The sequence below is a fragment of the Nannobrachium achirus genome (genome assembly GCF_963921795.1).
Source record: "Nannobrachium achirus genome assembly, chromosome: 11".
Lineage (NCBI taxonomy): Eukaryota > Metazoa > Chordata > Actinopteri > Myctophiformes > Myctophidae > Nannobrachium > Nannobrachium achirus.
This window is the reverse complement of record NC_137820.1, coordinates 14,412,919-14,485,007: the sequence shown is the minus strand read 5'-3', so window position 1 is coordinate 14,485,007 and position 72,089 is coordinate 14,412,919. Positions and strand designations below refer to the sequence as shown.

The following is a 72,089-nucleotide window of genomic DNA, read 5'->3' as shown; positions in this document are numbered from 1 at the left end:
GTTGAGTGAGAAAACAGTGTTGCACATTAAATTAATCATCTGGGGACCCCCCAAAATAATTTGGCGACCCCCCTAGGGGTCCCGAACCACAGGTTGAGAACCAGTGACCCACTGTCCTACAGAGTCACGCTGAACGTTGGTCTTCGTGTTACCGGTCACTTCCAAATTTTCCGCCCATTCCAACCTGAGATTAACGTTATAAAAAGTAAATATATATTGTCAAAATATGTGATATATCCAGGGATTTACTTTACTTTTTACTGCAGCGTGCACACGAAATGGACTTACATTGCATGTTGGGGCCTCTACTACAGAGAACCTCCAAAAGCGCTTTTCACTGCTGACCATATATGTCATACATGGGCAACTGGCGGCCCGGCCCGCCGGGGGCCACATGCGGCCCCCACCTTCACTTAATGCGGCCCGCAGGTTAATACCAGAATACTGATATATTATTGATGTCAGCTGTTACAATTCCAAACATGACCTGCTTTTATTCCGTCAGTCTATATCAGTAGCTTAATTACTAGTATAGTAGTATTTAAATTTATTTTTGTCCAATGTCCAATGTATTTGTATTTTAGGTTCATAAAGTTAACATGAGTCTATAACTAAATGCGTTTGAAATTAAATCAAAAGGTTACATTTTAGGATTCCAATTAAAAAAGAACAAAAAATAATTCAGGATTCCAATTTTGCGTTTTGAGCTTGTAGATCTGCTATTTTTGCTTCTTTTGTATGAGATACTAAAATTACAAAGTAGGTCATAGCAATATGCAATGTGGCCCTCTGGAGTGAAGGTGGAAATATAGTGGCCCTCGCCATCATCAAAGTTGCCCACCCCTGATATATGTGATCCAAATGTGAAACATTGAACTACATGTAATTCACAGACACACATTTTTCCCCCTTGGATCCCTATAGACATTTTTATGTTAATTTGGACAGGCATGGGAGACATGCAGTGTCATTCACATCCCCGACCTGATTTGTGGCTTTGTGATCATTTGTGGCCTGGTCTTTTTTTTCTTTTCTTTTTTTTTCTTTTTTGCTGCATTCCTAATCCCTAATTAGATGACCGGGTGGCTGCTCAGAAGGAGATTCTTTGAGTCTCCTACCAGATAGACTCTGCCAGTCATCACCAAACCAGTCATGAAATGATTGAATTAGGAATGAAAACAAAAGAATCTCAGTGAATACAAGGCTTCATGGAGTGTGTATTGATAGAAAACAAGTATTTTCTTTAGGGTGAATTACTCCTTTAACGATCAGAATGCTTTATCATATTCTCTCCCCTCATTGCCCTGTGACTTTTCACACACACACACACACACACACACACACACACACACACACACACACACACACACACACACACACACACACACACACACACACACACACACACACACACACACACACACACACACCAATGGATGCATGGAGCTAGGGATGGAGGGATTGAGATTGCACTCCACTGAGCACCCCTTTCTAGTGCTTATGTAGTTCAGCTTTTAATTGTTTGCAGAAATACTCATTAAGACTTTGTGACATCAATATCAACAGCCACGCTATACAGCGGATTAAAGAGTTCTTCACGGATCGACCACAGAGAGAGTGACTTGGTGCATTGGTATTACCACAACTGAAAATGTTTCTATGACCAAGACCTAATCTGGGTTTTATGAAACAGTGGGAAAAGCCGGGCGACTGATGGAGGGGAAAGGAACTGGTTGGAATAACGTGTTCCTTCCACGCGCTATACGTCCAGCCAGGGAAACTCCCCCCTGTCAGGTGAAAAGAGGCAGCTTGGACTCCTCATGCATAGAAGGAAGCATGAGGTCAGTCCATTGCTCTCCCCAGGTTGGTATAGAGGGAGTGCAGCGCCCAGGATTACATTAGACCAGGGGTTTTCAAAGTGCGTGGCGGCCGCGACGGCAGTCCAGGGGCGCCGCGAGATAATTTGATAATATTTGAAATTTATTTGGACATTTAAAAATATATTTAATATCATTTAAAACTTGAAGTACAAAGTTATTTTCAGTCAGTTCTAACCAAAATGGCTATTATCTCGCTTTCCTCTCAACATAATCACTAAAATATGCTATAAATATAAGGTGCTGGGAGTGAAAATTAGGAATATAAATGTAGGGATGCCCCGGATGAAAAAAATATTTATAATTGGCACTGGGTGAAAAAATTGTGGGATAAAAAAAACGTGAAAAAGGAAAGGAAAGGAGCCCCCAACTAGCGCTTATTCCTAAACAAACACATATGTAATGTAAAATGATCCTGTTCTACATAATACCAAATAGGTGAATACATTACAGATTGAGGCTTTAACCTTTGCTTTTATTGGAAATAACCGAGACTATTAAGATATGCTTCTGAACATACAGGCTATATTGCTAGCGTCACCACTTTAAAGCTATACTGTGTAAGTTGCTCAACTGGTGGTCTGTAGCAGTATAGCAAACCGCGGTATCGTTTGCTTTTTTCGTCCGTTTTTCGCTCGCGGACCGGGCCGTCAGACCACCGCGTCCGCCTCGCCGAGCCGAGACGCTTTCAATGAGGTCTCCCGTGTCCTTCTACGAGCAGCGGTTGGGAAGTTACATGCTAGACTCCTCCAGTGTAAACACTGCAGTGTACTTCCTGAAGGCGTGTTTCCTAAACCCACCAGAGAGCCCGGCAGTGTATGTTCTGCGCTGTGATTGGCCGGCAGTGTATAACCCTCGCTGTGATTGGCCGGTAGTGTGATGACGCAATTTTTCCACGAAAACCGGTCCCGGGCAGGGATCATAGAAAACATATAAAGAGAAGGCTTTAGAAGCTGAAAATAACGGAGTGGGGGTTCTAAAACTTTAGCGATTTAACAGCTAGGACCATTTTAAGATTTGTTTTATAAAAAAAGTTACATGGTATAACTTTAAATTCTCTAATCTTAAAATAATAACCGAAAATAGTCTATAAAAGCACTCAATTCCTCGCAGACATACCGAGAGCTTGTAGATTTCCGGTGTGCAACACGCTTCCATAGAACAGTGGTTCTCAACCTTTTCAGGCCGTGACCCCCAAAATAATCCTATTTGAACTGGGGACCAGTTAATAATCTGGGGACCTCCTACAATAATTTGGGGACCCCCCCGACCCACAAGTTGAGAACCAGTGCCATAGAAGACATGCTGGCTTCTACAGAATCCAAATGACTGTAATCAGTCTCGGTCTGGACTCGTGGCGACTGAGGACTTTAATCCATGAGTTGTGCTGAAGAACCACAAGACTGTGCGATTGTCTCAGCTCTTTTGTTCAGCCTCATGGACAGAATGTAAGCAATTAAAGTTTTACTAATTATTCATGAAATATTTTTAAATGTGTTCAGGGTGATTCAAGATTCAATAATGACTGTCTCGCAAGCCCTGCAGCCAAATGGTGCAAGGTTTGGTAATAATAGCTGCTTTACATAAGTACAGTAGAGAATCAGGCACAAAAAAAACACACCCTCGTTTCTGGATATGGCGACTGTGAGTTTGACCTTTTCAAGGTCACCCACAACAAAAGGTGACTAAATAAATCCATGACCCATAATTTGGACTTCCTATTTGTTGACTACAGTAAACAAAAAATGTCTTGACGATTTTTGTGTAGGAAAATAATTATAATTATGACCAATGACCTTGACCCCCAAAACGTTAAAGCCTATACCAATGTTCATATGAGGATATTATTATACTTCATAAATAGAATGAAGATCATTTTGTTCTGTCATGTCAAAGACAGACAGTAGTGGCTAAGGAGGTAGATAGAGCAACTACTTGAGAACCCCCTAAAACTTGGTAATGAGCTGGAGTAAAAATACAATAATTAGAATCCTATTTGACTAAATGGCTCTGTGCCAAGAGAGTTTCCCCCGCACACTCCTATGCAGCCTTGGAAAACATTACATCTTGTTCATTTAAATTTGTCTGATCTTTTCAGGAACATTATTCCTTTCTTTATTAGCTTTTAATTGTTCAAAATATGGCTGTTTTCAGCAGAATAATTATTCGTATTGTTCTTTTATCATCATCATGATGAATGCACTAGTAACAGTATAGGTTGGGTTGTAACAAGGATGGACCAATAGCTTTGGGTCATTGCTGACGTGTGTGATCTATTATATATATATGTTTTGGTCCTTGGCTCGCAGACATGTCCAGTATCTGGTTTTAGGAATGTAACACCTTCTTTTTAACCCAGTTCTTCAGTTTTGGATAACCAGACCTACAGCCTCCTCTGGTGGTAGACTAGGGTCATTACATTGAAAACAGCCAAAATGCCATTTTGAATCAAATGTATCTGATCCTGCCCTGCCAGTCATAATTTGTGTTCCTGCAACACAAGGAAATCTATTCAAAGGTATATTTTTATGCCAGCATAATTGACATAAGGTGACAGAGAGAGAGAGAGAGAGAGAGAGAGAGAGAGAGAGAGAGAGAGAGAGAGAGAGAGAGAGGGGGAGATATGCAAAGTCCGTAGGGGGTGAGTATGGGGCTTGGGCTTCAACTCAACCGGCTCATTTTGGGTTGGGATGCAATTTTCAGACCTGTTGAAAACTAGTCAGTAAACCAGTGGTTCTAAACATTTTCATGTCAAGGACCTCCAAAATTAACATGCATTCTGCAGACCCCCACCTGAAAATATTTTCTGCCTGGGAAGATTTTTCAAGATTTATCAAAGTGTTTAAAAAATATCCGATCTACAAGCTCAAAATGGGCTGTAATGGTAATGCGTTTGGTTGTGAGCTTGTAGATCGGATATTTTCAAACACATTTTAAAACTGGGTTAAAATGGTAAAACTCTTCCTTGTTTTACAGTGGAGTGAGTGGACCCCCTGGAACTTCCTAAAGAACCCCTGGGGGTCCCCAAACCACACTTTGAGAACCACTGCTCTAAGATATGATACAAATATTTTGATGATTTAAATCATATTATTATACAACTGTAGAATTGATGAAACTAAAGAATACATTATTTTAGCACAGCATGTCACAGTTAAGAACTAATCGCTGGGAGGGAATTCGTAAATATTGGGCACTTGGTGACAAGTTTTAGATTTTTGGTATGGTGTTAGGTATGGGTATAAGATTTTCAAAAACCATCGCAAACAAATTGGGCTCGCCCCCTAGTGGTCTGTTTGCAATGAATCAAATATCCGATACATCAGTATATGGTTCAAACCCCAAATAATTGATGAAAGAGATTTTTCAATGGATTCTGTTACTATTGGGTATGATAAACAACATACAAAAGATTCAGGAAAAAATATCTACCGGAAAGGCACCATTTTCAAGATGGCGTCCACGATGGCTGCCGGGAGCTGAAAATGCCTATAAACTGGGTGTAAAAATTCATAATAAATCTGCACTTGGTGAAGAGTTTTAGATTTTTGGTATGGTGTTAGGTATGGGTATAAGGTTTTCAAAAACCATCGCAAACAAGTTGTGCTCGCCCCCTAGTGGTCTGTTTGCAATGAATACAATAGTAGATCTGTCAGTATATGGTTGAAACCCCAAATAATTGATAAAAGAGATTTTTTCAATGGATTCTGTTACTATTGGGTATGATAAACAACATACTAAAAGTTTAGGAAAAAATAACTACCGGAAAGCCATCATTTTCAAGATGGCGTCCACGATGGCTGCCGGGAGCTAAAAATGCCTATTTAACGTGTAAACATTCATATAAAATATGCACTTGGTGAAGAGTTTTTGAATTTTGGAATGGTGTTAGGTATGGGTATAAGGTTTTCAAAAACCATCGCAAACAAGTTGGGCTAGCCCCCTAGTGGTCTGTTTGCAATGAATCAAATATTATATAGGTCAGTATATTGTAGACCACTAGGGGGCGAGCCCAACTTGTTTGCGATAGTTTTTGAAAACCTTATACCCATACCTAACACCATACCAAAAATCAAAAACTTGTCACCAAGTGCCCAAAGTTTATGTTTTTTGACGGATTAAAACCCAGTTTATAGGCATTTTCAGCTCCCGGCAGCCATCGTGGACGCCATCTTGAAAATGGTGCCTTTCCGGTAGATATTTTTTCCTGAATTTTAGTATGTTGTTTATCATACCCAATAGTAACAGAATCCATTGAAAAATCTCTTTTATCAATTATTAGGGGTTTCAACCATATACTGATGTATCGAATATTTGATTCATCGCAAACAGACCACTAGGGGGCGAGCCCAACTTGTTTGCGATGGTTTTTGTAAACCTTATAACCATACCTAACACCATACCAAAAATCAAAAACTTGTCACCAAGTGCCCAAAGTTTATGTTTTTTGACGGATTCCCTCCCAGCTATAAAAGGCCACCCTAAGAGTGCTCTACAGTGTGCGTAGATTTTTTTCTTAACATAAGAACAAATCACAGCTAAGAAAACATTGGTGTAGGCTATGCCAAATCTTCTTAAAAAACTTCTTAAAAGGGTCTAAGAACAAATTTCTTCGTAAGAACGTTCGTAAGTAGGTTGGTGAATCGGGCCCATTGTCCCAGTGCAATGCACAAATTCAGTTTATTCATTTAGCAGGCACTTAACCAGATTGGTTTACAATTTGTAAGGTCAGATCATAGACTGTGAAAAAAATATGGACGGTGCGAAGCCATTGGCTACACCATCAACATGTGGAACGCCCTTCCACAAGCCCTAAAGGAGAGCAAATCCCTAGCCTCCTTCAAAATTGGTATGAAAAGTCACCTTCAGACAGCTGCTACCCGTGACTTGTAAATAGACTAAGCCCCCATGCCCCCCCCCCCCCTTTTCTTTTTTTTCTGCCTTTGTATTTGATGTTATGCTTTTGAAACTGATATTATCCTAGATAAAGTACTATGTTCTATCCGTCTGTCTTTCAATGTTATATGAGATACTTAAAGTGTGGTTCCTGTGGAAATAAGCCTCGGCTTTCTAGGATCTCCTTTTAGTTGACCTTGTACCAGTGATTTGTATATACTGTCATGAAACTGTACTTTTTTCTATTGCAAACTTCTAATAAATTCTTCAATCAATCAATCAATGGTTTCTATGCGGCGAAAATGACGCTTTTTTTGTCACTTGTATGGGTGTCGCCATCATTGTTTGAATGGTACCCCAGGAATCATAAGGAATGCTATTGGCTGCCAACGGTCACGTGCAACCACAGGGATACATGGGAGAATGTGGTCGGAGCCAGAGCAGTGTAAGCAAGCCCCCGGGGCCGAGGGGGACCTCTGAAGCACCATGGACATGGTGGCTGTTTGAGGTACTGCAGTTGGGGCTTCTAACACAAACGCGCATTCTAGGCTTCTTTGTATTAGCGGCGCGTTCAGCGGAAGTGCTCGTTCATGAATTGGAGCCCCAGCGCGTCCATGAACACAAACTATGGCGCAAAACGCGTCTTAGAAGCCCCACTACGTCACGTTTCTGAGGCGTTTCCAAACGCAGAAGTAAGCTTCATGCGCTGGGTGAGCAACTCAATGCAAGTGGACGGGCGGGGATATCTGGTGTCCTCTCTATACTTATTATAACTCTATGAGTGTAAGCAGAGTGGCGACACGCTTTGATCTCGCCGCAGACCGGAAGTGGTGTCACATGGAGCCTGTTCTCATTCTTAGCAGCCTCTGCTGCTCTTCAGCCCTGTCCGCCCCCATTATAACCGAGGCATTTTCACTTGCTGGTAAGTAGACTAAATCACATCTTTTCCCCCGTTTTAACGCATTCACAGGCTTCTCCAAGGTAGACAACATTATTAAAAGGGGGAAAAAGACGTGATATAGTCTACTTACCAGCGAGTGAAAATGCCTCGGTTATAATGGGGGCGGACGGGGCTGAAGAGCAGAGGCTCGCTAAGAATGAGAACAGGCTCCAGTAAGCTACGCTAAGCTAGCTTTCCAAAATAAATAGGCTTTCCACGCTTACAATGGGAGTCGACGTAAGTGTCATAACTCTCTCTCTAGGGGTCTGGTCGGAGCCTCCCGAAATACAGCACACGAAGAAGAACACAGCCGGCTGGTATCAGCTTAGTTGGCCTCGCCCCCCGCAACTTTATCATCAATTTTAACATAAATGGGACCATATTTGAACAAAACGCATCATGGTAATTGAAAGGCAGTTTTTCACTAGCGACAGGAACCATAAAGTATTTATGATGATGTTTATTAAGGTTAGAAAATCAAAGGGGAAAATGAATGGAGTCCAGGGGAGAAAAAATATTTTTGGTACCTCACGGGGGAAAACAGCGCAACTAGCGGCCAATCATGGGATCTTTCTCTTCCGGGAAAGCTTCATGAATAATCCAGCCAACAACACCCCTGGAGATCCCTATGGGACTCGTTCACAACGACACGAAAACATTTACACACGAAAGAACACATCTTTTCAAGAGAAAACTTTGTAATTTGCACTGAATACATTTTTTGTACCGTATCAAGCTATTGAAGCGGCGTCAGAAACTTGAGCATCAATGGCGCCAGCTGCAGCTGCTCTGTATCATGTGTCAACGTATCATCAACATTGAGCATTTTCTTTTTTATGCAAGCCATTTTAACCATTATTTACAGCATCAATTATTTCAATGATAGTTCTATCCTTTTCCCATATGCCTTAAAACGTACTAATTGAAAATCCACATCTATGAGGTCTCTTAACTCTAAGGCATCTTATCAAGGCTATTGAGTTGTGTTCTAATAGATTCAATTCATTCATTATTTCACACAATCACATTCAAGTTGAAGTACCCTTAAATGACCTAAGGCTATTAGGTCATCTACTTATGTGGACGTAGACAAATATAGGGACAAATTAGTCATAGTGCAAGCATAGCCTACTACAGGAGTTTGACTATGTAGGCCTATATTTAATCAGTGATAGTCAACTAGTATGCGTGATCAGCCCTGTGATTTGGGTAGCAATGTGAATGTGTGCACACTGACTGCAGTGCACACGGTCCACAACACTATACGCTCTATTGTCATTCTTCCAGGGGCGCACCCCTCCCTCTCTGGTTGTGCACTCGGCCGGTCCGCTGCTACACGAGCGGCGTGAGCAGAGATAAACAAACACAAGGATTATATGATGTTAACACAGTGGTGACTTTGCCCGGAGCACCGCGCCCCCGTTGACTTGGCGTGAATAAGCAGACATGAAGTAATGTTCTAGAAAGAAACTCACGTGCGCGACCATATTGGAATATTATGCTTGGTCATTGTGTACACAATTATATTTTGGGATGCGAATTGGAGACATAATATATAGGCTACATATAAAATAAACCATTGCAGCCTGAGCCTCTGTATCAAAGAAAACTGCCTATACTCACTCGTTTAATTCTCCCCTTATAGTATTTGAATTTGATTTATGGGAATTTAAAGCATATTGATTGATTGATTGATTTTTTGTAGAATTTATTCGAAGTTTGCAATAGGAACAAGTACAATTTCATTACAGCACAATTAAATCACTGGTAAAAGGTGAACTAAAACTAAGGAGATCCTTGTAAGCTTTACGGTTATTTACACAGGAACCACTTTATGTATCTCATTATATTGAAAGACAGACGGATAGAACAGAGTATTGCATAGCATAGGTTACATCAAAATGTATGTTTTTAAATGTATAGATTTAGAAGGCCATTAATCACATAATCACCTAATCCGATGTGATTAAAAACATTTCAGATGCAGGATGAAGGCGGGGGGGGAAAAGTAGGCTATAGGCCTATCCACGAGTTTCCAACGCAACCTAGTGCATTGTAGCCTGACACTTCAGTGCGCACATCACCACCCCCTGCTGGTGGGTGGTTTGTAGTGTGGTGTGAGTCGGACGCTAGCAGTCAGGCAAAGTGCATTGCGCAGACGTCTGCACCGAGCTTCCGCCGCCGATTTACAAGCTCACAACGGGTTGCATCTGCGACGCGACGTGAGCTTGTATATCTGCTGTTAAACCTGGAAGTTTGGTCCTGATAGTCTCCAGTAAACTCCCGGGGAAACTTGTGGATAGGCTATAGTTTGGAATCTCTTGTAGGAAGAAATGTGATGATAGTTCTCTTGTAAACATATGCATGTGGGCCTAGTTATACCAGGGGCGTACCCAGGAATGAGAGTCAGGGTAGGCGAGATGCCAGCCGAAATGCCAGCGAAGTGCCACCCGAAATGCAACCCTAACCCCCCCATAAAATTATTATTATTATTTAAAAATAAAAATGTTATACAATGGTGTTTTCGTTTTCCATAGCCTCCATGTGTTAATTAGAAATCCATGGACCCCTATCGCAAAATATTTTGTTCCAGGGACCACCAGAAGCAAAGATTAGTTTTCGGTCTATTCTGCATCTAGCTTAAGGCCACAGACCCGTTGGGAAACGAGTTTGGGTCGACTTTGTTTTAGGTCGACCTTTCATGTATTAGTCAATAACCCCCCCCCCCTACGTAATTAAAATGCCAAGATTGCATTTTCGTTACAACACTGTTTACACAGTTTAATTCCGTGTGCACAACTCTTTCAATCATTCATATGGGAATCATTGGGGAGGCGCGAGACTTTTGCACCCGGTTCAGTTGGTTCAGTTCCGCCCTGGACGCTATAAAAGCTGCATCGTGACCAAACCATCATCACAACAAACAACTCATCCTCAACCGAGAGAGAGAACACCAGTTACTGAAGACCAAGGAACTTTGAAAGAACACTGCTGAAAATGGACAAGTGCGACTGCAACAAATGTGAGTTTTTTTTAAAAAGAAGTCATTACTGCTCTAGAATTGTCCTTAATTTTTTACACTTGAAAATAACCTGTGGTTCTCTTCTGTGACTGCAGCTGGAACCTGCACCTGCGGTGGATCCTGCTCCTGCACCAACTGCTGCTGCACCTCATGCCAGAAAAGTAAGGCTTTACCATTTTACCTCACAAGTTTAGTTTAAACTTTACCATTTCTACACTGGTTTGAATTCATAACAATTTTAGGATGAGATTTTAACATCCAACTAGTGTATCCTAGTAAGCTATCATTGTATAATCTGTACCACTGTACTTTTACAAATTGTTACAAGTAGGCATATTCAGTATTTTTGCATCAAAATTGCAGTTTGAAACTGTATTTGATAAATTTAAAGGTAGTAGTTGACTTTTTTCCCCCTTCTATTGATTACTCATGCCATGGAGACTTGAGTTGAATAATAATGTTTGGCTTTTGTCACATTCCTAAGACAATAATTTGATTTGCACTAAATTTGCCCCCATTATTCCGGATGGGGACCCAAATGCATTTGGGTCTCCATCCAGAAACAATTGGCGTACATTTACTATCAATTTTCTGTCTTAGGAATGTGACAAACACAAAAATATTGAACTCAAGTGGTGTGCGTAATCATTAGAAAAGTAATTTTTGGGGTGAACTACCAACTACCCCTTTAAAGCTTGCAGCTTGCTGTAGGCTACTTGTCAATGACACACAGGTGTCACACTGCCAAATCCAATCCTCTAACTAGCTTACTCTTGATTCCCTCCCCCCACTCTGCAGGCTGCTGTCCGTGCTGTCCCCCTGGATGTGCTAAGTGTGCGTCTGGGTGCGTGTGTGAGGGTGGCAAGAACTGTAACACTGGCTGTTGCCCCAAGTGAGCATGACATGACCCGGCCTGGTGTGTGAAGATGAGGGATGGATGTGCATCATCTACTGTCACTGAGAATGCCTCCTATTGCAGTTACTGAGAATGCCTCCTATTGCAGTTACGATTGTGTTTTTTTTACTTCATGTGTAAATGTGATTTAATAAATGCATTATTCAAAAGCAAATGGTTATACATCCTTTTGCCTTTTATGGGGGGGTAATGCATGTAACATCATACCCGGCAAGTTATGCAGGCAAAAACTACTGGCCTTGGCAACCCATCCATGGGGATGACATGCTCATGTTAAGGGGATTTGTGGTATTGTACTATACATAGCACCAGGTGAGGTCAAGATGCCTAGAAGTAGCCTAATGTTTGCCAACTACCCTGAAAATGGCAACACGTGTGTTAAATCCTTTGGAGAAACCTATTTCTTTTTACGACAATGGATTCATATGAACAGAAACAACTAACGTCAATGGGACCAGTGAAAATGGTACAGAAGGATGTATTTGGAGGAGGGCAGTAAAGTAAAGCTTGTTGAAAACGATTTCCACAGAGTGTTTCAAAGTGTCCAAATAAAACTATAATAACATTCCACAATCATAATCAGTGGAAACCTTTGATCCACTGCCTAGGGTCCACAATCACCATTAGACCTCTAGCTTTACATTTGCTTACCTCGGATTCAAGTTAGGAGCCCTTGCATTAAAGTAGTTGTGACACTGCATTCCTTTAAATACTATCACTCGCCAGTCGCCATGTATCACGTACATGACCTTTTCTATTTCCATTGTTCCGCATATCTAAGACTTTCTCAGATTTCCCTTCAAGATATCAATGGAAAGAAACCACAACTATTGAAGCTACCATACCAAAAATGTTTTGGATTGGTAAGGTAGAACTGGTAGGCCTATAACTTGATCTCCTCCTGAGTCCTGACCTCACGTGAGGTCCCGAAATAAAGCACACGAAGAAGAACACAGCCAGCTGGTATCAGTTTAGTTGTCCACGCCCCCCGCAACTTTATCATCAATTTTAACATACCTGTAAATGGAACCATATTGCTTAAAACGCATATCATGGTGATTGAAAGACAGTTTTTTACTAGCGACAGGAACCATAAAGTAATTATGACGATGTTTATTAAGGTTAGAAAATCAAAGGGGGAAATGACTGGGGTCCAATGGAGAAATATTTTTGGTACCTCGCAGGGGGAAAACACGCAACTAGCAGCCAATCATGGGATCTTTCTGTTCCGGTAAGGCTTCATGAATAATCCAGGCAACAACACGCCTGGGACAGATGAACTTTTGTCAACCAACAGGGCAAGCAGTCAAGGAACTGGAGTGTTAAGAAAACGTGCTACATGTGCTACATTAACTAGGATAAATAAGATGAGTATATCTAAATTACAATACTTAGCATCTGCCAATGACAAAATAATTAAAATATAACAATATATAGAATCTAATGGTCAATAAGTGCAGACAAGATCATTTTTAAAGCATCTTGGGGTGTAAACACTGCCTGCATCAGCATCTTTTTCCACATCTGTCTGTGTTCCTACATTGCACTTGATTGTGACTTTGACCTTTGAGACCCAAAAGTTAATCATGTCTTCAGGCAGCATACTTCAGACAGATCACTGATCATCATTCATACCCAGTTTCATGAATATTCATCCCTCCATTCAGGATTCTGATCTTGACTTTCGTTGTGAACTTGACCTCAGACTATTGAAACCCAAAAGACTAATCTCTTCAGAATATTGAAACCCAAAAGACTAATCTCTTCAGAATATTGAAACCCAAAAGACTAATCTTTTCAGAATACTAGGCTCAACTTTCATGAACATCTGTGCTATTCTCAAATGATTTTGTTCAGAGAGACACACTTCCAGTGGCGTCAGTTCAGAAAAAGCTAAGGTATGGCAACATGACTGGTGTCTTGCACGCGCGCGAAGACACCAGTCATGTTGCCATACCTTAAGAAGTACATATCCCCCCCCCCCCCCCCGTTTCTACGGTTTCTTGGGCTGGATATGGCAGCCTGGAATGGTTGTTTAAGTGCAGCTAAACTTGGCATGTTAGTAAACGTGCCACAATACCTTGTTAAAGTGAACATTTTGTAAAACGTTGTAGTTATTTTACCGTAATTTAACAACATAATACAGATAGACAAAGAGACATTCATGGATTTATATTTAAAGGTAACTTTTATTTTCCCCCCTGGACCCAGGGTATGGCAGCTGCATACCCCTGCCATACCCAATTGACGCCCCTGCACACTTCAGACAGGGCCCATTAAAATACCCTGCAATGAACTGCTGCCGAGGGTAATAAGAAAGTGCTGGAAGATGAGATAGAATCTTAGGAGCGTAGAGTGTTGACTGCTGCCAAATATGGGAGTCCTCCTGACTGATGGAGGTGGGTCATGTCATGTGAGGAGTGGTGAGCACGTAGATCGTCTATTTTCACAATTTCTGCCTCTAATATTTAACAATTTGTCCAATGTTTTCATTTGTCATTTTATAGAGGTATTCAAAAAACCATAAAGTGTCACTTTAGAAATGTGCATATACCCTCTATACACTTAAACTTGATGGTTTGTTTACTGTCGAGTGAGAAAACAACGTTGCACATTAAAGGAGTAGTTCACCCCCAAAATGACTTTTTTTCTATTGATTACTCATGCCATGGAGAGTAGAGTTCAATAATATTTTTAGTTTTTTGTCACATTCCTAAGACAAAAATGTGATAACAATAAATTTACCCCCATTCGTTCCAGACCCATCTGGAATCAATGGGGGTAAATTTACTCGAATCAATTTTTTGTCTTAGGAATGTGACAAAAATATTATTGAACTCTACTCTCCATGGCATGAGTAATCAATAGGAAAAAAGTCATTTTGGGGGTGAACTACTCCTTTAAGTTAATCATCTGGGGACCCCCCAAAATAAACAGGTTGAGAACTACTGGACTAGACGACCGCAGAGGTGGTGTGTCACCTGGTACTATGGCCAGCTGTTCCCACGCCGGAACAACTCTTTAGGCATTCATTGTCTAATGGGTTGATTAAGGACACCTTAATACATCTGCTTCCAAAATTCTGTATTTTCCCTCCCTCCTCCTGCAGTGAACATCACACAGCCCATCTCTGAGGGAAATGTAGGTTGTAAATACAATTACACATTTCTGCCAGCCAGGGGGTATAACCCCCATATAAATTGTCCTCTTCCTTTAGTCCATTATCAGTTCCCATGCTTTATTTTCACGTTTATAATAATGCTCTTTGACTTTTGCACTTTTATGACTTTGTTTCTGCTGATATAAAAGCAGGATTTTAACTTGTAATTGGATGACAAACTTTAGCTGTGTGTGTCAGACAGCAGGTAGAGATATAGCATGAGAGTGAGAGAAAGGAAGAAATAAACAGAACAGAATTGATGATGAAAGTGATTGCTTGCGCATTTGAACTCCAATGAATACACTGTGTCTGCATGTACATCTAACACAAGGAAGACACAAAGAAAGTGTGACACAAACTTAAGATCAGTTAAAAGAGGAAGAAAAGATCCCCACAAAATGAGTCAATAAGACAAATACAATTTATTCATCCGTTGTTCATGGATAAGACAATCAGCATAGTGACATTTTCATTCACTCCTGTCACGTGACTGCCAGACAGTACCAGACAGTATCGACACCAGTAAATGAAGAAGTGAAGATAAGACTGGCTGTCATCATGACCGGCTGATGTTTGCGTATCTGTTTTCATCTAGGAAGGAACATTAGAGCAGTGCTTCTCAACCTTTTCAGGCCGCGACCCCCAAAATAATCATATTTTAACTGGAGACCCCCCACCCTGACGAGCACTAAGAGTTGAGGCATTACATTTTGTATAACACGGAGGCATTGTGAGCATGTAGATCGTCTATTTTCTCAAATTCTGTCTCTAATATTTGACAATTTGGCCAATGTGATAACAATAAATTTATCCCCATTCATTCCGGATGGTGACCCGTTTCGAAACGGGTCACCATCCAGAATCAATGGGGGTAAATTTACTCGAATCAAATTTTTGTCTTAGGAATGTGACAAAAACCAAAAAATATTATTGAACTCAAGTCTCCATGGCGTGACTAATCAATAGAAAAAAAGTCATTTTGGGGGTGAACTACTCCTTTAATTTGTCATTTTAGAGGTATTAAAAAGTCCTTAAATTGTCACTTTAGAAATGTGCATAAACCCTCTATATAGCCTACACTTAAACTTTATGTTGGTTTGTTTACTGTTGAGTGAGAAAACAGTGTTGCACATTAAGTTAATCATCTGGGGACCCCCCCCCAAAATAATTTGGGGACCCCTCTGGGGGTCCCGACCCACAGGTTGAGAACCACTACATTAGAGATACTACAGATGGCCAAATTATTTCAACATCGAATTTTTGACAATGGCTACATGGCAAAATGCAACGGTTATCCATCTGGGAATATTATCGGACATTACAGTGACTGAAATAAATTAAAAAATAAAAGCGACAGACAAATGAACAAACGAAACACATGAAATTGGTTCTCTTCTTTTCCTGAGCATTTCCAAAGCACTGTCTGACATCAGTTCAAAGTGAGCATGTCACACCGTCCACCCACATGGTACACATTAAACAGCTTCACACCAGCAACACTTTGAGATGGACTGCTCTCTTGTACCAAGCTTTTAAGGCCACCAGGTTGGCGCAACTTCTCTGAACCCGGTCACAGGTGCATGGTGTCCGAATTGTGTGTTTCTAAACCAAACACACACGCATATTATGCACACACACATACACACACACACGTGTGTATTACAGGTTCCAAAGCTCATAAAGGAGGCATTTTATTGGGGGGGGCTTTTTACAGTGACAAGTGTCTTTAGGGCTCCGTCTTTAGCAGCCCTCTGACTCACTTCCTGTTCACGTTCTTAACTCCACACCAATGCTTTTGGATGAGAGGAGTTCAGCTGCACGTGTTCGTAATTCTGCCCGTTTCCCTAGGAAAGAAAAACGACAATTATTACATTGTAGCCATTTCGATGAGGCGCTCCCCCAGAGCAATTCACCCTTTGTTAGCCTTCTGGTTGGTCCCTGACTGACCAACCAGGAGGCTCTATCTGCCTTGTCCTGCCCTGGTTCCACCTTTTTTATGTTGAATTTGCTAAAACATAATGTTTGTAGAAATAGAAACATTTAAAAACATGCTGAGTCATTATACTGCCACTGAGCAGCTCCATTTTACTGTAACCAAGTTTGAAATTAGAATTGAACACAGAATAACAATACGAAGCAACTGAATTAAAATGGTAGTGGATGGAGTGTCCCACCGAATGTCCCACCAAGACACAGCAACCAATGGGTGTGAAGAGGAGCAGGAAAACGGGCGGGACTTGACAAAGGGTGAATTTACAAGTACAACCACGGAATAAGCTCAAGAACTAAACACTGGTTCACCAACAGAGTACAGGCCTGTCCATACTTTGACCGAATGTTCGGTGAGTTGGACTTTCCGACGTGCACACATTCCTGAAACTCTCTTTTTTGTCTAATGCTTTTCAGTAGTCGCGAGTGACGTCATTTTGTAGTCAAACCCGACTTTTTGACCGAAAAAGGGCGGTTTCTGTCACAGGCATTAAGTCATAACATCGAAGCCACAAACCCCGGGTCATAAACAGATTATTCCCGTCAGAAATACCATTGACTTTTCCTGTCACTTAATAGAAGAACATTTTCTCTGGAACACAATTCTTATATGAAGTGATTTAGAAAAAAAGCTGATTAAATAGTGGTAGTTTGAATGAACTCAAGGGCAGACATTTTTCCTGTGTGATCCTCGAACATCAGATTAGAGAGGAGAAGTGCCACGTAGGCCAAAACAAGAAGAGCTTAGAAAAGAGATAGAGAGGTTTTATCATTTAATTTCTCATTCAACCTGGGGGTGGATTAGAGGGTGTGGAAAATATGGAAGGAGAGAATCTGATTTCAGGAGGTCAGAGAGGATTTAGACCAAAAAGAAAAGCATTTTCAACTGTACTTGCAGATGACCGAAATCTACTGATTCTACTGCTAAACAAGGACGCCATGACGACTCTCACCTTGGACGCAATGGCTCTGAGTTTTCCCAGCAGCGAAGGCTTGTTGTAAACCACCTCATCCTCCATGTCTCCCTCGTTCTCCTCCCCCTCCATCACGGCGCAGCTGTCGGCTCCTGGCATCTCACACTCCTTGTTGGCGGTCATCACCAGCCTTGAGTACTTATACTGCAACCTGGAGGAACAATAAACCCAAAGAATCAATACAACGGGGTAAACAAACACGGCCAAGTGCTTAAGCATCGAGATGACTTCCATGAAGGGGAATTGGAAAGCAAGCAGAAGGGAGAAAGGAGGGAGTGGCAGTAAGTGTGTTACAAATGTATTATTATTATTATTAGACCTCTTGTTCTTCTTCCAGAAGTAGCAGGTGAGGGAGACGAGCAGTACTGCTGTGAAGGCCGCTATCCCTGCCCCCAGTCGTACCCAGAATTCCATGCTCTCGCACGGCAACACCTTCTTCTCGGGCAGGGGCACCCCTCCCATGCAGCGCTTTGGTTCATTCCACAAATACAGCATTTCCTACAGACGAACACACACATAATAAACACGTCAGTTGAGTTCTCATTATATTCCTATCAAGACACAGACACAGAAACAAGCATACAATGGCAAACACACATGCGCGCATGCACACACCTGGAGTCTTCCGTTGCAGGCTCCCTCTATCTTGTGATAGTCCATCTCGGTGCAAGTAGGACACGCCCCTGAGCTCTCCCACAGGAAATGAAAGGTGCAGCCGTCGCATGTTCCCGCAGGGCACTGACTACAATGGCCAAACACAGATTGACACAACACAACGGCAGGAGAAATAGAGGTTTAACGTTGTGAAGTCAGTCCAGAGACAACTCAATTATATTCCCATGTAACTGTCAACTATAAGTTTTAAGCTTACCTTTCAAATTCAAAAGAAATTACCAGGCGAATTGCATACATCAACACATCAACACCAACTAGGCTAATTCAAATAAGACTGTCTGAACATTAGCGTCACCTACATGGCAGCGAATGAGTGTTACTATCAGGTGATATGGCAGTTGAGGAATTCGCTATCTCAGTGTGAAAACACAGAAGCCTTTGAGAGAATATTGAAGAAATCTTCTAAAAAAAATGATAGGTGCAAACCTAGCTATTAATATGTATAAAGATAGCACACAAACAGTCATATAAAATTAAATACCTAGGCACTGTGATCTCTCCTTTCATGCTCTTCTCTGGATTGCAACGAAGTGTTACCACTGTGCTTCGGCCAGACTCGCACGACGAAGTCGGCTCCAAGGAACTTAAGAGCACATATACAGCAAATGTGAGGTAGTGAGCTAAAATCATGTCAACATACAGTATAACGTTATTAAAGGTGAACATGCAAGATGCCAGCGGTACCGGTAGTAGAAGTTGATATCAGGGACTTTCTTGATGGCTTCTGGGAACAATTCTGGTCTCGCCCTGATTGCATCCAGTGTACTCTCAACTGTTGCTCCTGTTAAAGACATGTATTATAGCAACTCAAAATCAATGTTTACAACTTGTTTTCTTTCTTCTATGTGTCTGGGAGAAAAGTAGCAAATCAAATCCCTTGCATGCGGACATACTTGGCGAGTAAACAGATTCTAATTCTGAAACTTGAAAAGAGGTTACGCGCCTGACATCATCATCATATCCGGAAGTTATGCGGGAACGCCTACTGCGTGGCAACAAACTACTTTCTGGCCTTGACAGCCCATACATCCAAACAGAAAAGTCATATCTGATTGCATTAAACTATGTTAAACAACATTAAACTAACTTTGCCACTCGATTTGCCATTCACTTTATGCATGCATATAGATCGCTTTTGACTAGAAAAAAAAGCTAAAAAAGATTTTATTTCTCTCACAACAGAGAGGAAATTGCAACGGTGTCTGAACTCCAATAAAGTTGAAGGCGTATCTAGTGTCCAATCTGGTGCGCTGTCTATTTCAAATAACTATAGACATGGTCAAGCAGTAGGTGTGCTAACCGACATTAGAATGTCCATTTAGAATAGTAGGGAGACCACATCCAACTATCTATATTATGTATATTAGCAATACCATACAGCAGGGGTCTTAAACAGGGGGTCCGGGACCCCTAGGTGGTCCTCAGAGTTACTACAGGGGTCCTCCAAATCTTTGTGTGATAGAAATCTTTTTCTCCTTTTTTATATTAACCACTTGAACCCTAGTGTCCATATTGGGAGAACTTTACCAAAAATAGCAGATCTACAAGCTCACAATTATAGATCTGCTATTTTTGATCTGCTTCTAGATTTGATCTGCTTGTAGATTGGCTATTTTCAGCAAAGAGCTTTGGTGTAGAGAGGAAAAAGAGCAGACTAAGTACAGAGTGAAAGGTCAAGTTTTATAAGTGGTTAAATATCTGAAAACACAAATTGACATGAATCCAAAAGAATGTGCTGTCACACGATGACACTATATGGAATCTATGAAAAGGTTGTGTGGGGGGTCCCTGCTTCATCTCTCACTCTGAATTAAGGGGTCCTTGGCCTGAAAACGTTGGAAGACCCCTGCCATACAGATTGGTTAAAATACAGTCCCGAATTGTAGCTTAAAACCATTTGTAAAAGAAAGACACTTAAAGGACAACTTTGTTTTTTTACAAGGGTTCATATTTTAGATTGTAATTTATAGAAAATAAAAAGTGAGTGTTAAAATGTTTTTATTTGCTTCGTTCTATTGTTTTATCACATTTACCGTGCTAAAATATGGGGCATGCGTAGTTGCGTACGCATGGGGGCATGCGTACAAGTGGCTAAATATGTCTTTTTAGACACAATAAGCCAGCAGTTTCTTTATTGCTATTTACAGTAACACTTCTAGCTCCCACAAGTCACATCCAACCATGAAAGGTTGCGTTGTATCTTGGGAATGGGCTTATTCTGTGTAAAATGACATATTTAGCCACTTGTACGCATGCCCCCAACCACTGAAATAAGAATCTCTAAAACAATAGAAAATAATTTTAACACTCATCTTTTATATTCTTTAATTACAATCTAAAATATGAACCCTTGTTGTAAAAAACTAAAGTTGTCCTTTAAAAAGATCAGCTCGAGCTGTCGAGCCCAACGTTCACCCTACGTTGTTGTGTTCACACGTATACTAACCAAGAAATCTGTCCGCTAGGCTGATGGACTGTGAGGCGAGTGCCGTGTGGAAGCCCCTCCCGTTAGCTGGGATTATCGTTGATTGACAGACAAATGTCTTCACCGTGTTGGCTCCTTCTCCTTTCTCCCGCTGTCCGTCAGAGACGGACAGGTCCGTAACGTTGTCTGTACACACCGCCATGCGGCCCTGACACACAAACACAGCAAGGTGAAGTTATTGAATGCTTTAACCAGTGAAAAATAGCAGATATACAAGCTCACAGCGCGGCACCGAGTGCCGCGCTGTGAGCTTGTAGATCTGCTATTTTGGGAAAAAGTCGTGAAAATGTGTGCAAATCTTTGAATATATGTATTTTCAAAGCGAACGTTTGTAACTCAAATTTTGCTTCTGGGGGGTCCCTGGAACTAAATATTTTGAGATGGGGGTCCGTGGCCAAATAAAAATCTTTTTGGGGGTCCTTCACATGAAAAGGTTTGAGAACCACTGACATAGTAGTCTCTCAAGAACAGACTAACTGAGCTTAAGTGAAAAGGACCTTTTCTTTGATGATGGCTGGCCAGATTGCTGACGTTTTTCAAAAAACCTTAGAAGGATTCAAAAGACAATTATAGAATCGTGTCAAAATTCTAATTTTCACGATTTTTCAAAAATAGCAGATCTACAAGCTCGCAGTGAGCTTGTATATCTGCTATTTTTCAAAAGTTAAAGCATAAAATAATGATACATAATAATGTGTACCCGTTCTGAATGGGTTAATAGAAAATAATTTGCCTTAACCACTTTAAACCAGCTGTCCCTATTTTGGGCATATCATTATAGGTGAAAGTTCTCGGACTACAACATAAATTTCACATTTTTAAATTAGTTCTTGTTTTTTGGTTTTCCCAGTATCTCTTCCAGCCCCCAAAAAACCCAATTCATTAACTCTAAGCCTTGCCTTTCATTTCAGTGAGAGGCGGTACTTTTTGGGAGGGGAAGGTGGTTCTAAAATTGGAACAACACAGAGAAGATTAGCATGGTGCCAGGTGGTACCATGCTAATCTTCTCTGTATCGTGTCCAATTTTAGCCCCAAGGCAGCTCCCCTTTGCCAACAAAGGGCATTTTGGTATTGCAGCTGAAATTGCTTGGAATTAGAGACAGACAGAACATGAAATTTCAATATCCGAGTGGTTGTTTAGGCTGAAACCTGTATAAAACCGTATTATGGGCCAATATTGATATAAAATATATATTTTTTGGTGAGGCCCCTTAAAGAGAGTGTGTGTGTGTGTGTGTGTGTGTGCGTGCTTGCGTGCGTGCGTGCGTGCGTGCGTGTGTGCGCGCGCGTGCGTGTGCGTCTGTCTGTGTCTCTACCTCTCCTCCACACAGGCTGATGTTAAAGTGGTGGAAGTATTTGGTGCCCTTGGAGGTGAAGCTGGGGCCGTTCATCAGTGACCCAACAGAACCCAGGGAGCTCAGGTCAAAGTTCAGGGTCACGTTGGCCTCTGTGTGGCTGAAGTGACAGTCACTGTAGCATAAACTGTGCTCCTAAAGAAACACACACACACAAAACACACAGGCTGCAGATTATATCAAATATATAAGATAGTAGGGCATTCACCAAATATTCGAATATCAAAGTCACTATTCAACGTTGTTCACCGAAGTCGAATATTCGCTTATTTATTTATTTTTATTTCTCTTTAAAAAATATATAGTTTATAAAGCTTGGCAGTCATAAGAATGAGTTGTCAATACCCCTGGTGGATGAATTTGTAAATGCTCTATACCAGGGGTTCTCAAACCTTTTTAGGCTGTGACCCCCAAAATAAACATATTTGAACTGGGGACCCCCACCCTGACAAGCACTTGGAATTGTAGGTATTACATTTAATGTGACTCGGTTCCGCAGATAAATATTGTGAAAATATTTTCACAATGTTTGCCTCTTGCTTACTTAATATTTGACAGTTTGGCCAATCCTATTGAATATTCGACTAACTTTGAGGTAGAATAATTTGAATACTAAAAATCACTATTCGTGAATGCCCTGTAAGATAGCAGTTACACATTTGAATGTTACAAGTTGATATGGCATTACAGTGTAGGATTAATACACATGTAATGACATTATTACAAGTAGTATCTTATTGAATCTCCTGTCTTAACTTTGTATGGATTGTTGCTACTGTCTGACCATGTCTCTCTTGAGAATGAGACTGTCTCAGTTACATTACCTGTTAAATAAAAGGTAATAAAAAAATGATAATTACATAAAAGTAGGATTAGGGGCCGTGTCCACAGAAAGTGTTTTATGAGCAGAGAAGCTTTGGACATCATGTCCAGACTCCAGGGAGATTCTTACTAACTGCCCACCCAGGGGGTCCCCAGATGACAGTGAAGTGACAATGTAAAGGACTTTTAAGAACATTTAATACCTCAAAATAATAAAAGGAAGAAAGAAAAAGACCATTACTGCATTAGAGGTAATACATAAACTATTCTATAAAAAATGTTAAAAACATTAACCAAATTGACAAATAATATAAGAAAGAGGCAAAATCTTTGAAAGTAGAAACTTAAGTGCTACATACATAAATCAAAAGTCCAAAAATTTAAATAACTTAAGGGGCACAATGCAACATTCAGCCACTAGATGTCGCACTTTTATAACAGCTCTGTTATATAAGGTTTGTTATTAAATCACCTGTACAAGACAGAAAAATGTATCTGCAATCATCTAGTCTGAAACATTGTAACATGATGGCTGCCTGGATAATGGCTGCCAACAGCTTACGACTTACATATTTTTACATACCAACAAAATTCAAATTATTATTTAATTGCAAGGTGTTGTGAAAATTGTGAAAATAGCCGATCTACATGATCGGCTATTTTCACAATTTCTGCCTCTAATATTTGACGATTTGGCCAATATTTAATTTGTTAAATTACCCTCTGTAATCTGTACACTTAAACTTTATGTTGGTTTGTTTACCGTTGAGTGAGAAAACAATGTTGCACATTAATTTAATCATCTGGGGACCCCCCAAAATAATGTATGGACCCCCCTGGGAGTCCCGACCCACAGGTTGAGAACCACTTTGTTAAGACACCCTGAGCACTGTAATAATAATAATAACGCTCGCTCACTGCTCCTAGTACTTGTAGGATGGGTAAATGCTAGGGGTGTAACGATATAGTAACTGCATCGAAATATCGTTTTTAACTTAAAAAATCGAAGTATATCGAAATGAAAACAGCTAAAATCGAATCGTATCGTTTGGATTTGTATTGTAACGAATCGGCAGTGCAAAGAATCGATTGTATCGATACTACCTACTTGTGCATTGTATTTAACATTTTTAAGAAGAAACAATTTAAAGGAGGGGTTTAATTACTTTTCATTTCCATATAGCTACAGTGCTCTATTGATAAATGTGTGTAATCTCTGTGTTCGTGTCAAGGTGCAGGTTTGGCAATATACAATGTCCATATACAGTATTTGCCAGATAATCACTGTGTTTACTTATTTATATTGCTAAATAGTTACTATATCGATTTTAAATCATTGAATCGAATCGTATCGTATCTTCATGAATGAACCAATATCGTCCATGTATCGTATCGTCAAACATGTATCGTGATATGTATCGAATCGCTATTAAAATGTATCGTTACACCCCTAGTAAATGCAATAGACCAATTTCACGTATGTGCAAATATACAGTGACAAAAGTACGCCAAAGGAGTGTGGACCAAATAATACGAAAAAAAAATGTCATCAATAGGAATGCAAAAGGCACCTTGTTGCTTTTGCTGGCGGGTCCGCACGGCCGGCAGGCCTCCGAGCCCGGGGTGCTTTGAGAGACGAGGTAGGTGTTGGGCGGGCACTCCGTGCACCGGCTGCTGTGCGTGTCTATGTAGTACCCGGGAGGGCAGGGCACACACAGCGAGCCGGAGGGCTGGGTGCTGAGGGCACAGGCCCTGCACTCTGAGGACACGCCGTCCACCGCGTTGCTCACAGAGATGGAGTAGATGCGCACCACGTCGTTCACATAGCGACGTGTCTGTGTGACGAAGACAGAAACCGCTACAAATAAGGACTCAGAAATAAGTGTGTGTGTGTGTGGGGGGGGGGGGGGGGGGGGGGGGGGGCATACAGCAATGTTGGACAAGGATCGGCTGATGCTGAGAAAACTGTTAATTGTGGGCCCGCTGAAAGTGAGAACACTGTGTTATCTTTTTTTATCTATCAAGTTCTACTCAAAGATTACGTAATGTATCAGTCAAGTTCTCCTTAAAAAGTGACGTAATCTATCAGTGAAGTTCTCCTCAAAAAGGACGTAACCTATTACGTCAATTTAGTCAAGTTCTCCTCGACAGTACAAAGGCAATCTTTGTGCCCATACATGGTGTTACATGCGAGCCCACACTGTTTCGTAGGAACAGTATTTCTAATTAATTGTATTATTTTATTAATTATCTGGAAAATGTAGTAAGCTACGTTACTAGTTATAAATGAGATTAAGCTGGAACTTGCTTTGCAGTAGCCCCAAGCAATATGGAAATTACATAATAGGTGTGTGTCATAGGTTTTCCTAAGTGTGTGTGTGTGTGTGTGCGTGTGTGTGTGCGTGTGTGTGTGTGTGTGTGTGTGTGTGTGTGTGTGTGTGTGTGTGTGTGTGTGTGTGTGTGTGTGTGTGTGTGTGTGTGCTCACATCAGAGGGCTGGTTGGTCCTCTGGAAGGCCCATGTGTATGACACGGAGGCGTTCTTATTCATGACGTGTGTGTAGAACTGCCTGGTCTTCATCCCCTCCCACGACTCCACCACTGTTGTGCTCTTCCGATTCACATCCTAAAAACAGGATGATGAACTGTCCTTTAGGCAGGCTTTGACAATAGACCATCTGACTCCTAGCTGTGGTTCTCAACCTGGGCCCACGGGTTGATTATCAAATAATTGATAAAACACTAATATTTGAATGATAACATAACATTAATTTATAAATAATAAGTAAAAGATTAGTCCCAATGATCCAAGCCGGAACACAATCGATTGATTGATTGATCATTAACACAATGACCTACTGTACTACACCATGTCAAACCCAAGCTTCACCACAATTGACCAGGTCGGTCAATTTGGTGTTTATAGTGATTACGCTAGGGGGAGCTCTTCGCCAACGTATGAATGGTGCTACAACCGGAAATGCCTTGCGTTTTGCTGTCAAAACAAGCTTTTTTCTATGGACCCCAACTAATAGTCGGAGGCTTAGGGATTTTTCATGCTAATCAGTCTAAAAGCGCCAAACTTTGCACAGATGTAGCCCAGGGCATGCTCTAATAATTTAGCTAGGGCACCCGAGTCGGCGACCTTCGGGGTCGCCACAGCGGCCAAATCAAGTTGGGCTTGAGAAGCTACAGTATGAGGCCGTATTGACAGGAGATTTCCCGGCTAGCTCTTCCTCACCATCATGAAGTAGAGTTCGCAGTCAGCCGCGCACGTCGTCTCAAATTCAAAGGTGATGCGACCGAACTCCATCCCCGTACTGCCGGACATCGATGTCGGGACCCTGGACGTGAGAAACGCAGGCAGTCAGAAGAAAAAGAAAAGAACACAAAGAGCAACAGATAGTTCCCCATTTTGGGCTTTTCAAAATGACAAAGATAACACATTTACAATGTGTCACATTGCAATGCGTTGAGGTTGTAGATTGGCTATTTTCGCAAAAGCCAGTATTGAATAGGGTTCAAGAGTTTACAAGTGAATATTAGAGGGAGGAGTTCAGAGTGAATATTAGAGGAAGATTTCAGACATGAATATTAGAGGAAGTTTAGAGATTAATATTAGAGAAAGACGTTATTTATGCCAGATGCCATCTTATTTTGTTCTAACAGCAATTATTTTTCTCCACACTGTCAACTGCAACATGCAACCTTAAGTTCTTCTTTGTTTGAGTGATTAATTCTGCCAAAGATATATATTGTTTTGGGTATTGTTTGTGCCATGAGTACATTCACACAGAACGTGAATATTTAATGCCAATAAATCAATGCAATTCTTTTTTGGTTTTGTTTTACGAGGTCAATCTTTCACTGCAAATACAAGTTGTATGAATGGAGCATCAACTATATGAATATTTTGATGTAAAATATTCAATGACACATTTTCACATCATTTATTCATCACGCTCCCTGAACCATGTCAATAACTAGATGGAGGAGGATGGTGCTCACTTGAAGCCAGGGATATGGATGTTGAGGATGAGGTAGTCGTTATCTGAGCCTCCCGCTCCACTCTGAATATGATCTCCAGCCACCTCCCAACCTGAGGGAGCCAACAAAACACACTTTGCAATACTTATTTTATAATACTCTTGTCCTACACCAGTGTCAGTCTGTGTCATGTCTGGATAGACATTAGGGCTACATGGGCGATATGGACAAAATCCAATATCACAAAATGATTTACCAAATATCTCTATATAAATATTGTGACAATAATAGGTTGTGACGATTGTATACATTTGTTTTTGATTGATCAAAACAATTCAAAGGTAGCAGATTTTCAAGCTCACAAAGCATTGCAATGTGATGCTAGTCGAGACTTTCACAATTTAAAAAAAGTATAAAATAGGGCTCAAGTTATTACACTTATGATATGCCTTTACTACCAAACGTTGAAGACCCCTGTCAAGACAGAGCTACACTAACAGTTCACCGAGAGCGTGACAGTACCTACCATTCATGTTGTCACATTTGGAGTTGCCCACGTTGAAACAGGACGTCTTCATGTTGGCAGGCAGGACGTTCCACCATTTATATTCATAACCCAGACTGGGCTCTGTGCCGGCCGGACACCTCTGACACGCTGAAGGATAAACAGAGTTTAAAATGTCTTTAACCAATCTATTCTTCGTCAAACGGACCAGGTTTACAACTGTACATGGACCAATTTTTTTAACCTCTCCACTAACTTTCTTCACAAACAATTGCTGATCTACTGTACAAGCGCAAATGCGACATGTTTTGAGCTTGTACTGTACATCTGCTATTTTTGGTTAATGTTCCACCCGGATGATGGGATTCGAGAGGTTCATCACATTTTTACATTGGTGCTTGAATCTACAACGTTACTGAAACAACCAAAAGGTGTAAAGTGCAAATGTTATTTGCTCATGCCATTTATGAGTCATTACAGATGAAACAGAAAGAGAAACAAGATTAGATGAGAATAGGGGTAAGTGTTAGGAAAACAATTGTAGGGAAACCCTATTTGGAATCTAGCTTTCAACTAGCCCAGTGGTTCTCAACCTTTTCAGGACGCGACCCCCAAAATAATCATATTTGAACTGGGGACCCCCCACCGAACTGGGGACCTTCCACCCTACGAGCACTAAGAGTTGAGGCATTACATTTTGTATAACACGGTTCTATTGTGAAAATAGCAGATCTACATGCTACATGCTCGCAACGCGAGGCGTTGTGAGCATGTAGATTGTCTATTTTCACAATTTCTGCCTCTAATATTTGACAATTTACCATTTTGAAAGTATTAAAAAGTCCTAAAATGGTCACTTTAGAAATGTGCAGAAACCCTAGCCTAGTAAACTGACTCCTCCAATCTTCAGTTCGATTCGAATGAAGGCAGGAAGAGACTGGTTTACGAGGCTACAGAAACCCTCTATACACTTAAACTTTATGTTGGTTTGTTTACTGTTGAGAGAGAAAACAATGTTTCACATTAAGTTAATCATCTGGGGACCCCCCCAAAATAATTTGGGGACAACCCTGGGGGTCCCGACCCACAGGTTGAGAACCACTGAACTAGCCCACTATAAAGTGCTAGAAGTTCACCGTACGTTTTATGCCGTCCGAATAGGTCCCGGGCGGGCAAGGTGAGCAGGTGGCCGTGTCGTTGTTATAGAAGCCGGGGTTACAGGGGGGGCAGGGCTCACGTTCCCCAAGAGGGGGCAGCATTTCAGCTCCGGCTACATCCTCCAGGCAGATCTTAGGCTCGATCCACTTATAGATGACCTGAGTCTGCGTTCAACACAGCAACACAGATGGAAAAGGATTCAGAGTGTGAAGTAGTAAGTAAGAGTTGGTTTACATTTTAACGTCCACTGATGTTAAAGGCCAGAAAAACAGCAAAATCCTCAATGTTCATTTTATACAATCTCGAGAGTTAAGCTGGTTGCACACTGCTGCGTTTTGGAAATCCAAAATCTGAAAAAAAAAAAACTTTTTCAGGCCAAGGAGAGAGAGAGCTTGCAAGGGACCCAGTAGTGTCAGTTGCGAAAATCAAAAAAAAAAAACTCAACCCACTGGTCCGAGAATAAATACGAAACGGGCGGCAGTGTGCAAGGTCGATATTTTTATTTACGCGCTCCGCGGCGATATCCGGCGATATTTGGCCGAAAAAACAGTGTGCAAAGAACATTACACATGGATTAAGGAACACTGAGGATTGTTTTGTGTATATCCATCCAGAGAGTGTTTTCCCCATTTCACCTTGCCGTCACTGTCACAGGGCGTGTGGATCTGGAAATAGTCCTTCCTGGAACACGGAGGTCTGTCCTTACAAACACCTGATCCCTCGGCTGGGGGAGGAAGGACAGAAAAACTCGCTTTTATAAGGCAGCAGCAGAAACATTCAAAGAACAAAGTGATGCGCCCATCCTTTCCAAGTGCTGGTGCTGGGCTCAGGTCAACATAGGATTAAAAAGAATGGAAGTCCACAGTGTTTATTCTGTGGAGCATCAGATGTTGTGTTGACTTCCATTCTTTTTTACCCTTTTAGGCCTAGAATTATTGACTGCTTTATTGAAAAATAGCAGATATACAAGCTCACCGGTGCCACGCTGCAAGCTTGTAGATCTGCTATTTTTTTTTAAATCACGTTTTCTTTTTGCAGGTCTTTGAATATATCTATATTTGCTTCTGGGGGTCCCTGGAACAACATATTTTGAGATGAGAGTCTGTGGCCAAATACCTGTAATTTTGGGGGTCCTTGACATGAAAATGTTTGAGAACAGCTGATTTAGAGGAAAGATTTAGAAGTCGGGTCAAAGATCGGGTCAAAGATATTCAAAGACTTGCACACATTTTCAAGATTTTTCAAAAATAGCAAATCTGCAAGCTCACAGCGCGGCACTCGGTATATATATGCTTGTATATCTGCTATTTTTCAATAGTTAAAGCATAAAATAATGGTTAAAGTGGTTCAAATCTAACGCGACTCAGGCGTGTTCCAGGTATTTGAGAGTTAATCCAGCAGCAGAAACATTGTCGTAATAAATAATGTAAAAAGAATATGTGCATTTTTTGCAATTTGTATCTGTGTTTAAACGGCATGAAAACAAACAAATAATTGACTAGCATGCATAGACTCACAAGTTAGTATTTAATTGCTTCACTTAGCTAGCTACTAAATATATTCTCCCGGCTTTCATTGCTGGGAGAGCGATAAGATTGGGAGGGGGAAAAAAAACTGCCTTGCAAAACCAATACAAAATCTTTAGGTCAAGGGTCTTCAACAGGGGGTCCAGGACCCCTTGGGGGTCCTCAGAGTTACTACAGGAGGTCCTCCAAATCTTTGTGTGATAGAAACTTTTTTTCTCCATTTTTATATTAAAAATCGAACCTCTGTTCGAAGTGGAGCTGTGTGTGTGTGTGTGTGTGTGTGTGTGTGTGTGTGTGTGTGTGTGTGTGTGTGTGTGTGTGTGTGTGTGTGTGCAACAGCGCCCCTCCCTTAACATGTGTGGCCAGAAAAGGTTACTGCAGGCTACAGACAGACACGGAGACACGGAGACAGACAGACAGACAGACAGACCCACACACACGGCCACGTATAGGGAGCTTGTGTTCCACACAGCTCCAAAAATTGAATCCCAGTGTCCATATTCTGAGAACTTTAGCCAAAAATAGCAGACCTACAAGCTCACAACGCCTTGCGCTTGTAGATCGGCTATTTCCGGCAAAGGTGGTGTTTGGTGTAGAAGTGCAGGCTAAGTACAGAGTGAAAGGTCATGGTTATGAAGTATTAACGGTTCAAGTGGTTAAATATCTGAAAACACAAATTGACATGAATCCAAAATACACTGATGATTGTGCTGTCAAAAGATGAAACTATAAGGAATCTATTGTGGGGGTCCCTGCTTCATCTCTCTCTCAACTAAGGGGTCTTTGGCCTGAAAACATTGAAGACCCCTGCTTTTGGGTGTTACTTCATATCGAGGTGGTGATATAAGCAGCTGGTGTAGGATAGTACCCCGATGAATCGGTAGTCAGAGATCTAGAAATGCTTTTGTTCCTTGAGTCAGCCTTGAGTTTGTAGCTATTTATTTAAGAAGGTGTCTGAAATTATTTTGATAAATATGTTTCTGTGTCATCAAGTTTGAATGAGTGTGTGTGTGTGTGTGTGTGTGTGTGTGTGTGTGTGTGTGTGTGTGTGTGTGTGTGTGTGTGTGTGTGTGTGTGTGTGTGTGCACGCGCGCGCGTGTGCGCACCACATTGGGAACGAGGACGCACGGACGGACGCACGGACGGACGCACGGACGCACGGACGGACACACGGACGGAGGGGAAAACATACTCTCCCTCAGCCTTCGGCTGGTGGAGACAATAACAAACGTATGAAAAGTGAATAATTATGTGAACTTCAATAAAATATGAGCTTATTTGCAGACAGTGGTTCATTAGTCAAACCCAACTCTCCCAGGCCTTAAGTTCCACTTTCAACTGGAAAGGAGGCCTGTCCTCAGGGACAGGAAGTAATGATCACAAACACTCAAGTTTATCTACCCCTGGTGAAACTAGGACAGCTTCCCCTACTCGTTAAAGTGTGTGTGTGAGAGAGTGATAATTCGAAAATCGATAATTAATTATTATTATTTTTTTATATAAAAAAAAAAAAAAAGAAATTTCTTCTGTTTTTCTTTTTTTTTTACTGGATTTCAATGCAAATTTACATATATACAACATGGCTCTTCAGGTAATTGGTAGCCTAACTACTACTCTTCATCTTTCTTTTAAGTGTGCCAGTGTACTGTTCACCTAATCTCTCAAGAACAGATTCTGTGATGCTTTACAATACAGAGGATGCTGTTTTCCCTTTTCTTTGATGATGGCCACCAAGTACCAAACAATCAAGCCTGAATCAATCACACCTGTGTCTGAGACAGGGGGGAGGGGAGTGTGTAGCAGGCAGCTGCCACTCTGCTGTGCTCCTTCACTCTGTCTACACAGTTTACAGTTGGTGCTGGTGTGATAAATCAATGGCCATTTACTATTATCATTAATACTATTGTTAGCCTATATTCTATATTTTGTTTGAAACTAACTAACTAAGCCAAAAAATAGTATAACAAAAAAATATATATATTAATATTTTTTCGATTATGAAATATTAAAATCGAATATTGATTAATCTAACGAATATTCGAAAATCGATTATTTGGTGACATCCCTAGTACCTACGTGCGTAGTGGGTGGTGGTGTTACAGTTAGGGCTGTCACGATTATGACATTTTACATGACGTTTAATTTTCACTCAAATAATTGCGATTAACGATTTCATTGTGTTTTTGTCGTTGACAATTACATTTCTGTTTGGCTTGTAGGCTTTGAAGTTGCACATGGCAGATATGACACATAACCTAAATATACAAAGAAATTACTGACATATTTGACAACTTTATACTAGTTAAAAAAGAACATTGATAGTGGAAATAGCCGATCTACAAGCTCACAACGTGTCGCGATGCGACGCGTTGTGAGCTTGTAGATCTGCTATTTCCACTATTTTTGACTTTTTTTTTTATATATTAACATTTTTCAACATGGAAACGATTATGACGATTATGAAAAATAATCTTGATTATGTCAAATAATCGCGATTAGACGATTATGTAATAATTGTGACAGCCCTAGTTACAGTGTGTGTGCGTGTGTGTGTGTGTGTGTGTGTGTGTGTGTGTGTGTACCTACGTGCGTAGTGGGTGGTGTTGTCACAGGGGGTGCAGGAGCTGGCTCCGTGGCCAGAGTAGGTGTCCCTGTGGCAGAGGTCACAGGAGGAGGAGCCCGGGACGCGGCTGAATGTCCCAGGCTTGCACTGGAAACACTCTGACGTGTAGGCCACTCCTGGGAAACCACACAACACAATGTGAGAGCGTGAGGAGAGGAAATTATTAGCGTTTCTTACTTTGACAATCTGCACGTCTGCAGATTATGGATTACACACGGAAGACGGCATGAGGCTAGGCCCGTCGCAATTACTTGAGATAATCACAGTTATTTCGTGCATAACCGTTCATAATCATTTCCATGATAAAATAGAATAATATATTCTCAGACATTTTCAAAAATAGTGGAAATAGCAGATCTAAAACCTCAAAACGTTCGGCTATTTCCGCAATTAATGTTTCAAGTATAAAGTAATTAAATGTATATCTTACTTGTCATATCTACCCTGAGCACCTTTTTTTCTTTTTTTACGAAGCATGCAAGTCTTTTATTCATAATGTTCCAGTGTTCAACGACAGAAATGCTATTTGTCAATTAATTGTCAAGTAAAAGCTCATCATGGTGACAGCTCTACATGAGACAGTGATGTGATGTAAATATCCTCATGGTGACAGCTCTACATGAGACAGTGATGTGACAGCTCTACATGAGACAGTGATGTGACAGCTCTACATGAGACAGTGATGTAAATGAGCAAGTGGAAGTGAGATAAGGTGGTTACAGTATGTGAGTGAGGTCTGGTACTGTACGTGAGTGCAGGGGCGTCAATTCACCCTTTGTCAAGTCCCGCCCATTGTCCTGCCCCTCTCCACACCCATTGGTTGCTGTGTCTTGGAGGGACATACAGTGGGACATTCCATCCACTGCCATGTTAATTCAGTTGCTTCATATTGTTATTCTGTGTGCTCAATTCTAATTTCAAACTTTGTTTCAGTCAATTGGAGCTGCATAGTGAATCAGCATGCCTTTAAATGTTTTTATTTCTCAAAAAATTATGTTTTAGCCAGAGCCCTAGAATGGAGAGTTGCGTCACTCCCGTTCACTTCATGGGGCCAGGTCTTCTACGCACACATCTATTGGCGTATAGTGACAAACGGCCAACCGGAAGTTTACAAAATGCATTGAAGTCTATGAGGTGTAAAGTGACAATGAACCACGTGACCAGCGCTGTTTCTGACCCCGCGGTGACACCACTCTCTGATTATACTGCTCTGGTTTTAGCTAATTCAACATAAAAAAGGCGGAACCAGGGCGGGACAAGGCAGATAGAGCCTGCTGGTTGGTTAGTCAGGGACCAACCAGGAGGCTAACAAAGGGTGAATTCACCCTTTGTTAGGCTCCTGGTTGGTTAAAACATACTTTTTGGAGAAATAAAAACATTTAAAAACATGCTGATTCACTATGCTGCCACTGAGCAGCTCCAATTGACTGAAACAAAGTTTGAAATTAGAGTTGAGCTTACAGAATAACAATATGAAGCAACTGAATTAACATGGCAGTGGATGGAATGTCCCACTGAATGTCCCACCAAGACACAGCAACCAATGGGTGTGGAGAGGGGCAGGACAATGGGCGGGACTTGACAAAGGGTGAATTGGGTATGGCAGGGGTATGCAGCTGCCATACCCTGGGTCCAGGGGGGAAAATAAAAGCTACTTTTAAATATAAATACATGAATGTCTCTATGTCTATAGTGTGCTGGTTATTATGTTGTTAGATTACTGTAACATAACTACAAATGCAAGATTTTACAAAATGGTCACTTTAACAAGGTATTATAATTGGATTCTCCCCATCTTGACAGAATGGTATACTCCCAGGTTCCGCAGGTCAGCTGCACAGGTGCAATGCATTATTGTTAATTGAGGCACGTTTACTAACATGCCAAGTTTAGCTGTTCAGGCTGCCATATCCAACCCAGGAAACCGTAGAAACGGGGGAAAATGTACTTCTCAAAATAAATGTATCACGCCTGTTGATAAGGTATGGCAACATGACTGGTGTCTTGAACGCGCGCGAAGCACCAGTCATGTTGCCATACCTTAGCCTTTTCTGAACTGACGCCACTGCGTGAGTGAATTCATTCAGACAAGTGGGAGAGAGTGAAGAGGAGGAGAGTGCTCACTGACCTTCTATCTGAACGTTCTTCAGGAGGACTGGCTTCACTACTTTGGTCAGCACCGCCCCCGTCCTCCAGTAGAGGATGTTGGTGCCTGACTTCAGGTTCACCTGGGAAAAAAACACATGCTTGAATTAGACTATTTCCGTGTGTGCATGTGTGCAGGAACGTGCAGAGAATGTTAGAGAGGCAGGGGCTGAAATATCTAAAAGGGCCTTTTGGTGAAAATGCCGAAAAATAGCTGACCTTCAAGCTCACAACGCGCGCGCGCGCACACACACACACACACACACACACACACACACACACACACACACACACACACACACACACACACACACACACACACACACACACACACACACACACACACACACACACACACACACACACACACACACACACACACACACACACACACACACACACACACACACACACACACACACACAGCCTATTTTGGCTATTTTGTTTATCAAGATGTCGATAAGATTGTATAAAATAGGGTTTAAGTGGTTAAAAACACAGATACCATGTACTACCAGGCATCACCAAAGACAGCTGCTTTCACCTTCCATCCGGTAAGCACACATGCCAACACCTTGAGACTAATGCACAGCTTCTTCAGACATCTCAAAACAACCTGGTCAGGTTACTACTTGGCCTCACACTTAGAACTATCCACCTAATCCATGCATTTGCAATGACCATAAAGGACTGTAATTTAATTGTATGGATATACATACAACTGTAATCCACCTTCAATCAACTAAATGATACCGCATTGAACTATCTATCCCTAGAGTGGCTAAATGGCTCCCCAGAGTAAGTGTTGAAGAGTCCTTGAGCAAGACTCTGAAACCCTAGTTGCTCTCGGTGAGCAGGTTGGTGCCTTACATGGTTTCCTCTGCCATCGGTGTATGAATGTGTGTGTGAATGGGTGAATGTAATGCACAATCTCTGTAAAGCGCCTTGGATAAAGGCACTATATAAATGCACCATTTACCATTTAAGCTATCCCTTAACCTGACACTAGAGGTCCCAAAAAACAACCTGGGAAAAGTACAGTGCTGCAATGCAAAGTGCATTTTATAATGACTTAAATACAATTAAATTCAGGTATCTAAGTCATGCGGCGGTATAAAACTGAATATATTCCGGTTTAAGTTTTTCTTTTTATATAAGAGTTAAGTCCATGTGGTTGTACACAACTGGGGGGGGGAGTTAATTCTCCTTCAAAAGTTCCAAGTCAATTCTTCTTCCAAATGCCCCCCTCCTAACGCAGAAATGTGATATAATGTAACTAACCATTGCTGTAGCTCCTGGAGACAAAGCCTGACTCATGCTTTATATATTTACAAACAGGCAAAGGCAGAGACTTCCTAATCACACTGCATGTGGAAACAAGTTCACATTTTCCAGACTCTGAAGGTCCTCAGAAGCCTTGCCAAGAGATTCATTAGCTACTGGTCATCTTACCGTGTGAGTGGCCCACTCTCCATGGTTGGTGAGCTTCAGCCACTTCTTATCCGCTGACTGGTCCATCTCCTGGCACTGGTCATTCTGAATCTGGATTAAACACACACACAGAAATGGTGGAAACCTTATATGTCCAAAACCTTCCTTTTTTGTGTTATTAATTTTTAAACGATTTAAAATAGTTAAAATAGACAATCTACGAGCACACAAAGCCTTGCATCGCAAGGAGTTGTGTGCTTGTAGATCTGCTATTTTCACTACTTGTGTGCGACACCTTTGTATGATGAAGTTGAAAATTCATTTCAACATATTTGAAACTTGAGATACAAGGTTTCTGCCTGACAGTGACAAAATGCTACGCTGATCTACCAAAACATATAACATCGAGAATAATAATAATAATAATCTCCATTCTCCAGTTTGGTCGGTGCGTGACACATCTACCAGAAACTATGTATAAATCCAGTTTAACACACTTGGTGCACAGGATTATTTGGCAGTTGCCATGGAAACCCGCTTTTTTACCTTGTTTGGGAGCTCCAGGGAAAAAGTAATCAGAGTAAATGTAATCCGAGTATGTCCTGTTTATTTTCGCGATAGTATTTTCTCTCACTCAGAACAGAAAAATAACAATCACGGGCATCAGTGCTTTTGTAACGGCCGGTAGAGAAGGCCACGTTTTAAACATGAACGTGATTTACAAGTTAGATTAGGAGATAAATGCACTTCTGTGCAGCAGCATAACACTGCTCTCTACAGGGAACAGATTTCCCGGTCACGTGATACCCCATTGCATTTCGGGAATTGGAGTGTTTCTCTTCACAGGCGGGTGCCTCGTACAGTAAACTTCAGCTTACTGTAGATTACTGTACCACGCGTCAAGGGCACACAAAGAGTTTGACGCGTTGGCGCGTCGCGGACCTCCTATGAGTTAATTAGTTAGGCGAAAACTTACAAAGAACTCAAAGAGCAGGTTGTTGTCGGGGTACTGATACTCAAAGCTGACGGAGCCTTGCTTCTTCAGGTGGACGGCATAGATGAGAGAGACCGTGCATTCATCCCTGTTGGACTCCAGATAGCTGCCCTGAGGCTGCCAGGAGGAACTGGAAAAAAACACACACACACACACACACACACACACACACACACACACACACACACACACACACACACACACACACACACACACACACACACACACACACACACACACACACACACACACACACACACACAGTATTGTTACATAGTTGTAACCACAGTTGCTTATTGGTTGGGATATTTGTTTTATGTGTCACTTTTAAGTATCAGTGCAGCTTCATTTGTGGACCCGATTCCTACAACAAATACCAACACTGCACCTATACCGATGTTTCCTGTTGAGATTTCACCCAGGTTTTTTCATCTCACTCACTTCACTTTGTCTGCTGACCTCACTCAGCGACGAAATAAACAGAAAATAAACAAAAATTAAAATAAAACAATTCACAGGAGGCAAGCAGTGATCACCCCATGATGTGCACTGCAATGTATTTTCAAATGCACTACATTGCAGGTGCTTTTTGAGAGTGAATAAATAAGAAGACCTGTGTGACATGTGTGATCTGGGCAGCTTGCCGTGGAAATGTGCCAATCTCAACAGGAAACAACAGTACATTTTAAACACCACCTTATTACTGATTACTCTCCAACATTCCCTCCCTTTCTCACGCACATACTGTTAGGGATGGGACGATATGAAAACTTCATATCCCGATTGTGACCAAAGAAATCGCGATTTCCGATATTATCACGATAACCAACATCAATTATGCTGGTGCAGAACATTTGCCAGAGACATTTGATAGAGAGTGAAAACAAGACTGTATCAAGTACGTATATTATAAGTACCTTTTACCAATTATGGTGGGTTTAAAGGGCAAGTTCACCTCTGGGACAACCAGATCTTATTGTATTGTTGTTTGGGACAAGATCAACACAATCCTGAGTTATGTTTTGTGTTCAATCTGTGTTTTGAGATATTTTTGTATTTCAGCATGAATGTCATATGATGCAGCATGATGACTCATATGATGCAAAAAGGATCGTGTTGATCTTGTCCCAAACAACAATAAAATAAGATCTGGTTGTCCCAGAGGTGAACTTGCCTTTTAAGTGGTACCGGATATGTAGCTCGGCAAATAAAAGATGAATTGATCCCGGCGTATGATGGAGGATAAATTAAATCTCCACGATACGATTATCGTGAGTGTTTTTTATCACGATAAACGATAATATGGTCCCATGCCTACATACTGTACAGTGTTCCTCAGGTTTTACCTGTTGCAGGTGAGCGTGTCGTCTCCTCCCTGGGGGCCGTTGGTTAGCGACGTCGCCAGGCTGCTGAACCCTACAGGCATGGAATCCCACTGATCAAAGCGCACGCCGCTGCCCAGGGAGAAGCTCCCCGCAGCACACTGGGTGCACTCCTGAGCAGACATCTCCAGGAACTCCCCGGCCTCGCAGGAGAACGCTGTGTGGAGAGAGAGAGACGAGAGGACGTTGTCACTGTCGGCTGGAAACCTTGCATGGGTGCTGACAGACCCTTGCATGGGTGCTGACAGAACCTTGCATGGGTGCTGACAGAACCTTGCATGGGTGCTGACAGAACCCTCCCTAAAAACCTCAGGACAAAAATCCACTCGTCCTAGACAATTTGCCCTCCTGGCCCCCAAACTGTGGAATAAACTCGCTCTTGCACTGACTCACTCTCTAGCTTTCGCCATGGGCTGAATACTCACCTCTTCAGACTCCACCTGAACCCATAGCACTAATATAACACTGCCCTTCCCTTGATGTCCATACATGAAGCTAGATAGCATTTTTAGGTTTTAGACAGTTTTTTTTACTGATTAGGTGCGTGGTCTACCCATGTTATTTATTATTTACATATTTTCTAGATTGATATTCCTATTCATTTGTTGTATTGTTGTTGATGTACTGACATATCTTGCATATTATATGGATGTATTACCTGCTTATTGTAAGTCGCTTTGGATTAAAAGCGTCCGCTAAATGCCTAAATTGTAAATTGTAATGTCCAAAAAACATTACTTTTCAGGAAATGGGAAAGAAAAGGATTGAAGAGGAGTGACAGCCAAATAAATCACTGTTGCATTTCACGCTGCCATAGAGACCTGGATTCTTAATCCACACATCCTGTTACGACTGCGTGCGTGTGTGCGCAGTCTGCGCACACACTTGTACTTCTGACTTTGAGCACCTCAGTGACACATTTGTCTGTTCACTTTTTGAGCGGTGGTCACACCGTCTCCTATACGTGGCCGTGTGTGTGGGTATCCGTCCGGCCGTCCGTCCGTCCGTCCGTCCGTCCGGCCGTCCGTCCGGCCGTCCGTGTATGTAGCCTCAAGCATGCAGTACCTTTTCTGACCACACATGTTAAGGGAGGGGCGCTGTTGTTCTCTCACACACACACACACACACACACACACACACACACACACACACACACACACAGGGGGGAAGGGTGGGTCAGCATGTGTGGTCAAGTATTATTATTATTATTAACAAACTGAATGTTTTAGGGTCAAATAAATTAGAGTGTGTGAAGAAACTACAGCATTGTAAAGCACACTAACCCCGCTGCACCCACCCAGTAGTGCTGTTGCACAGCCTCCACGACCACCGCTCAGTTCACACGGGTGTGATTTTTAATAAACCGTTTGAGATTTAACGTAGATTTAGCGTCAGAAATAAACCTATATGAAAATTGGGGAAATGTTTTAGTGGTACAGTAAGTAAGAGGTTAGGGAATGACGTTAGTAAATGAAGATCAGTTAAAAGTCCTGCACAAATATAGCAGTACAAGGTTGTGTGTGTGTGTGTGTGTGTGTGTGTGTGTGTGTGTGTGTGTGTGTGTGTGTGTGTGTGTGTGTGTGTGTGTGTGTGTGTGTGTGTGTGTGTGGGGGGGGGGTGCTTATGTCTAGGTCAGTGGTTCTTAACCTTTTCAGGCCACAACCCCCAAAATAATCATATTTTATTTTAACTGGGGACCCCCCCCCCCCCCCTCCCCCCCCCCTCCCCCCCCCACATTTTATATTACACGGTTCTATTGTGAAAATAGCCGATCTACATGCTCACAAGAGCATGTAGATCTGCTATTTTCACAATTTATGCCTTTAATATTTTACAATTTGGCCAATCTTTATTTTTTTTATTTTAGAGGTATTAACTCATTCCCCGCCTCCCCCGATAGTCCCGAGAAAATCCCAATGTCGCTCCCCGCCAGGCCCGATAGTCCCGAGAATTAGCTTTTATATAATGTAATGTTTAATTACATTCTCCCCCTGCTCGTGACAAATTCTGAGCCTTTTATCTTAAAGGGAACCTAAAATATCACACATCAAAGTAAGTGTGTTTGAAAAAAAGACTGTAATAATGTACAAATTGCAATACAAATGTATAAATCTCCCCAACCACAGTTAATTGGCAAAAGACGCATTTGAGCTCAAAAGGCTGGCAGCCGAAAAAAAAGAGAAGAAAAAAACAGCTGTGTGTGTGTGTGTGTGTGTGTGTGTGTGTGTGTGTGTGTGTGTGTGTGTGTGCACATCTCTTAGCTGGCTGGTGGTCCACGACCACTGTCTGTTTCAGTGGTCCCCCTGTCCTAATCAGCACACAGTCCCATAAAGAAATAGTGCTATCAGAGTCTCTGATTCAGAGATCTGTCTCTCTCTCTCTCTCTCTCTCAAGACACAAAAAAATTATCGCCAATTCGCCATATAAATGCTTCTAAAACATACCTGAGAATGATGATGGTTGATTAGTATCCACAGGTTACTGTATAATCCATATATCCAGGCTATAATATATTGTTTTGTAATGGTCCACAAGCAGCCAAGCAGGCCATTGTCAACAGGCGGTCCTTTGCAAAAGGGGGTCCCTGGGGGGTCCGCGGGCTCAACGCTTCGCTCAGCAGAGCAGTGGGAACACGATAATCAACTCTTACAAAATCAATCAATAAAACTGCCCGATTACATAAAGTTCACACGACGCGATCCAGTTGATTCAGAGACAAGTGAAGTGGTCCCTGAAAGGGGGTCCGTCCTCTCACTACCCTGCCTGGTCTCCAGCCAACACTTCTCAAGGGTGGTGGTCGTGGACCACCACCAAAACTCCCACGCTCCCCCACCACGCTCCTCCAAAAAAGCAAGAGATCAACTAGTGTTGATTACTAACGAGCAAAGACGCAGAGGAGCTGTTTAGCAGGGCAGTGCAGAGGATTTTTTTAGGGGCAGGGGGAGACATTTTTCTAACATGTCCTAGAATGTGAAAATAGCAGATCTACAAGCTCTACAAGCTCTCAATGTGTCACAGAGCGATGTGTTGAGCTTGTAGAGCTTGTAGATCTGCTATTTTCACATTCTAGGACATGTTAGAAAAAAGACTCATGCCCCCTTTGATGTCTATTTGTGTGTGTGCACCTGTACAGATCAAAACCCATCCGAGACCGAAAACAGACACATAGAGACAGAGAGAAAGCGCCCCCAAGTGGGGGCTCACATAAATGCTCACATAAATACTGCAATATACAGTAGTATATATGTGAAATTGCTGAGTGTATGGTCAGACATAGCCAATAAAAATATGTTTCTCTGCATTTTTCTAAACAGAAAATTAAAAAAAAAAGAAATCCTATTACATAATTACATTAGTACACTTATCTGATAATGCCTGAAGCCATAAAGACAAATATCAAGTGAGTTATCCACTTGAAAAGCGATCGATCACAAAAAGGTCAATATTTCCAGTTGTTTCAATTATAGCTGGATTTTGGTCAAAAATGGCTATTTTGAGATGGCTGCAACTATAGAAAAAAAAGCTTTTTATTTATTTGTTTTATTTTTTGGTGAGACTAGAGGTGGTCCTGTTTCAATTCAGGTCCTGTATGACACAAAATACAGAATACAGAATTTAGGAAAAATGTCAATATAAAAAAAATATATCAATTTTTTCATTAAACAAAATGGCAGGGGAGCCAAACAGTCAATGTTAAAATGGCGGCCAATGAGTTAAAAGGGTCTTAAAAGTCCTTAATTTGTCACTTTAGAAACGTGCAGATACCCTCTATACACTTATACTGGTTTGTTTACTGTTGAGTGAGAAAACAATGTTTCACATTAAGCATATCATCTGGGGACCCCCGAAAATAATTTGGGGACCCCCCTGGGGGTCCCGACCCACAGGTTGAGAACCACTGGTCTAGGTTGTGTGCGTGTTTTCATTTCAGATGAATCGATCTATTCTAGTCTGCCCTTTCTCTCAGGTTTGTCAGGTTGATTCTTTCCTCATACCTCACCTGGTCAAATGCCAGCTCTCAGCACTTCATTGAAAACAAGAAAAACTGTTGGTATGGCATGTGGTTCTCTACCCATGTGACGCTGAGACACACAAAGCGCACGTACATGATTGGCTTGTGAACGTGAATGTGTTGTTTTCTGTGTGTGTTTACCTACAGCAGTGGTTCTCAACCTTTTCAGGCTGCGACCCCAAAATAATCATATTTTAACTGGGGACCCCCCACCCTGACGAGCACTAAGAGTTGAGGCATTACATTTTGTATAACACGGTTCTATTATGAAAATAGCAGATCTACATGAGCATTGTGAGCATGTAGATCAGCTATTTTCACAATATCTGCCTGACTGCCTCTAATATTAGACAATTTCGCCAAGGTTTAATTTGTCATTTTAGAGGTATTAAAAAGGTAAATTGCCACTTAAGAAATGTGCAGATACCATCTATACTCTTCAACTTTATGTTGGTTTGTTTACTGTTGAGTGAGAAAACAATGTTTCACATTAAGTTGATCATCTGGGGACCCCCCAAAATAGGGGGTCCCGACCCACAGGTTGAGAACCACTGACCTAACAGTACACTACAGTATAACGACATGCCCAAAATAGACACCAGGTTTAAAGTTGTTAAGATTGGGATAAGAATTGCCATATTATAGATTGGTTTCATTACATTTTAATGAAGAAAATATGACTTCACGCCACACTGTGTGCCTCTGTACATCAGTTGAGAACCAGTGATGGCCACAGTACAATGGACATGAGTGGCAGTCAGTTAAATTAATTAACACACAGCTCTTTGGTTTCCTACCGTCTATCTGTATATGGACAGAATACAAAGGGAACAACCCACTCATTTTCGAGGCAAAGAAAAATAGAAAATCGAAAAGAAAATGTTAACAGAACATCAAAGAGTGAAACTTGAGTGATACTTGCATATACTGCCTGTGTAAAGGACAAAATGCAAAGTGAGACAGGACAATAGGCCGAGATCATGTGAGGAAATACAGGCTTTTTTTCTGTGGAACTCTGGCCTGACAACTATAGAGTTACTCAATCAAAGAGAAGGAAATAGAAAAGGAGAGATGAGGAGTAACATGAATTACTGCATAGCCACGCATGTTTTAACTGTTTGAAGGAATAGCACCTGTAGGGTCAGGTGTCACAGGCTTTTTGGAGGCTGGATGTGGTATTGAGGCCCAGGGGTTTTCAACAGGGGGTCCGGGACCCCTAGAGTTACTACAGGGGGTGCTCCAAATCTTTTGAGTTATAGAAACTGAGAGCTTGTAGATCGGCTATTTTCATCAAAGAGCTTTGGTGTAGAGGGGTTTATTAAGTATTGATGGTTCAAGTGGTTCAATATTTTAAAACACAAATTGACATGAATCCAAAATACACTGATGATTTTGCATCCAAACAATGAAACTATATGGAATCTATGAAAAGGTTGTGGGGGTCCCCGCTTCATCTCTCTCTCAACTAAGGGGTCCTTGGCCTGAAAACGTTGAAGACCCCTGGACTAAGGAATATTCAACATACAGTATTTACGGAAGAACACAATGCACTCCAATAAACATTTAAACCACTGGTCCTCAAAGTGGTGTCCGGGGAATACATATTAATTTGGGGGTCCTTGACATGAAAAGTTTGAGAACAGCCGATCTAAAAACCCATATAGTTTTGCTGGTGTGTGACACGTGGGTGTGACACGCACACACACACACGCATGCGCGCGCACACAGTGTGTGCGCGCGCATGCGTGTGTGTGCCACACACACACACACACACACACACACGATATACCAGCACCACCAAATGGAAAATGTAATGCAACATGGCACACCATTGCGTTGTGCAATGCAATTGCACAACATGTAATGTTGCCCAATGTAATGCAACATGGCACACCATTGTGTTGAGTGCGCATTTCATGTTGCATTGCATGTTGCACAATGTAATGCAACATGGCACACCATTGCGTTGAGTGTGCAACTGCGCATTTCCGAACACACTAGTATCGACGACATCGGTCGAGCAACTGATTATCTTCTTAAAAAGTTAGAATATTTCATCCTTTGGGATGCCCTGGAACTCCCTCAAGGACCCCTGGGGGTCCCCAGACCCCACATTGAGAACCACCTGTCTAATGGACATCAGACTTGATCACTAGGCTAGTGTTATCACACAATTAAAAGGCTCCTTCTCTGGCTTCATCAAAGTGATCATGACTCTAAAGTCAGTAATAAATTCAAGACATGTAGAAACTAGACCAGGTCAACCTGGTTGTGCCAGACCCCGGTTCTGCCAACCCTCTGGGCCTATAAATTTAATGGTACATTTATAGGCTGTCTGTCCCTTTATAGGCTGTCTGTCCCTCCCTCATGTCATCATCATTTGTGACATCATTGTGACCAAATATGGAGAAAAGAGGGAGGGACAGACCGACAGACAAAGCCTTTTGCTTTGTCTGTCGGTCTGTCCCTCCCTCATGTCATTGTGATGACATGAAGGCTTTGTCTGTCGGTCTATCCCTCCCTCATGTCATCATCATGTCATCATCATGACCATCTATGGAGAAAAACAGGACAGACCGACATTTGCTTATGTAGGCCTACCCATTTCATGGGTCTGGCAATAATCTTGAAACAGTGCACTTAACTACATTGATCCTTTCACTAGTGGAGGGGAGGCGCTATCGGTATGGAAACCCCTCACCACCACAAGCATGTAATGGTTCGTTCAGTGTCATCAGCAGGATGCTTTGGATTTTAGTAGTTGTTGGAAATGTTTGGTTAATTGCGACCGTCAGGGAGCAGTTTACTATGAAAACCTCCACCGGCCGTCCGTCCGTCCGTCCGTCCGTCCGTCCGTCACACCTTTGTGACCATCAACAAACGTCACACCTTTGTTGATGTTTAAATCGAAGAGTCTTGGTCAAATACTTCTGTTGGTTTCTGCACTGATCATTTATACAATTCAGCTGTGTTTGCTCGTGTCATCATGATGAGGTCATAAATCAGCCATGCCCAAATATAGATTTTACGGGTTTACATGCTTACTCAGTTATTCGTTATGTGAAAGTCCTATGACGTCTATGATATCTGACATCATCATACATACATTCCCTTTTATGCCCATAAATGGAGATCCCCTCTGTAGAACCAGCCACTGACATCACTGTAATGTCAGGGGAACCAAATCCCTTTTATGCCCATATATGGAGATCCCTGTGATGCCAGGGGAACCAAATCCCTTTTATGCCCATATATGGAGATATGGAGATCCCTGTGTTGCCAGGGTAACCAAATCCATTTTATGCCCATATATGGAGATCCCTGTGATGCCAGGGGAACCAAATCCCTTTTACGCCCATATATGGAGATCCCTTATGTCATCAATATTAAGCCCATATCTGTGAATATCTTTGGGTACCAGATGTCTCCATATACTGTATGGTTAAATGGTCCGATATACATCACTGGCCAGAAGACCAAGAAATGGTGCAACCTCGCCCTTTGCTTTTCTCCCTATAGGCATCTTACTGGTAGGTAGTTTAATGAGGAATGCAGTATGGTGGTAGGTAGGTAGTTATGGCCTTTGATGTAAGATTTTCACTTTCTAGGATAACTATATTTGCTATTCCCAGATGATGCCCTTTTAGGGTACCCCTCATGCCCATATATGGAGATCCCCAGGCTTTACTAATTAACATAAGTTTTATGCCCATATATGGAGATCAGTGTCCCAATGTCATCAGATATATGGGCATAAATGGACACAGGCAAAATAGATGGGCTGTATGGATATCCAGATGTGTGATGTAAGTGTTTTATTCCAAATGTGGCACCCCACAGACATATTTCCAGAAACAAAATCCCTTTCATGCCCATATATGGAGATTTCTGATGTCATCAATCCCAGGCCCTGTAAAAAACATGGTTGCTATGGTATGAGCAACTTATGTCTCCATATATGGAGATTCAACTTCAATGAGTAACCATGGCAAACTGTCAACTGCCCGTATGTCTTGATAATTGGTAAAACAAACTTTTGGCCTATTTGTGGAGATAAGCGACCAACGGTCGCTTATCTCCCGATTAGGGAGTCTTACTGGTGACTAACTAGTTGCGACCGTCAGGGAGCAGTTTACTATGAAAACCTCCACCGGCCGTCCGTCCGTCCGTCCGTCACACGTCACACGTCACACCTTTGTTTGTGTACGGTGTGATGTCATATATCTTCAGTATGACATCACACCACATGTGTACACAAACCTTTGTGTACGTTGCTGTGGCAACAGTCTGTTGTTGCTGGTCTGTTAGTGTACGTTAGCAACCACCTTAGCAACCATGGTTTTACCCTAGCAACCAACTGTTTACCCTAGCAACCAACTGTTTATCATAGCAACCATGTTTTTTTACCCTAGCAACCAACTGGGCATAAAAGGGATTCTGTTAGGGATCTCCATATATGGGCATAAAAGGGATTCTGTTAGGGATCTCCATATATGGGCATAAAAGGGATTCTGTTAGGGATCTCCATATATGGGCATAAAAGGGATTCTGTTAGCTGTTAGTGATCTCCATATATGGGCATAAAAGGGATGCTGTTAGGGATCTCCATATATGGGCATAAAAGGGATTCTGTTAGGGATCTCCATATATGGGCATGAAAGGGATTATGTTAGGGATCTCCATATATGGGCATAAAAGGGATTGTATCCCAGATGATGCCCTGTTAGGAGATCCACACTAACAGAATCCATATATGGTCCTACCGACAGCTGCTATAAGCCAACCCTGGCGATAAGGTCTGAGTCGAAGAAATGCTTCTTTCCTGGCAAGAATTGCCCCTTTATACTGTAGGGCTCGTTTGTGTATTGTATGACATCACGCCACATCATCGGCTGAGGACTGTGTGATGTCATCATATCTCCATATATGGAGACATAAGTTGCTCATGCCCAAATATGGGCTGGTGAGGTCAGACTTAGTGTGATGCGTAGGTTATCTCCATATATGGAGATTCAACTTCAATGAGTAACCATGGCAAACTGTCAACTGCCCGTATGTCTTGATAATTGGTAAAACAAACTTTTGGCCTATTTGTGGAGATAAGCGACCAACGGTCGCTTATCTCCCGATTAGGGAGTCTTACTGGTATTATTGTACCAATTTTGTCTTAAGGTCAAACTACTGTACATGACAGATCATGTATTAATTGTGCTGTTTGTCCCTCTATGTTCCAACACAAACCCTGTTATTCAAACATTGTTATGCACGTGATGAGATATGCTCCACTGCAGGTCTGTAAAAGGATGTTGACCAGAGAAATGATATCTCAATAATGTCATAATGCCCAGGACACTGGATAACACATTGGCATTGTCCTTCTGGCTACAGGGCCCAAGAAACGAAAACATCTGATATCCACTGTTATGTTATAATTGTCCAATCAGAATGTGACTAATGTATTCTGTAACTCCATATATCTGTGAAATTATGTTTTGGATGGGCAGAAGGCACTATGGGTGAATGGCTGTACTGTACGTTGAACCATTCTTTCAATACAACTAAGAGAAAAACTGACTTGCACTGGTGTGTGGTCTCCTTTATTGTGTGGGAGTGATATTCAATCATTTTGGGGAAACTGTCTGATTCACATGGGATATAAAAATATTTCCATCAGTAGTCATGGCTTGTTTTTAGATGTTTCATCTGTTGAGTAACTCATGTGTAAAACACATTTTTGAAGCTAGCAAAATGTTGGGGGACAAGCCAACAGATATTAGAACGTTTTACAACTGCAGTCATGCATGCCTTGGATGCTTTTCCCGTCCCCTGCTAGACAGGACGAATAGATTGTAGCTTCTCTGGAGAGGCTCATGAGCCTATAGAATTACTAAAATTCCCTTGGGGAAGAAACACAGCATGCTGAAAACATTGTGATATTTAGATAACTGAATTTGGGATGAATAAAAGTGCATGTATTAATAAATCAATCAATATGCAACGGGGACAATTCAGTCATGAACTTTTGTGGATAACGAGTTTAACAGTTTATATTAATACTTGCTGAATAACCCGGGTATTAAATATTACGATTATTAGAAACTAGAAAGCAAATAAACAATAATTAATTCTAGTTTACATTATTTTGTTAGTTATAAACGTTTAGTCAACTATAATAACCTTGGTGCAGACTAGAGTCACCTGTACAATGGTGCATCTCCTGAAAACTGTAGCCAGAGGGGCCACACATACCTAGACGAGGACGACGAAACATGTGCACCAAAAATAGAAGTGATGAAGTTAGCCAGTAGAGAGCGGTTTATGTGACAGTGTTTTTATTTTCACAGAGGTTATTGGCTAGTGGCTTCACACTGTGGCTGACTGTCTGGTCTGGAGGAGGTCCAAACGCATGGGCCAATCAGCTTGTGGTGTAAAGAAATTCCAGACCACTGATAAGAGACTGACAGACACACACACATTTATGAACAAGCCACATGTGCATGCATGCATGCGTGTGCACGTACACATACATGCAGTATACATACACACAAGATTACTTACTGCACTCTGTGCCCCGTACTGGCTCTGGCAGTCCTAGGCAGGCTCCTGGCTTCTGTGGGATGGCCACCCTCCACCGGGAGCCCGTACTGTCACACTCTGTGTATTCATAGTAGTAGTCTTTCTGCAAAACACACGTCACACACACACAAAAACATCTGCATAAGACATTGTGTCTGCCGGGGCAGAGTCTACAAACCAACTACTCGGCAGATGGCCAGGGGCAGGTCAGAGAATATCAGACCACAACAGGACTCCACCCAACCATGAGCCCTTAGTCACCCTGCTCGGGACGCCATTGTTTTGCTAATTAAAGCAAAGATGGGGGTTTGGTTATCGCATAAAAGTGGCCAGTGCTGTATTCAGCTTCATTAGTTGACAGACCAGGCTTGCAAAACATGCTCCCTCCCTCCCTCCGTTGTGTGTGATGGTGTCTGGTTGTGTTATCTCTCTCCAGTCACAAACACTCACCAACCCTGGGTACACAAAATTCCATCTCCACGGCGATGGGAAAGAAGGGCAGTGGCTTGGTTACAAAAGGTGGATAACTGGGTTCTGATGATTCTGTGACTAATAGACGAACACTTGCATGTTAGTACTGTGGAGCTATCGTAGCGTGTTCAGCCCATTTGTGTGGATACAGTATGTATGTGAAAGACAGTAAGTGAGAGAGCCAGCACTGATCCGAGATCAGGATAGGGAGGCCATCGACTTGAGCTTGTACAGAGTGCAGCTGCCGTGACCTGAGATTCTAGTTTCTCACCCTCTGTCTGTAAGGGAAAAATCTGGCCTAATTTATAACATGCTGTTTGCCTTGAACAGAGCCATTTCAGAACTTCGCTCTACATGATGCAGAAGGCTCGGTTATGTAGAACGTGCCCTGTGCAGTCTCTGGGTCCAAAGTGACGTACCAGCAATACACACAGTTAGGGCTGTCACGATTATGACATTTTACATGACGATTAATTATCACTCAAATAATTGCGATTAACGATTTAATTGTGTTTTTGTCATTGACAATTACATTTCTGTTTGGCTTTTAGGCTTTGAAGTTTCACATGGCAGATATGACAGATAACCTAAATATTATTATTATGAAAAATAATCGCGATTATGTCAAATAATCAAGATTAGACGATTATGTAATAACTAGCCCTTACCCGTTCAAAGATATGAGCTCCAAAATGATGTGCAGTGTGTGGGTTATGGGATGTGCACTGTGCATACAGTATATGAGGGATGGAAAGTAACTTTAACTGGTGCTTGCATGATAATATGTAGGAGCATCAATGTAAGAAATACCCGTTTCGTTTAATGGCTAACCGCCCCCCCCCCCCCCCCCCCCCCCCCGCCCGCCCGCCCGCCTGCACACACACACACACTCCCCCCCCCCCCCCCCGTGTGTGTGTGTGTGTGTGTGTGTGTGTGTGTGTGTGTGGGTTTGTGTGTGATTGTGCATGGCCTGAACAACAGCGCCCCTCCCTTAACATGTGTGGTCACAAAAGGTACTGTAGGCTAAATAGATATAGATACACCATAAAAATGCTATTATACAGCATACGATTTGTGAAAGTGACAAACGGGCTTCACAGTTATGTCAGGTGTGTTCATATGCTGATGGTGATGCGATTTCAGATCAATTGCTCCAGCCACCGAGGAGAAACGCTGTTTCATACAGACAGACAGACACTCACTCAGACAGACATTCGCAAAATTATAGTATAGATTGTGACAGCCCTACACACAGTGAGGATTAATGACAAGGGATAAGAGAGGCTGTGAAATCAAGAGCAGGCTCTTTCATTACAGACCTCACTCAATATAGCACCTCAACACACGTGTCCAGTTGTAGAAAATATTTGATCTGATGCTAGTAAATGAAACCTACAAAGGATATCATTTTCACTAAACCCCTTCCCCCTGTGTCTCCGCCTTCATCTCCTTTTGTTTCTCTCTCCCTTCCTCTTTCTCTCACACCCTCCTCCTAACATACTTTCTGAGGTTTTTCATATGCTGTACCCTCTGTCTGCCCATTTCTCTTTCCACATAGACTATATTTGTCTCCCTCTCTCTCTGCCAGTGTTTCTCTCATCCTCTTGTCTCTCGTCTTTCTCGTGCCAAATTTACGCTGTTATGCGTATGATGTTACACAGCATAAATAGCAGATCTACAAGCTCGCAATGTGTCAGATGGAACACGACACATCATCATGATAAATCAGGCTTCAGTCTCTGCTCATCTTTGCCTTTCTCTGTCTCTCACAAACTCTCTAATATGACGATTAAGTAAATCTGTTATCTGACAATAGAATATGTGTGTTATTAATCTCATATCGCAACACTCCCTCTCTATTTAGAACCAGATACCGGGATTGATGCGCTGTATCATCAAATTTGATGCTTAGAAATATATTATTGTGTTATTTGTTATGCCACGTTGATGAAAAGAATACATAGGACCACAATGAACTTTGTGTTATCCTTATAATACAGCATTCAATCAATCCAATCGTTAGAAATACACATTATGCCTGCAGGCTGCAGGCCCATATAGGAACAAGTCCTGCCAGATACTTTCTTCAGTGACTCCCATGTAGAAAAACTGAGTGTTCATTTGACTGTGTAAAAACTCTCATAAAATCTTCAGAATTAAATGAACACTCCATATTGTACTGTGCACACACACACACGTCTCAGGTTTCCTACTGTCTGACTAGAGGGGATGTAAAGGGGACGGCACGCTCCTTTTTGAACAAAACAAAAGAAATACATTGTAACATAATAACACGTTATTTTAAATGGCACCCAAGAGTCTGTCATATGATCCAAGTTCAAGGGCAGAAAGTACAGTAGAGTATAGCATAATGATTAATGACCCTGGTATGGCAGGTCAGACTGTGATCTGGATGTCCATGTAAAAACAGTGATTGTCCGGATAGCTTACAAGAAGGGAGGTCCATTGCATTATCTTGGAACCTGTGTGTTCGGTCTATTGCCAACCGAAGTGTTGAGCTGAGAGAGGAAAGACCAGTCCATGCAGGAAGCTGATAACACTGATAAACATGAGCGGTGCAGTCCCACATTAGACCAGACAGACCGCCTTAGAAATTCCACTCATTGAATCACAATCACTTGCACATTAACTCAACCTGTATGTCTGTGTTTCTCAAACTTTCAAATTTCAAGGTGTCCCCTTAACTAGTGTACAAATGGAACCAAATGAACCTGTCAGGGTTCATTTGGTTCATTTGTACACTGTCAGAGTTACAGACTTGATTGGGTCAATTTAGACCCCCCCAGGCCCACAGAGTCCCTGCTGGAATCCACTTTGAGAACCACTGCTGTAAATCATAATACATTATAGAAGTTTCACTTTATATGTAGGCTAGTAGAGTAGCCTACCTGCGCCGTGATTTAACCACTCTAACGGTGAGTGGAGGTTGCATTGTGCTGTAGTAGCTACTAGTATTATGTCCTTACACCTGCTGTGATTGAGGTCGAGGTGTGTAATATCATTTGTATTTACCCGTATTGAATTGGGGTTGAGGTCTCTCCCCGGAAGTGTGTCATCAATCGTTAATCGTATATTCGTATCTGATATGGGCTCTGGATTAACAAACGTAGTCACAGCGCGTGCAGCGTCCTAGCCAATCGGCGCCTAGCTCGCTCCTCTTAATTCCCAGCCTTATAATAATTACAACGCAGGTTTACGCAAGCAGCCTTATTATTATTATAATCTAAATCATATAACATCAGCATATTTCTCTCACCTCAGTACACTGACGCTGTCCTTCTTTCGTCCCGTCGGCGTCGCCGTCAGTCTGTCGGAGTGTGCAGAGGATGAGAGCGCAATTAACAACAAGCCAAGCCGAAGACATTGCAGGGGAATAAAAAAAACAAATCGATCCCTGTCGGCAGGGGAGTAATGTTGTTGTCTGTTGTTATCAACGTTACGCAGGGATGTGAACAGTCATCCGTGCGTGCCGTGCGTCCCCTCAGCTGATCGACTTCTGTTCTGTCTCTTCGGTCCCTTCCACCTGCGAAATGTGAATCAGCGCCGCTGATGATGATAGCATGACTGACTCCAGTAGAGAACTACATCCATGGTGGATAGGTCTACACCCCATGGCCTGCGTGGACGCGCTGTGATTGGCCATTTGGTTGTCAGCTAGAGTAGTAATAAACCAGGTAGTAAATCATTGGTTCTCAAAGTGGGGTCTGGGGACACCCAGGGGTCCTTGAGGGATTTCCAGGGGGTCCCCGGATAAATCACAGCCAGGAACCAAATGGACCGTTATTGGGTATGTATTTGTTTTTTCATTTAAATATTCCACCCACTTTACATTAGCCCCAACAGAAAATTTGTTTTCTTTTAGGCTATATTATTATTTATTTTGCATAATATCATCTTTGTATCTTAATAATAGTTTACTGTCTCCAGGCGGTAAACGAAACCTGTTTGGCAGCGTGTGCAAAGCGCATGCCGCCATCTGATGTGGATTGTGGATATATTTATAGATATTAGGCAACCGAACCGATTGCGCAAATTAATTGTAAAAGTCATAAATCATTGGCGGTCATTGGTCGACTGAAAACGAACTAGCCAATCACAGAGCGACAGTCCCTCTGGGCTATGGGCCGCCAAAATATGTGCGTGATGCGGCCTCCTCCAGCCCCGGCTCTCTGACGCAACCGTGACGTCCGTCATCCTCAGGAGCGAAAAAAACAAAACAAAAAAACAACAGCAGCAAAAAAAACATTGTCTTATGAACACAGAAACTCGAAACTGTACAATAATTCAGGTGCATTCTTTTATAATTTAATTTCCTAAAAGAATTACAAAGTGCAAGATTGGAGAAGCAAGCGTCATGACATGAACCAGAGCTCCCAAGTAGGCCTAGCCATCTAAGCATAGCAGGTTGGTATCACACTTGACTTAGCAACTGTATAGGCCTACATAATATGATTTTATTTGTTTGTTTGTTTGTTTGTTTGTTTGTTTGTTTGTTTGTTTGTTTGTTCATTTATTCATGTATTTATGTATTTATTTAACTAGGCTATTTAAGTAGCCAGTCTTCCTGGCAGTTGCGAGCTCTATCATTGGCCGCCAGAGGGAGCCAAAGGTTTGCATGGGGGGAAAACATAGGTAATTCAGTTCATATATAGTTCAAGTGAGGTGGGCCCAGTGATTTGCTTTTGAATAATGAGTTGTTAAGAATTTAATCAAAATAAGAATGAGAAAATATAATAATATAATAATATTACTGGTGAGAGAGTAATAGAGTTGTCCTGGGTCCTGACAGTGATATATCCCTTCTGGTACATTCTTCTATAACTCAATATTTTAAATTAATTTATTCAAAACAATATATATGTTTTCCTCTGAGTTTCCACTGACCTTAGTTTCATAGTACCAACACAATGTCTAGTTGTGTAGTAATAACAACCTTTATATGGAACTTAAAAAGTGCCGTATATAGGTTTTTGAAATATAAATTCATATAATTTGAGAAATGGGGGGGGGGGGGGGGGGGGTGAAAAGTAATCATACACAAGTACAACAGCAATAAAACAAAGGTCATCCAAATGAGCTATTCGGAGGGATAATAATATCGGCTTGACAGCTCCCTTGTGGGGACTGCCCATAAGTCCAAAGGCTCATTAGTCCGAAGGTTCATTAGTCCGAATTTAGTTAGTTAGGCATAATATTCTTAATAAATTCCGACTAATGAACCTTCGGACTAATGAACCTTCAGACCAATGCCATGGCACCTTCTTTGTCACAAAACTGTCACACCACAAACATAGAAACATTATATTTTTGTCCAGCAATGCTGTCAACAGTATAAATTAGCTTTTCTGCCTTCTTAAAAGGCAGATTTTTTGTGAAAAAGATTGTTTTGACTCTCTTAACAGGACAGAATCTGGGAGCCCTGGCTGTGAAAACCCTTTTGTCACCTTTTTGTAGGGTCTTAGGAGAGCTGAAAGGGTCTGTCAGAAGACCAGACTTAGCCTTACAAGATGCCAGTAAAATCTAATATTATCAGGCCACTGGTGAAGCACACATAAAATGTGTAGTACCTTGCACGATTTTGCTCTCAATCAGGGATCCTCAGCTCTGTCAATTCTAAAATAATATCATTTAAGGATGACTTAATGTATTTGCGATATAAAAATTAAACACACACCATTTTAGTCGACCCATGACCCACTGGTGAATGCAGAATACTATCCCAGTTTACATGACCGAACAAAAGAGCTCATGCATTTTTCATCATCACACTATTGTTCAATTTGTCAAGGTGGACAGACCCCCACTGCAAAGCTGCTTAAACAAGAGGGTGCCAGGGGAGAGGGGGGACTGGGGAGTGAGCAAGACGGAGCGAGAGACAGAGAAATACAAATGAGTGCAAACATAATATGGACTAGTACATTTTGAACTACAACAGCACATCACAACGCCTTATCATATTACAAAAGAGGGGGGGAAATGGGATTTTGCTTATATTATGTCTTATCAGTACATTTTGTGTGGTTTATGAATGGGTTATGAATGGGTTGTGAAGTTCTATCATCCAAAACAGACTGTCCAACAATAATACATTCTATCAACTCTCTAGTCTACAATACCAACACTTCAGTCAGAGCTGTTTACTAGGCATTATGACACCTCATGAAAAATGCAGGTCCACTGTTAGAATAGGCTTGATGAATGGCTGATAAACACTGGCTTTTATGTGGCTGTATGAATATTTAAGTAGCATTTATCGCTGTTCTCCTGTCTCATGGTTATTGGACATTCGTCGTTGGTTTCTCTCTCTCTCTCTCTCTCTCCCTCTCTCTCCCTCTCTCCCCCCCCCCCCCCCCCCCCACACACACACACACACTTTGACTTTCTTGTCCCCTCTCTCTCGCTACTTGTGTTCCTGTTTAGCTCTATAGCTCGCCCTCCCTCTCGCTGTGCTCACTTTCCCACCCCTCGTCCTCTCTGTCCCTATCTCCTTTTCTATCTATCCCCTTTCCCTCTCTCTCCCACTTGAGGCCTATATCACGTACCGTGTTTAGTTTACCTGTCATTCTATCTCTCGTGGACCTCCATAGTCAGCTATACCTGTCATAGCCCCGCTAAACTTTATATTCCAAAAAAACTCCTCTTGTGATCAGATGTGATGAGTTCATTAATTAATAGCAGTTGGGGCCAGGCGTAACAGTAGCTGACCCTGAATGAGATGGCAACCGGAGTCCTGCTGGTTACAGCCCCTGTGTTGAACCTATACAGGGACTACCTATTCATGTAACCAGACACGCCACACCCACGTACTGCCCCTAAAAAACCACACACACACACACGCGCACACACACACACACACACACACACACACACACACACGCACACGCACGCACACACACACACACACACACACACACACACACACACACACACACACACACACACACACGCACACACCCCTCTGGTGTATCAGTGACACACGCACAGGCAAAAACGAAGCCCACTCATGCACTCTGGTTGTCAGCCGGGCAGAAAGAGTATGAAGGGCTGAAGAGAAGAGTCATCCTCACCTATGCGCCACCACAGAGAATGACACTAGCAGCTACAGTGAACTAATTTGGCTGGGCCGCAGCGCACTGACAGAGAGAGAGAGAGACAGAGAAACAGAGAGAGAGAGAGAGAGAGAGAGAGAGACAGAGGAGTGAGGACAGGAGGATGACCTACTGACCGTTTGACCCATCAACACACCGTGGACTGCATGCAGGCCGTGTCTCTGGGAAGCCACACTGAGGACCTGTAGTAGGCTAATGGTCCTTTGGTAGAGGAACACCATCTATACACTGGACTGTATATGCTGTAGGCCTATTGAAACTCTGTTGAGATGAAGCCAGATACCAATGCCTGCCCTCACTAAGTGTATGAGTGTTTTTGTCCTCATTTAAGTGCACACGACGACAATTTCTTCATGATGTGTAAGGAACTACCCCGGAGCGACCACTGGCTTTCATCCCACCTCCTGGAATTGTTCCTGATCCATACTACTGGTGTCAATACAGTTTGAATCACATTTACCCTGTCTTGGTGGAACCCCCAGTATGCATGGGCTACCGTGCTCAGCTCTGCAGCACTGTTTTGGAAACCCGTCTGATGTTGCCACATCAGACCCGGCGTCTTCCTCCTCGGAACCAAGCAGCTCCCGGTGCAGTAGGACCGACCGCCCGGGTGCTGCTGACCCGGTTGTCACCCAACCCAAGCCGCCCAAGAGCCCAACGGAGCACCACAAGCCACACCAGAGAGCTGTTAGCTTTGTGTCCCCCGGCACGACCAGAAAACAGAACGGTTCCACCTTAAATGGCCACCCACATGATGAGGACACAGAGGACGAGACGTCGCACCATAGTCTCTCCGAAAGCTCAGGCGATGAGCTGGAGTTGGAGTATAGTCCTGAGCTGAGGAGCAAGTACCCTCAGATTCCCAGGCCTTCCATAATAATCAGACACCCCAGGGTAAGATAGTTGGGTCAATAATGGCCAGTGGCAGTAGAAACCACTTGTGTATTTTATTTTTTGATGTGTTATGCATGTATCTACATCAGGGGTCTTCAACGTTTTCAGGACAAGGACCCCTTAGCTGAGAGAGATATGAAGCAAGGACCCCCTCTCCATATTGTATAAATGTGTGATGCAGATTTTCATCGATTTCATAGATAGATTCATAGAATTGTTTGACAGCGCTCAGAGCGCTGTCATCTGTCTATGTTGGTTGCGTGTTAATGTGTATTTTCAGACATTTAGCCACTTAAATCGTCGATATTTTGTAATTTTGACCTTTCACAATGTACTTGGTCGAACTATTTGCCGAAAATAGTCGATCTACAAGCACTCAACGCCTGGCAGTGCAAGGCGTTGAGAGCTTGTAGATCTGCTATGTTTGGTTAAAGTTCTCCTTGGAATAGGGATGCGAGGGTTCAAGTTGTTAATTTAAAATAATTATCATATCACACAAGGATTTGGCGGCCCCCCTGTAGTAACTCTGAGGACCCCCTAGGGGTTCTGTACCCCCTGTTGAAGACCCCACCTCATCCAATAAGAGCTACCTGGACATTTGTGTACTGAAATTCTATGTAATATACTAAGTAACCACAAGAGGGAAGTACAACCCAAATAGAATGTCCTCTATATACAACCTGTATTGGGTCAGGCTACTGCTGGTTTTATGGTATTCAATTATCTTATCTTCAATTGTGAGATCTAATTCAACTGTTTCCTTACAGACTGTGGCCAGGTAGGACTACTCTCACTAATCAGGTGTTTACTGCAGAGTGAAAAGCACGTGTGCATCTTGGCTTCAAACACCTTTGCGGTCATGGATCTCAGTGACTGTGTATAGGGTGTCAGTGATAGTGTGTCCTTAGCTCCTACTCAACATGAGCCATGTCTTTAATCTAGACAAGAATCTGTGTGTGTGTGTGTGTGTGTGTGTGTGTGTGTGTGTGTGTGTGTGTGTGTGTGTGTGTGTGTGCGTGTGTGCGTGCGTGCGTGCGTGCGTGCGTGCGTGCGTGCGTGCGTGCGTGCGCGTGTGTGTAGGGCTGTCACAAATAATACATAATTGTCTAATCGTGATTTGACATAATCGTGATTATTTTTCATAATGTCATAATCGTTTACATGTTGAAAAATGTTAATATATTTTTTTTTAAAGTAAAAAATAGTGGAAATAGCAGATCTACAAGCTCACAACGCGTCGCATCGCGACGCGTTGTGAGCTTGTAGACTCCACTATCAATGTTCTTTTTTAACTAGTATAAAGTTGTCAAATATGTCAGTAATTTCTTTGTATATTAAGGTTATGTGTCATATCTGCCATGTGCAACTTCAAAGCCTAAAAGCAAAACAGAAATGTAATTATCAACGACAAAAACACAATTAAATCGTTAATCGCAATTATTTGAGTGAAAATTAATCGTCATGTAAAATGTCATAATTGTGACAGCCCTACGCGTGTGTGTGTGTGCGTGTGTTCATGTACTTTCCAAATTCAGTGGTAGGCTATATTTGTGAGCTGCATGCCTGCCTTGTGATGCCTTTGTAACACATTGGCTTATATTGGGGAAAACAACATGTTTTCTTTCTTCCCCATTCAAGAATACTGATGAGATCATGTGATCAGAGCCATGAGAGCTGCCCTCGGGCTAATCAATAGTGCTGATCAGCAGTGGGCAGTGCAGGGAAATGTGGCTCGAGGGAGGGGCCTGTTTGGGGACTTTAATCTAATGGCAACACTGGAATGTACTGTGATTGGGCTAGTATTTAATCTGAAGTGAGACGTTTGGAAAGGAGACCTCTTGGTCCACAGTACATATTAACTACAGTACGGCTTTATATGCTAACAGAACACAGGTTTCACAATGTTTACTTTGGAAAGGCAAATATATGAGTAACATGAAAAATATCCTTGTGTGGAACTGTGACACCCCCCCTTGCAGAGTTTAAGGGAGATGATTGATTGGCCTACTCGGGTCAGAGACGGTCTGGGCATGTGCAGTGACCCTATAACGTTCTACTTTCTTATTCGCTTGACCTCTCTCCAATATAACCCTATAGTGCCTTCTGAACCCTACAATCAGAGCACCAATTAATGACCCCTTTCTACCACACTGTAAAATCCTCCAGCGTTCATTTATCCATGTGTAACTCAGAGAGTGTAACCAAATTGGTTACGTTTGCACACCCTGAGAGTTAAATAAACACTGAGGATTTGACTGTGTGCGGAGAGTTTAAGAGATTGAACATGATCAGCTAATGGCATCCTGGTTGATAGCATTTTGCAGGGTAAAAATAAACCAGAAACAAGACGCTGTCAGCATGACTCAACAGAAGGTGGCTAAAAGCACTGTTGGTGTATCCGTTCATTTTTGCACCAGTCCAGCATCCAGCATAATCATTCCACAGCGTTTAATTCCCCTGACCTTATTATCAGTATCGTCGCCACCCCGGGGAACAGATGTAGCTTTGATCTGCTGTGCTTAAGAGTGAGTGTGTGTGTGTGTGTGTGTGTGTGTGTGTGTGTGTGTGTGTGTGTGTGTGTGTGTGTGTGTGTGTGTGTGTGTGTGTGTGTGTGTGTGTGTGTGTGTGTGTGTGTGTGTGTGTGTGTGTGTGTGTGTGTGTGTGTGTGTGTGTGTGTGTGTGTGATAGCTGTTATCATAGCTTATCTCTGACCTCTCCCACAGAGGCGGATGTTTTCAGCAGCCCTTTGCCTTTATCTATACGGAAGCTACTGTATTGTCATATCTGAACACTCATTATCATACACACACCATTCAAAACTGGACGTAGCAGTAGCATGTCACAATCATAAAAACAGTCTGTCAGATACTGTACACACTCAGAGACACGCTTTATGCAACATGCAAGCACACCCAGGAACATAAACATACACACACAAACAATACCCACAGATCCAACCACACACCCTCAACCATTAAGTACACACACACGCACACGCACACACGCACGCACGCACACACGCACGCGCGCACGCACACACACACACACACACACACACACACACACACACACACACACGCACACACACACACACACACACACACACTTAAGACTTAAGATTCCTGAACACTGTTATTAGGCAAATGAAGGGCTTGGAAAGAGACACAGAGCAGTGAACACGGACATTCTCCTAGGGAAGAATCAGCTATTAGCCTACGGTATACACTCTAACTCTGCCTTCAAACTATTAACTTCATGTGTACACCGATTCAACCACCTAAGTGAAGCTTTATATATCAAAGCTCAGTATAGGCTAGAATAATGTGTTAATAAACTAAAATTCCATTCAACAATTAACCACAGTAGTGTTTGTTTGTTTGTTTGTTTGTTTGTTTTTGTGACCGTTACCTTTAACCTTACTGAATATAATGTCATAAAGATTTAAAAAGAAGAACCTCATTTGACAAATACAAAGACGGGTGAAATAAATGAGTTAAGAGCTCCTTACAGCACCTAGCATAGGCACATATTTGTGCGTCTGTGATGGCATTAGACATTGACACATTGTTTATTTCATATTTTGAGCCCTAACTTATTGGTCGATGGCTCGATTAAAAAATGCAACACAGATTTCTGTGCTTGTTTTATGCATCTCAAAATTCGCTTTCGTATTGACGTCACTCGTTCATAGATTTTTACCACGCTGCTAATAAATCCTCACTCCCTGTATCATCCACCATGAGCCTGTTGATCTGTGAGTGGAACACGTCCATTAGATTAATGTGTTTGTTATTCAACAATGACCTTCCAGAGAGGCTGACACTTTTCCTTTTGTGTTCCCTTCCCGGCGGGTCCAATCAGGAGTCAGACTTCCAGGAAACGGCGGCTGACAGGTGGGATTACAGAGAGACAGAGGATGGAAGGTTATCAGGTAAGGAACACAATGCACCCTCCCTCCTCTAACCAGCGGCGTCAGTTCAGAAAAGGCTAAGGTATGGCAACATAACTGGTGCGCACGTGCAAGACACCAGTCATGTTGCCATACCTTAGCAACAGGCACGATTACAGTACATTTTATTATTTCCCCCCTGTAGCCGAGGTATGGCAGCTGCCATAGCTTGCCATACCCAATTGACGCCTCCCTCCTCTAACAAACCCTCTCCTCTCCTCTACTCAGGGGCGTCACAGGGTGGGAGTGGGACTGAGTTACTAGGGCCCAAGGTGGAGGGGGCCTTCATTATTTTATACTTTAGCTATTGAAAAATAGCAGATATACAAGCTCACAGCTGCGAGCTTGTAGATCTGCTATTTTTGAAAAGTCGTGAAATTGTGTGCAAATCTTTGAATATATGTATTTTTTAAGTGAACATTTTTAACTCAAATTTTGCTTTGGGTGGTCCCTGGAACGAAATATTTTGAGATGGGGGTCCGTGGTCAAATACAAATCATTTGGGGGGGGGGGGGGGGGGGGGGGGGCGTCCTTCACATGAAAAAGTTTGAGCACCATTAAGACATAGAAACATATGTTTTTCTAAAAAAATCTTGTATGAAATATTCAAAGACGATTTCCACAATTTTTCAAAGATAGCAGGTTAAACCCCCTCCCCCTATGAAGAACATTCATGGGGGCCCGCAGTGAATCCTTGTACCCAGGCCAGGGCCCAGAATTGGGTGCGACACCCTTGCCTCTACTCTCCTCTGAATGGAGATTTAGGAATGGAGATGCCCTGGCCTTTTCCGCACAGTCTCAACTAACGGAAAAACAACAGAGTCCTTTTTTTCCTTTTGTATTCTTTGCGGAGAGACGCATAGTTGTGGAAAATACGCAAACAGAATGGTTATCGCTCAGTGCCGTGAGAACATTGCCGGTTTCAACAGCTCTGCCCGCCGTTTTGTCTCTGAATTCCCAACTGTCATTGTGAAAGAATGCCTGTTTTCCAGTTTCCACTGCTTGTTGGGGTTATATGAGTGATTAGGGACATTTCTGCCTCTAATAGTAAAATAAGGATAGCAGAGAGAACGGCCATGCGTGCGCGTGCGTGTGCGTGCACGCGCGTGTGTATGTGCGCATGCGTGTGTGTGTGTGTGTGTGTGTGTGTGTGTGTGTGTGTGTGTGTGTGTGTGTGTGTGTGTGTGTGTGTGTGTGTTCATTCACCTTGCCAGGATGTCTGGGAGAGGCTGAGTGGTGGCGGTTACCGTGGAGATGGATCTAGGGGCAAAGGATCTCGGGAGAGAGTGGGGTGGGGGTTCAAATGGGTAAATGGGGGAGCTGAGTGCTTGTTGATTCTTTGTGAGTGTGCATTTGTGTGTGTGTGTGTGTGTGTGTGTGTGTGTGTGTGTGTGTGTGTGTGTGTGTGTGTGTGTGTGTGTGTGCCTGTCTGTCTGTCTGTCTGTCTGTCTGTCTGTCTGTCTGTGTGTGTGTGTGTGTGTGTGTGTGTGTGTGTGTGTGTGTGTGTGTGTGTGTGTGTGTGTGTGTGTGTGTGTGTGTGTGTGTGTGTGTGTGTGTGTGTGTGTGTGTGTGTGTGTGTGTGTGTGTGTGTGTGTGTGCGCGCACGTGAGAGAAAGAGTTTGCCAGAAGGCCGAGGGGAGTTGCATTTGTGTAGCCGTGCCCGTGGCTACGGTCCAGTTTATTCTTTTGTTTCCCATCCCTTGCTGATGATGTCACAAAGGATGGATTTGCATCCCTGACGCACTGGCAGGGGTTCATTGACTGGCAAGACGTCAGGTGGACTCTTATGCGTGTAGACTAGAGGGTTTTGCTGTGGTCATAGAGTGTGCATTAGAGCAGTGTTTCTCAACCTTTTTTCTGCATGGGCACACTTTTAATGTCCCAAGAATACATGGGCACACCACCATAAGACAGGGGTGTAAATATCGTCACTGTCGGGAAGAAACCTTGTATCTCCAAGTATCTCCCCCCCCCCCTCATCATACAAGGCTGTCGCACAACAGTAGTGAAAACAGCAGATCTACAAGCACACAAGGCGGTGTGTGCTTGTAGATCGGCTGTTTTCACTAGTTTAAATCATTTTTAAAATGATAAATGCAATACTGGCTTTCAAGCAGTGTCAAGGGGCACACTTGACACTTCTCAGGAGCACACCAAAGGTCCCCAGGCACAGTGGTTGAGAAACACTGCAGAGTGAAAGCATACTATAATATGTGTTACAGACAACAAGAGGACATGTTTAACCACATGAACACTAGAGTTCTATTCTGGGCATGTCAACGTAATGTTTATACAAGTGACCTCACTGAGACCTGAGGTCTCATTCTCAAGAGAGACCGAATATAGGCAAAAACTGTCCAGCAAAAATAGTGTAACATTCTATGAAAATAGCACATCTACAAACACACAAAGCATCATGTTGCAACGTGTTGTGAGTTTGTAGATCAGATATTCAAGTACTTGATGTAGGGTTCATCATGTGCGTCTTGCTGTGTCACCCTTTCTTGTTTTCTTTTAGTTTTTCTTGCACTGACCAGTGGACACTTTTTGAGCGGTGGTCACAACGCTCCTATACGTGGCCGTGTGTGTGGGTCTGTCTGTCTGTCTCCGTGTCTCCGTGTCTCCGTGTCTGTCTGTCTGTAGCCTGCAGTAACCTTTTCTGACCACACATGTTAAGGGAGGGGCGCTGTTGCACACACACACACACACACACACACACACACACACACACACACACACACATACACACACACACACACACACACACACACACACACACACACACACACACACCACCGCTCAGTTCACACGAGTGTGATTTTTCTTTGCTCTGCACTATTGGGTTGTGTTAGTAGTATTGAGTATTTATGCTTGTGTTTGACATGGCGGTGAGACTTGTAGCACTGACTAGCATTGACTGTTATGGACACTTTTGTTTGGCACTGTATTAATTGTGCTTAAGTATTGCTATTTGCTTTTTTAAGTATGGCTGTTACCAGGGCAGGAATTTCAGGGAGGCCATGAAGGCCATGGCCGTCGATCGATCTATCTATCTATCTATCTATCTATCTATCTATCTATCTATCTATCTATCTATCTATCTATCTATAATAGCTGCCATGGCGCTGCTCGTTCACTATGCAGAGAAACACTGAGGCATGATGTCACTGAGACAGTTGTTCCATGACATTATTGTGTAATTCAGGATGACTGTCATTGTTTTAGAATAGATGCTTTTAAAGGATTACACACACGCACATGCGCACACACACAAATACACAAATACACACACAGAGAGCAAAAGAGAAGCTCTGTTTATCTCAGTGGTTGAAATATGGTCATTCTTAAGAGCATTTGACAATGTAGGCATGTAGGCACACTCCGTGTGTCCCCCTGCAAATGGTCGCACGGGGAGATTATGACGTACGGGAATTCACATTCAACAGACCTCTCTCTGTGTCTCTCTCTCTATTTCTTTCTGTCTCTCACACAGACTCCATTGTCACACACTGTCCTTGATTTCCTCCGGCCATAGTGTGTGTGTGATTTTTGGAAAGAGCCTTCCATCTATTCCTTCCTGCTTATCCAGCTTATTCACACAAACACGCTCCCAGATGGACGGATGGGGGGTACAGTGGAACAGACAGATAGATAGCACTCCCATTGTTCAGGGCGTCTCTCCTAAGGACTGACCCAGGCCCTTTCACCTCCCACGTTTGACCTCGTTTCCTGATGTGTGTTTTCTTGCTGTGCAGTTTGCGCTGAACCAAAGTCAAGACCACTCTGGACTGTGCAGCTGTGTTGAAGTGTTTGTACATGCATGGGTGCACGTGCGTGAAGCCAGGTGTGTGTATAGTGTATCAAATGTAGTGTATTTTTCTACAGGGTTGATCGAGGATTTCTATCACAAATACATACAAAATGATTTCCTTGCATGTAACCACTCTCATTCAACTTACAATTTTGCTGGTGAGCTCAGTATTTTGGCAACTCATCAAGTTGCAAACATGCAAAGTCACTCAGTCAGTTAAAAGTACAGTGTCTGATTCCTGATACATGAACACACAGGCACACACGTTACACATCATGTGTCCAGTTGAAGTGTCTGTGTCCTATAATACAACAGGACTGTATAGGAACAAACGATTAGCCTCAGTTGAACTGTTTATTTGTATTATATAAAATGCACTCCTACTGGCACTCATTAGGCTAAGTGGAATGGTTCTGTAGAGCTCTGTAATTCTGGCTGCCTTGAACGCCAAATGCCTTGATTTAATACTCTGTGCCTGATATGAATGAAAATGTATGAAAATGTATTTCCGTGTCTTGTCAAAAGACCCATCCCTTACGGGATTATAAGACACCAAAAAACATAAGTAAACAATTCCACATTCACTTCCTGTAGACAGAAACGGAAACTGCACAAAACAATTAAATAGAAATACATGGAAATAAAGAAAAATACAATGTTTGGTTAATATCCCAAAACAACCACCTGCCACAAGGAATAACTGTCTCTATATATAGACTACCGCACTGTCTATATTGAATCATGACATTTGCAACAAATGACCAAAGCCTCTCCCTCCTACTCTGAGAGTGTCTGATAGATAACAACACGAGGAGTACAATGGTTTAGTCATTCGATCGTTTACCCAGAATGCACTGTGTCCTCCTTTAGAATCACGAATCAAGAGGGGTCTATTTGTCATTCACTCATACAAGTACAAGCAGTGAAACGTTAAAAAGGTTAAAAAAAAAAAGGAAAAAAAGTTGAAAGCCTCTTCCTACTCAGAGAGGTTCTGATAGATAACACTGTGAGAGGAGTCTAATGCTTTGGTCATGATTGTTTCCTCAGAATGCATTGTGTCCTTATTTAACTTACCTCCTCTTGTTTTTATTGCCCGTGTCTGACTCTTAGAGATGGAGAAAACAAGATAAGTCAATAATAGTAAAATGGCAAAGCATTAGCCAGAAAGATCACTCTCTGGGAAACAGGCAATTCAGTTACAGAGAGAGAGAGAGATAGAGAGAGAGAGAGAGAGAGAGAGAGAGAGAGAGAGAGAGAGAGAGAGATGAAACGAGGGAACAAGAGGATTGTTCACAAGTGTTGAGTGAGAGGCTGACTCAGCTCTGACCTCGCAAGAAGAGGTCATTCAATGAGGCTCCATGGTGGGCGCATGCATGTCTACAGTATGTCTGTGCAACCGTGTACTAGGAGGTATAAGGGCGATAAGCGATATTATCGTTTATCGTGATAAAAAAACACTCACGATAATCGTATCGTGGGGATTTAATTTATCGTGATATCGTCCTCCGTCATGCACTGGGATCAATTCACCTTTTATTTGCCAAGCTGCATATCCGGTACCACTTAACTAAACCCACTAGAATTGGTAAAAGGTACTTATAATATACATACTTGATACAGTCTTTCTTTCACTCGATCAAATGTCTTTGCCAAAAAATAGCTGATCTACAAGCTCACAACGCGGCGCAACGTTGTGAGCTTGTAGATCTGCTATTGTTCCGGCAAATGTTTCGCCCCAGGATAATGGATGTTATTGTTGGGGATATTTTGTTTATCGCGATAATATCGTAAATCGCGATTTCTTTGGTCACAATCGTGATATGAAATGTTCATATCGTCCCATCCCTACCGTGTACACATGTGCATTTGTGTGCAAGCTAGTATGCACATTATTGTCTGAAGGCGTTTACTGTACATTTGCATGCATGACCGTATACCGGTACATTGGTGCACATACCTACAGTACCTACAGGTGTGTGTGTGTAGTGTATTCCCGAAACTTCATATCTGAGAGTCTGCATCTGTATCTACGGTATATTTGCATGTGTGTGTCTGTGTGTGTGTGTGTGCGCGCGCGTGTGTGTGTGTGTGTGTGTGTGTGCGCGTGTGCGTGTGCGTTTGTGTGTGTGTGTGTGTGTGTGTGTGTGTGTGTGTGTGTGTGTGTGTGTGTGTGTGTGTGTGTGTGTGTGTCAGTAATGTTGACAGCAAATTTTGATTTAGTTTTTTCATAGTCTTTTGAATAAAATATCATTTAGTTTTAGCCATAATTTAGTCACCTGAAAAGGTTTAGTTTTAGTCTAGTTTTAGTTGACTGAATAGCATAAGGTTTTATCAACAGTCGATTTAGTCGACTAAAATGTATTTTGGCAGGCCTTGATGGCATCATAATGGCTGATTTTACATTCAGCTGCGACACGTTGTGAGCTTGTAGTTCGGCTATTTTCAGCACGCAACACTGGAGAGCAACCAAACATAGAATCACTCTCTTCTCCACTAGTCCCTCCCCAACATTTTAGTCTAGTTTTTATTTTGTTGACGAAATTGTCAATTTATTTAGTCTTAGTTTTAGTCTTCACAGCTTAGTTTTTATTTCGTTTTTATTTAGTTTTCGTCAGTGGAAAAAACGCAGTCGACAAAAAAAAATCGTCATAGTTTTAGTTTGACAAAATCAACACTGGTGTGTGTGTGTGCGTGTGTGTGCGTGTGCGCGCTCAGAAAGGGACATGGTTGTGTGTGTGAGTCATGCACCAGTGATTGTATTAGCTGATCTCTCTCTCCTGGCACAGAGAGGAGAGGCAGAGAGGAGGGCATTACCATCAAACCACAAGAACTGGTAAACAAACTTTACAACTGGCAGGCTGACACATGGGCGTGTCTCCCTAGGTTTTATTAAAATGAAATCACACAAAAAAATAACGTCACACAGCAGTCTGTCGGTACACTCCCATACAGACACAACCGGGCACGCACCCATGCAGACACACGCACACACACACACACACACATATGCACACACGGAGGAATGCTTCCATATGTGGGCACTCACACAATCTCTCTCTCACACGCACGCACGCGCACGCACGTACGCACGCATGCAACACGCACACGTGGAGGAATGCTTCCATATGTGGGCACTCACACAATCTCACAACACATGCATACGCACACGCACACACATGCGCACGCACGCACACACAAACAAACACACACACATGCGCACGCACGCACGTAAGCACACACACACAAACTGACAGTGACCTCATTGGCAATAGTTATTCCTCCCAAATCACATATGTCATAGATTTAGCATATTGCTCAAGTACAGTTGTGTATAAAGTGGTGGCTCCACCAGTGCACTGAGGTTATACATGCCCTCCCTGTAGCTGGGTCACACATCAGGGAGGAGGAGGAAGTAATGGAAAGAATGCATCAAGTCTGTTTAAAAGCAAATTAGAACAAAAGAGGAAGAGATGGGGTGGATAGAAATATAGAGAGAGACATTTGTGGGTTTGTGTGTGAATGTGCATGCAGATACGGTACATTGAGGTCTGAGTATTTGTATAGCAAAGAGAGAGAGAGAGCAAATTGATCTACTGCACAAATTCTCCCAGACGTGGGCCCTTAAGGCTTTATCATAGTCCGAGGTGAAGGGTGATCACCTCAACTTTTAGGTGATAAGTTATCACCTAAAAATGAGATAACAAGTGGAGGCCATCATAGTCACTGTGAAGTCCTATCACCGTGACAATGATGCCTCTGTGCCTCTGAACGGCTAATGATGTCATGTTGGTGTTTTCTGACTTAAAAAGACTACACCGCAGTGATAGCTTATCACCCCAGACTGCTTTATGATAGGGCCTTTATAGTGAACCTACCCAAGACTAAAATCATGATATTTCGAAAGAGATCCAGCCGCCAAAACCAGCAATTCTTTCTAAATACAATCCCATTAGAACAAACTAAAAACTACACCTATCTTGGCCTAAACATCAGCAGCACAGGAAAGTTCAACCAAGCTGTAAAAGACCTGAGGGGACAAGGCAAGAAGGGTTTTCTATGCCATCAAAAGAAACATCAAAATATACATCCCAATAAAAAACCTGGCTTAAAATACTGAACTCTGTGATAGAACCAATTTTCCTATGGTTGTGAGATCTGGGGCCATCCGCAAACCAATACCTTGAAAAATGGTACAATCACCAAATTGAGACCCTGCACACAGAATTTTGCAAATCAATTCACAGAATCCAGCGGAAAACACCAAATAATGCTGCAGGCCAGAGTTAGGACGATACCCACTCATCAAAATAGAAAAGAGAGCATTCAAATTGTATAACCACCTAAAAGAAAGTGACCTAGATGCACTCCATAACAAGGCACTCACACACAGAGAAACTCTAGAGAGATGCCCCCTCAGCCAGATGGTCCGGGAACTCTGTACACAAACACAAGCAGTGCCACCAGACAGAAAACTCACTGGACTAAACCAAATTATAAAACAGCAAAAAGAAAGCTACCTGTCACATTGGAGAGAAGCAACCCAAAAGCAGAGCAAACTAGAATGCTATTTGGCCCTAAACAGAGAATACACTGTGGCAGAATACCTGAGCAAAGTGACGACCCAAAACAAAGAAAAATAATGACTAGGTACAGACTCGGTGAACACAGTCTTGCGATCGGGTAATTATAAGGACGTCACAGGCATACCTAGCTCCCTAGGGGGAACAGACTTTGCACCCATTGCACACAAAATGAAGTGGAAACTGAGCTACACCTCCTAACCGCCTGTCCACTGTACCAAGACATCAGAGACACATACTTCCCACAGATCATAACCATCCAAGGAGAGTTTGAAAACATAACATGACCAATTATTTTTTTTAAACGCCCAAATCTGCTACAGTAGGTGAAGTACAACAATGTGCAAACACAGCAGCAAGATTCATGAGCTGCTGTGATCGAGAAGGATATCAAATGGAACCCAACCACCTTTAAGACTATTAATCATTGTATATATCCCTGCATGTAACCTTGATACATGAAAACAGTTTTACTCTTTTCACTTATTTTGTTTTGATTGTATTGTATTGTGTACACGCTTACTTTGGGAATGTAAACATATGTTTTCTCATGCCAATAAAGCCCTTTGAATTGAATTGAATTGAATTGAATTGAATTGAATTGAATTGAGAGAGAGAGAGAGAGAGAGAGAGAGAGAGAGAGAGAGAGAGAGAGAGAGAGAGAGAGAGAAAGACACAGACAGAGACAGAGACAGAGACAGAGAGAGAGAGAGACACAGAGAGAGACAGAGACAGAGACAGAGAGACAGACAAAGACACAGGGAGAAGGAGGGAGAGAGAGGGAATAAGAGCAGATTGAAGTAAAAGGACAAATGCAGTAATGCAGTTTGTCTTTCACCCCATCCTTCTGTATTCTGTGTGCAGGTAGTGCAAGGTTCTGAATTAACAGAGAGCCCTTGTACCCTCACACACATGCACGCACGCACGCACGCACACACACACACACACACACACACACTGCCATAGCATAGCATCGTGTGGGCGTGCTGGTGGTGTAAAAGCCCCCAGTCACCCAGAAGTAGGTCACACACATGGGGGGGTATACGTACACCACAGTTACATGTAATTATTTACAATCTGTTCCTTTCGCCTTCTGGTATCAAAGTACCGTATGCGTGGAGGATTTCAGGTCTCAGCACAGCATTGATAACATTCTTCTTCCCCATCATGTTCTTTTTTCCTCTGTCTTCTGCGACCTTCAGTTATGGCATTTACATTTTTGAGAGCCATTGTTGTCATTACCTAAACACATTATTATACAGCAATGATGAAGAAACAAATTGACTCACTGCTTGGACAGTGTGCTGATCATTTAATTGCATTGTGTGATACACTGTATATCATGAATTTATATCCATGTATTTGTCACTGTATCATATACTGTATATAACCAATGTTCATACCTGCCAATAGTTTATGGATAGGATGTGACTTTAAAAGTAACTATCCACATGTAAGTTCTAAAGTAGACACCCCAAAGACTACGCCCACGGTGACTTACTGTCATCTGTTGCGGGCCCACCCTCATTTACAGGAAGACGCATGCATCACCATGGTTTCAGATAACTGTCACTTCCTGTTTAAAGTGGAGGTCCTTGGAGACCTGACAAAAAAAGAAAGAGAAACGAGGAGGTTCACATGCAAATGCACTAGCGCACGGTGCGCACACACACACACACACACACACACACACACGCGCGTCTATAGACATTCACACACAATGTCTGTGGGAAAGGATGATAAGAGAAACATCTGTCTGAGATATTAGACTTTTGAACTGGGCCAAAGGATAACTTGGGGAGAAAA

The 72,089-nt window shown here is 42.2% G+C and overlaps 1 protein-coding gene across 1 annotated transcript; it reads right to left on the bottom strand.

Annotated features, from left to right (window-relative positions):
* Positions 1 to 15,917: 15,917 nt before the first annotated feature.
* On the bottom strand, positions 15,918 to 53,308 carry elapor2a (endosome-lysosome associated apoptosis and autophagy regulator family member 2a). Its single transcript, XM_080736776.1, has 22 exons — positions 53,197 to 53,308; positions 49,431 to 49,551; positions 38,825 to 39,017; positions 37,461 to 37,608; positions 36,506 to 36,595; positions 35,037 to 35,136; positions 32,872 to 33,024; positions 29,395 to 29,483; positions 28,743 to 28,923; positions 27,623 to 27,751; positions 27,118 to 27,208; positions 26,351 to 26,453; positions 25,598 to 25,735; positions 24,683 to 24,946; positions 22,251 to 22,424; positions 20,896 to 21,082; positions 19,134 to 19,230; positions 18,931 to 19,032; positions 18,390 to 18,516; positions 18,094 to 18,272; positions 17,754 to 17,925; positions 15,918 to 16,655 (listed from the first exon to the last, which is right to left on the bottom strand). Exons 1-22 carry the CDS (start codon positions 53,302 to 53,304, stop codon positions 16,587 to 16,589), a joined length of 3,015 nt encoding a protein of 1,004 aa, XP_080592902.1. The 5' UTR covers positions 53,305 to 53,308; the 3' UTR covers positions 15,918 to 16,586.
* Positions 53,309 to 72,089: the final 18,781 nt, after the last annotated feature.

Coding starts and splice junctions, on each gene's coding strand:
- elapor2a (XM_080736776.1), bottom strand. CDS start 53,304: ATGTCTTCGGCTTGGCTTGTTGTTAATTGCGCTCTCATCCTCTGCACA. Junction 37,609..38,824: donor GACACGCTCACCTGCAACAG/GTAAAACCTGAG, acceptor GTTTTTTTCCAG/TTCCTCCTGGCAGCCTCAGG. Junction 17,926..18,093: donor TTCTGGAAGAAGAACAAGAG/GTCTAATAATAA, acceptor TTGTTCCTCCAG/GTTGCAGTATAAGTACTCAA.